We start from the raw sequence: 58,839 nt of genomic DNA, 5'->3' as shown, positions 1-58,839 counted from the left end.
TGCCAGGCCACCCCATCTGGGAGGTGAGGAGCCCCTCTGCCTGGCCGCCACTCCGTCTGGGAGGAAGTGAGGAGCGCCTCTGCCTGGCCGCCCCATCTGGGAGGTGAGGAGCGTCTCTGCCCGGCCGCCCCATCTGGGAAGTGAGGAGCGCCTCTGCCCAGCCGCCCCGTCTGAGAGGTGAGGAGCGCCTCTGCCCCGCCGCCACCCCGTATGGGAGGAAGTGAGGAGCGTCTCTGCCCGGCCGCCCCGTCTGGGAAGTGAGGAGCGCCTCTGCCCGGCCGCCCTGTCTGGGAGGTGAGGAGCGCCTCTGTCCGGCCGCCCTGTCTGGGAGGTGTACCCAACAGCTCCGAAGAGACAGCGACCATCGGGAGCGGGCCATGAGGACGATGGTGGTTTTGTTGAAAAGAAGCGGGGGAAGTGTGGGGAAAGGAAGGAGAGATCAGATTGTTGCTGTGTCTGTGTAGAAAGAGGTGGGCATAGGAGACTCCATTTTGTTCTGACTAGGAGAAATTCTTCTGCCTTGGGATGCTGTTGATCTATGGCCTTTCCCCCAGCCCCGTGCTCTCTGAAACATGTGCTGTGTCAACTCAGGGTTAAATGGATTAAGGGCGGTGCAAGATGTGCTTTGTTAAACAGATGCTTGAAGGCAGCATGCTCTTTAAGAGTCATCGCCACTCCCTAATCTCAAGTACCCAGGGGCACAAACACTGCAGAAGGCCGCAGGGACCTCTACCTAGGAAAACCAGAGACCTTTGTTCATGTGTTTATGTCCTGACCTTCTCCCCACTATTATCCTATGACCCTGCCACATCCCCCTCTCCGAGAAACACCCAAGAATGATCAATAAATACTTCATAAAAAAAAAGAAATGTTTAATAAAGCAGGGTGACAAAGTGAACAAAAAAAAAAATCAATTGACCATAGACATATGGGTTTATTAAATTAAAATTATATTTCATTGGTCTATATGTGTACACTTATGCCAATATCACACTGTCTTCATTCTGTAACTTTGTAGTAAGTTTTGAAACTGGAAAGTGTAATTCCTCCAACTTTGATCTTTTTCAAGATTGCTTTGAGGTCAGGTGCAGTGGCACACACTGTAATCCCAGCATTTGGGGAGGCTGAGGCGAGTGGATCATTTGAGGTCAGGAGTTCAAGACCGGCCTGGCCAACATGGTGAAACCCCGTCTCTACTACAAATACAAAAATTAGCCAGGCAGTAATGGCGTGCGCCTGTGGTCCCAGCTACTCGGGAGGCTGAGGCAGGATAATCACTTGAACCTGGGAGGCAGAGATTGCAGTGAGCTGAGATTGCGCCACTGTACTCCAGTCTTTGTGACAGAATGAGACCCTGACTCAAAAAATAAAATAAAATAAAACGATTGCTTTGGCAAAAAAAAAAAAAAAAAAAAAAATATATATATATATATATATATATACTTTAAGTTCTAGGGCACATGTTCACAACGTGCAGGTTCGTTACATGGGTATACATGTGCCAGGTTGGTTTGCTGCACCCATCAGCTCATCATTTACATTAGGTATTTCTCCCAGTGCTATCCTTCCCCCAGTCCCCCACCCCCTGACAGGCCCCAATGTGTGATGTTCCCCTCCCTGTGTCTGTGTGTTCTCATTGTTCAACTCCCACTTATGAGTGAGAACATGCAGTGTTTGGTTTTCTATCCTTGTGATACTTTGCCGAGAATGATGGTCTCCAGCCTAATTTTTGTATTTTTAGTAGAGATGGTGATTCACCATATTGGCCAGGCTGGACTCAAACTCCTGACCTCATGCTCTGCCTGCTTCAGCCTCCCAAATTGTTGGGATTACAGGCATGAGCCACTGCACCCAGCCTTTGATAGCAACTTTTATTGAAGTGGCAGTGCACAGCAGCAGCAGAGGTACTGCTCCTTTTGGAGCAGTATGCCCAGAGTAGCAGCTCAGAGGCAGCCCTTCAGTCATATTTCTACCCACTTTTAATTATATGCAAAGTAAGGGGTGAATTATGCAGAAATTTCTAGAAGAAGGTGGTAACTTTCAGGTCATCAGCTTGTTGTCATGGAAAGCAGCAATAACTCCCAGGTGTTACCATGGAAATGGTAAACGTGACATGGCATACTGGTGGGTATGTCTTATGAAAAGCTGCTTCTGCCCTGTTGCTGTTTTAGCTAGTCCTCAATTTTGTCTGGTGTTGGAGCCTGGTCTCTTGAGTCAAGTCCCACCTCCTACCTTGATAGTGGCTTTTGTATCCAGTTTTTTCATAGAACACAATTTCAAGTTTCTACGCTTGGTGTTTTCCAAACAGCCTGAAGGAAAAAGCAATCTTTAATATGAATATATATATTGATCCTCACAACTGAAGGGGGCCAGCCCCTCCACACATGTGGGTGTTTCTCGTCAGGTGGGATGAAAGACTGAGAAAAGAAATAAGATACAGAGACAAAGTATAGAGAACGAACAGTGGGCCCAGGAGACCGGCACTCAGCATACGGAGGACCCATGCCAGCACTGGTCTCTGAGTTCCCTCAGGATTTATTGATCACTATCTCTACTATCTCAGTGAGGGGGATGTGGCAGGACAACAGGGTAATGGTGGGGAGAGGGTCAGCAGGAAAATGTGAGCAAAGATCTCTGTGTCATAAATAAGTTTAAGGAAAGGTGCTGTGCCTTGATGTGCACATAGGCCAGATTTATGTCTGACTTTACACAAACATTTTAGTGCAGTAAAGAGCAGTATTGCTGCCAGTATGTCTCACTTCCAGCCATAAGGCAGTTTTCTCCTATCTCAGTAAATAGAATGTACGTTCGGGTTTTACACCAAGACATTCCATTCCCAGGGACAAACAGGAGAAAGATGCCTTCCTCTTATCTCAACTGCAAAGAGGCCTCCCTCTTTCACTAATCCTCCTCAGCACAGACCCTTTATGGGTGTTGGGCTGGAGGACAGTCAGGTCTTTCCCTTCCCATGAGGCCATATCTCAGGCTATCACATGGGGAGAAATCTTGGACAATACCTGGCTTTCCTGGGCAGAGGTCCCTGCAGCCTTCTGCAGTGCATTGAGTCCCTGGGTACTTGAGATTAGAGAATGGCGATGACTTTTACCAAACATACCGCCTCAAGGTTTAATGGATTTAGGGCTGTGTAGTACATCCTGCCTTGACTACCCAAGCTAAGTGGCCTATTTTTCCCCCTTTCTCAAGGCATATTCTCTGTTGTAGGGACACCTGAAATTCCTCTAAGATGGCCACGCTCAGTGGGCTGCCTCTTGACAGTTTCCTAGTAGTTAGTCAATAAACGGTGCAGTCACCTCTCCGCAGCTCACTGAGGTGGACATACTTGGCACTGTGCTGGTCTTGGTTGCATTTGAGCCTCTGAATATCTGTGTGGTTTGTGCAGTGAAGGGGTGGCCTGCCCCTCCACATCTGTGGGTGTTTCTCATCAAGTGGGATGAGAGACTGAGAAAATAAAGAGACACAGAGACAAAGTATAGAGAAAGAAAATTGGGCCCAGGGAACTGGCACTCAGCATACAGAGGACCTGCGCCGGCACCAGTCTCTGAGTTCCCTCAGTATTTATTGATCATTATCTCTACCATCTCGGAGAGGGGGATGTGGCAGGACAATAGGATAATAGTGGGGAGAGGGTCAGCAGGAAAACATGTGGACAAATGTCTCTGTGTCATAAACAAGGTAAGAAAAAGGTACTGTGCTTTGATGTGCACATACATAAACATCTTGGTGCATTAAAGAGCAGTATTGCCGCCAGCATGTCTCACCTCCAGCCCTAAGGCGATTTTCTCCTATCTCAGTAGATGGAACATACAATCGGGTTTTACACGGAGACATTCCATTGCCCAGGGATGAGCAGGAGACAGAGGCCTTCCTCTTTTCTCAACTGCAAAGAGGCCTTCCTCTTTTACTAATCATCCTCAGCACAGACCCTTTACGGGTGTTGGGCTGAGGGATGGTCAGGTCTTTCCCTTCCCACGAGGCCATATCTCAGACTATCACATGGGGAGAAACCTTGGATAATACCTGGCTTTCCTGGGCGGAGGTCCCTGTGGCCTTGTGCAGTGTATTGTGTCCCTGGGTACTTGAGATTAGAGAGTGGTGATGACTTTTAACAAGCATACTGCCTTCAAGCATTTGTTTAATAAAGCACATCCTGCAAAGCCCTAAATCCATTAAACCTTAAGTCAACACAGCACATGTCTCTGTGAGAACAGGGTTGGGGGTAGGGTTACAGATTAACAGCATCTCAAGGCAGAAGAATTTTTCTTAGTACAGAACAAAATGGAGTTTCTTATGTCTACTTCTTTCTACATAGACACAGTAACAGTCTGATCTCTCTTTCTTTTCCCCACAGTGCACTGTTGTTGGTGCTCCAACTTCACAGTGCAGGGGTTGAGGTGTCAGCAGAGGGAACACATCAGTGCCATTTCACTGTCTCCTGTGTCAAAGCAAAATGAAAATGCAGACCAGACTTCAAAAACTCCTGAGCAAACAAAACCCCGTAGGCCTTAAAAACAGCCTTAACCTTGCTTAACCTGCAAACATAAGCAACAATTCACTTGAGTCATTTCTGGTAAACGCTTGTGTTAGGGAAGGACAAAACTCAATCTCAACCGATCAAAAGCGGCCAACTCACATACTATTATGTCATTAGGGACTTTCCAAGGCAAATTTTAAAAAAAGCATTTTTATAATTGTAACTAATCAAATAATTTCTTTGTTTTACTCCTTCACTCACCGTGAATACTTGCGTCTAATGCTTTAAGATAGAAGCGCGAGACTTCTTTTGGTTTGATGCTTCCTAATTCATGAATTGCTGTTTGTTCAGATAAACTCCAGAAAATGTTCCTGTGCTTCAGATTTTTGCTTTCAGGAGAGTCATCCCGGTTTAATGATACAAGAAACAACTGTTTCCCTTCTGTACGTCAGATCTACCAAGATGGCCGCGCCCAGAGAGCCGTGGCTCAGGGCGCGGACATGTTACCTCCTCCAAGCAAAGCCTAAGTCCCATAGTCCTAGGCACTGCAGAATTAACTCGCGCCCTCGTGGACCGCCGGAAGCCGGGGCCAATGCCGGAGTTTAAGGGCCAGAAAAGGAAGCATTCAGGGAATTTAGGTGTAGCCAGAAGGAAATCAGGTGAGTGTTTGGGTCTCTCCGTGGAGTAGGTTAAAGGGGCAGGGAGCTTCTGAGGAGCCTGTGGGGAGAGCTGGCGGCCTGGGCGGTGGAGCCTTTGGGTTGGGGTGCCTTTGCGGTCCGGCATGGGAGAGTTTTTGTGGTTGGGCGTTAAAGGTCTGTCGAGTTCAGCGACTGAGACTCGGCGTCAGAGTTTGGGGTCTCTGAGGGTCACTCTGTTAGTAGGGCTCGGATCACTGGATGGGGAACTCTGGGGGGACGCTGCCCAGCACGCCGGCTTTATCACCGACCCCATTATTATCACCGACCCCATTATTATCACTCCAAACGCCGCAGTTTAAAGTCGGTTATGAAGCTGGGGTACTGGGCAGCTTACGAGGGTGTCTGGTGTAGGTTTTGGGGTGAATCAGGGATGTGTGTTAAGTGTTTCGGGGAGGCCCAGGCATGTGGGGCTCAGAGGCTTGTAAAATCTGGTATTTTACAAGCCCAGGCCCCTGGCTGGTGGTTGAGTTGTGAAACTAAAACCGCCCACACTTGCCGGCTGCCTAGACAGAGCAAGACAGGGAAATTGCAATGGAGAAAGAGCAATTCATGCAGAGCCGGCTGTGCGGGGAAACCGGAGTTTTATTATTACTCAAATCACTGATAAAAGAAAAATTTCAGCCGAATTAAATTTACAGGAGTTTCATTGAGCAATGAACGATTCGCGAATTGGGCAGCCCCCAGAATCACAGCAGATTAACAGAGACTCCAGGGGTGCCTCGTGGTCAGAACAAATTTATAGACAAAAAAGGCAAAGTGACATACAGGAATCGGAAGCGAGGTCCAGAAACAGTGAGATTGGTTACCATTTGGTGTTTGCCTTATTTGAACGCAGTTGGAACATTCAGCGTTCTATGAGTATGGCTGCTGGGATTGGCCAACACTCAGCTATTGTTACCGGTGCATACGATTAAGTTTGGTTTTCAATTTTGTCTGTTAAGCTAGGTTGCAGTTTATCCACAAGGACTCAAATATAGAAGTGTGGAGTCATTCTCAGGCAATATTTAGTTTGCTTAAGCATCAGTCTCCTTGAGCATTTGGGGATCAAAGTTTTCTCCCAACCCCCAGACCAAATCTAGCTCTGTTGTCCAGTTTGGAGTGCAGTGGTGCCATCTCAGCTCACTGCAACCTCCACCTCCTGGATTCTAGCGACTCTCCTGCCTCAGCCTCCCGAGTGGCTGGGATTACAGGCGCCCACCACCACGCCCAGCTAATTTTTGTATTTTTAGTAGAGACAGGCTTTCACCATGTTGGCCAGGCCGGTCTTGAACTCCTGACCTCAGGTGATCCCCCTGCCTCAGCCTCCCAAAGTGTTGGGATTACAGGCGTGAGCCACCGCGCCCAGCTATGATTGGTGTGATTTATAAGAAATGTATATTTGATCTTTGTCCTGTTTCCTGGCACATGTCTCCTAAAACCCTTGGAACCTCTTCAGGAAATAGTGCCTTTTTGTGTGGCATTGAGATGGCTGGTGACTGGGGCCTTCTGGCTGGCCTTAGGATGGGGGAGGCTGGTTGCCAGGGCAACTAACCATGTGATTTGAGGGTTGGAAATTTTAGCTCTGCCTGGCAACAGGGAGGTTGAAAGTTGAGTTGATCACCAGTGATTAGTGTTTTAATCAAGTATGCCCACATAATGAAACCGGCGTAAAAACTCAAAAGGACTGGTGAACTTCTGGGGAACTTACAGATTCCTGAGCATGTGGAGGTGCCTGAGGGGTGGTGCACTGAGTCTCTAATAAGCTTCCTTGGAGGGCATGGAAGTCCCACGCCCCTTGCTACAAACCTTGCTCTGTGCTATCCCTTCCATCTGGCTCTTCATCTGTATCCTTTGTAATATCCTTTATTCCTTTTCCCATTTGCCCTGAGAATACTCACCTTTGGTGCTTGCAGCTGGAGCATTTACCCCGAGATAACTTTGTCATGAACGATCTCACTTTTATTATTTTCACATCGCTCTAGTAGGTCAACTTTGGAAACAAAAGACATCATTCTATTTATAGCATTCTGTTTTTAGTAGTGGTATTTCCATTTACAAAATGTAGTAGTTCTTGATCACTGAAAATGTCAAATCCTAGAAAATGTAGCATTTCTACACGTGATGTTAACATCATTCTCAAACAGTTCTTGGCTGAAGACTCACTGGATGGATCCGATTTTACAAATAGAGAATTCTGATGATTCAGACGATTCTGATGTTAATTCTGTTTAGAAATAACTCCTAGAACAGCTTTTATATTTTATTTTCACATTGAAAATCAGATTTACTGCAGCCTCAAAGAGCATGTTTATGTAAAATTAAATAAGCGCTGGCAGCGAGCTGCACTTCGTTTTTCTAGACAGGAAAAGAGTTAAAATAAACCAGTAAATGTTAAGTGTTTTCCTGAGTTCTGTGAGCCGTCCAGCAAATTAATCGAACCTGAGGAGGAGGTGGTGTGAATCCTGATTTATAGCTGGTCCATCAGAGGTACAGGTGACAACCTGCTGCTTGCAACTTGCGTCTGAAGTTGGTGGCAGGCTTGAACTGAGCCCTTAATCTGTGGTGTCTGACACTATGTCTACATACACAGTCTCAGAATGAATTAAATTATAGGATGCTGTCTTAGTCTTGTTGGTGCTGCTATAACAAGATAGCTGAGACTGGATAATTTATAAACAACAGAAATTTATTTGTTATAGTTCTGGAGACTGGGAAGTCTAAGATCGAAGCACCAGCAGGTTTGGTGTCTGGTGAGGGCCTGATTTCTGCTTTCAATATGGTGTTTTGTCGCTATTTCTCTGGAGGTGAAGAATGCGGTGCCCTCACATGGCAGAAGGCGGAAGAGCAAAAAGGGCCGGTCTGTGTGTGAAGCCTCTTTTATTTTTATTATTATTTCTTCTTTTTTTAGGTTTTGTTTTTTTTTTTGATACAGAGTCTCACTTTGTCACCCAGCCTGCAGTGCAGTGGCACCATCATAGCTCACTGCAGTCTCAACCTCTCAACCTCCCAGGCTCAAGCAATCCTCCTGCCTCAGCCATCTGAGTAGCTGGGAATACATGCATGTGCCACCACACTTGAATAATTTTTGTATGTTTTGTAGAGATGGGGTTTCACCATGTTGCCAAGTCCTGAGCTCAAGTGATCTGCCCACCTTGGCCTCCCAAAGTACTGGGATTACAGGTGTGAGCCAACACCCTCGGCCTTTATTTTTTATTTATTTTTTATTTTTAAGAGACAGGGTCTTTCTCTGTCGCCCAGGCTAGAGTGCAGTGGTGCAGTCACAATTCACTGCAGCTTCAAACTCCTGGCCTTAAGCGATCCTCCCACCTCAGCCTCCCAAAGTGCTGGGATTACATGCATGAGCCACTGTGCCTGGCCAAAGCCTCTTTTATAAGGGCCTTAATGCCACTCACAAGGGAGGAGCCCTCATGACCTAATCACTTCCTAAAAGCCCACCTCTTGATACCATTGCATTGGAGATTAAGTTTCAACATGAATTTTGGAGGACACAAACATTCAAACCATAGCAGCTGGCATTTAGGAGCTTAGATTTTTGGAGGCAGTCCCACCATTTCCTAAAAATATTGGCTCACTGTGCCTAAGCTGTTTTTTTCAAACAATGTGGTTTATCCTGAACACCTGCTTTCCTCTAGGATTCTGGAGTTTTGGTGAATGTTAGGCAGTGAGCACCTTCATGATCGGCCCCCAATAAAAACCATGGCACACAATCTCTAATAAACTTCCTTGGTTTATAGCATTTCACGTGTGTTGTCATGACTTGTGGCTGGGGGAATTAAGTGTATCCTGTGTGACTCCAAAGAGACTGAACTTGAAACTTGTGTCTGGTTTCCTTCAGACTTTGCCACATGTACCTTTTACCTTTGCTGGTTTTGCTGTGTATGTTTTCACAGTAATAAGTGGTTGCCATGAATATGATTACAGACTGAGTGTTGTGAGTTCACCTAGTGAATCACTGCATCTGGGAGTGGTCTTGAGGGGCTCCGGCACAGCTGCCCACATTCATTCACCTGTCTCCCCTTTTCTAACAGACTCTCAGGTGTCCTTGGCTTGTGGCAGCATCACTCCAGTCTCTGCCTGCATCTTCACATGGCCCTCTCTTTTCCCTGTGTGTTTCTTCTCTGTGTGTCTCACGATCGTTGGGAAAAAGGCTTATGGGGTGCTGGCATAAACTGGCCATAAAAATATGGGACAATAAGTTTTGGAAAGTCACAGGAGGCCACTGAGGAGGAAAGCCTCCTTATTACCATCACGTTCTCATGACCAGAGCATGACCTGCTCTCTTATTTATAAACATTGTGCTTAAGGAGAAAGACACTCCTTTGAAGCATTGGAAAGTGGCCAGATATGCCGGCTCCTAGTTAAGCCCACTCCCATGTGACTCCCCACATTCAGAGTGTTGTTTTATTGCCCTGGGATGTAAAGACTTGGGGACACCTGACAAAGGGATGCTTAGATGTATTGCTTGGCCTTGACTTCAGGAGAGTTTACAGCAGCAGAGACAGCATCTGGGCCCGGAGGGAATGTGTCACCAAATGAACTTGATTTTCACTCCACAGGTCCTGGCTCCCCAGAGGCAAGAGAGTTCAAGTGAAGGAAGGAGGAGGTTCCTGGATGTGGATGTCCTCATTTCTGGGAACACTCTTAAATGGAGACTCAGATTTCTTAGCCAAAATTTAGGGAGGATCCAGAAGAAACCAAAGAAGAAGCATCCCAGTTCTTGGGTATTTCCTGAAACAGAAGAAAATGACAAAGGCCCAGGTGATTTTTGGTTTGTTTTATTCTTAACTCGATTCCCTGATGGATTTGTGGAAGTCTGAAGAAATCAGTTCATTTACATTAAAAGTATAAATTGGAAAAAGTGAGCTCTGGGGAGAAACAGACTTAGACTGTACCTTTAATCCAGGACAAAGTGGGATCACGAATACTTTGTTCACATAGTTCACATGTGACCAGTGTTGGAATATAATGTGTGACTCTGCCAGACCCTGTTGGCTACATTAAGTGTCAGCTTGTGTCCAAAATCTTTGGCCACCATCACACCCAGAGAATCATGGTAAGTTACTTGATGTGCACTGATTCTGAGGAGAATGCGGGTCCCTTCCTCAGGGGATGTCAGTATTTCATGGCACTTAAATCTTGGGAAATTCGTTTGATGCTTTTTGCTAGAGGTAACAAGATAGACTTTTTGTCCTTAACAGCATTTTTCCAAAAGATACACAAGCAAGTTTTGTGTGACTGTTCCTACATGATTATTCTGAGTCCTCTATGGGACTATACCAAGAAGGTTTTAATGAACACAGTTTTTCAGGAGCTCACAGCACCACGGCCTATATACCCAACCTTGTTGCAGTCTGTGTTTATCTGTGAATAAACCTAATTGCCTAAAAAATGCAGGTTTGCTTTCAAAGGAGCTCCATGAACAGGTCACTAAACTGGTGTTTAAGTACAGATTTGACCATAGGGAGTTGAAAGTTCTCTTTGGCAATGGCTTGGGTTGTTGAGATCCACACGGTTTGCTTTAGAATGTCATGTTGTCTCAGAAAATACAGAGCCCTTCCCTGTGTTCAAATCCAGTTATTAACCTCTCACCTCTTTTAATGCCTTAACTTAAAAAAATTATGCAAATGACTCATTATGGTTTTACATGTATATATATTTGGTGTCTGTCTCTGGTTCTTGGCACAGAGCTCCTAAAACCTTTGGAATTTCCTGAGTGATAGGAGTGTATTTTGTTCTTCATAACCAGCCCCTTTCAACCACACCTGAGTTTATGGTAATGAGGTGGCTCAGAATGGGCTCCTAGACAACCTCAGGATGGGGCTGGTTGCCAGAAAGACCAAGCCTTGATTATAGAGTTGGGACTTTCAGTCCCACCCCCGACCTCCAGATTCTGTGACCAATGGTTGATGATTTCTTTTTTTTATTTTTTATTTTTTATTTTTTAATGAGATGGAGTCTCGCTCTGTCGCCAGGCTGGAGTGCAGTGGTGCAGTCTCGGCTCACTGCATCCTCCACCTCCTGGGTTCAAGCAATTCTCCTGCCTCAGCCTCCTGAGTAGCTGGGACTACAGGTACAAACCACCACACCCAGCTAATTTTTTTTTTTTTTTTTTTTAGTAGAGACAGGGTTTCAATATCTTGGCCAGGATGGTCTCGATCTCTTGACCTCATGATCTGCCCACCTTGGCCTCCCAAAGTGTTGGGATTATAGGCGTGAGCCCCTGTGCCCAGCCATGGTTGATGATTTAATCATGCCCATATTGTAGAAGCTCCATAAAAACCCCCATGGGGTTTGGAGATCACATGTGGAAGTGGGGGGTGGGGGAAGGGTGCACTGCAATTCCACGGGATCAGAGGCTCCTGTGCTTGACACCCTTTAGACCTTGACTTCTGTACCTCTTCACCTGGCTGTCGTTTGTATCCTATATAATAAACTGTAATTATGTGACATTTTCCTGAGTTCTGTGAGTCATTCTAGCAAATTATCGAACCTGAGCAGGGAGGTTGTGGCACCCTCCAGTTGTGGTCAAGTTGGACAGAAGTGTGATAATGTGGGGACCCCAGAGTGGCACATGATGTGAGGGCAGTCTTGTGGGACCGAGCCCTTAAACCTGCAGAGTCTGATGATAACCCTCAGCGGTTAGTGTTAGCATAGCATCGAACTCTAGGATACCCAGTTGGCATCAGAGAAAGTGTCGCTAGAAAAGACACTGTGTATTTGGTGTCAGAAAGAACCACAGATTCATAGATAGTTTTTTTTTTCTTTTTTTGAGACAGAGTCTTACTTTGTTGCCCAGGCTGGAGTGCAGTGGCGTGATCTCCGCTCACTGCAACCTCTGCATCCTGGGTTCAAGCGATTCTCATGCTTCATCTAGGTGCCACCATGCCCAGCTAATTTTTGTATTTTTAGTAGAGACCAGGTTTTGCCATGTTGGCCAGGCTGGTCTCAAACTCCTGACCTTGGGTGATCTGCCCACCTTTGCCTCCCAAAGTGCTGGGTTTACAGGCGTGAGACATCATGCCTGGCCTCATGGATAGATTTTCAATGTGAAAGACTCAAGTTAAATTGTACACATAGTGCAAAAACAAAGTTCCCCCTCTATATACTTTTTTTCCTAATTCCCTAGTGTGTCACTAATAAATGCTTGTTTTCCTGTTCTAGGGATTTACCTGTGAGGACATCTATGTCTGCATGCATGTATATGTGTGTGTATACATGCGTTGTATACGTATACATGTATCTATGTGTGTCCATGCTTACATGTATGATGGCTTATTTTTTACGGCCACTGCGTAGTTTATTTGTTGTTTTGCTAAATATCATGGTATAGTTTACAAGAAGGGGGTCATGCTAGCTTATTCTGCAGGTACTATATGACTATAGCATACAGTTTAGGGTTGCAAGTAGGTGCTGAAAAACACTGCAGATGTTCTCATGTTAGCAAGAGGATTTAATGGCTGCATATTACAGAAACTTATGATTTATTGGATTAATGGATGGCTGCATGGTTATTATAAAATACAGAATATTTTACTATGACTTTGCTTCTTTCACAGTATATTTAAAAAACTAGGAATACAGTTTATTTGTGAACATGAATTTGTACTGCAAGGGTCCACTTATATCCAAACTTGAATCAAAAATATAGTATTCTTAGGATGTGAAACTCACTTATACAGAGTAACATAAGCAGATTCCACCAGGCCAACTATGGGTCATGAGTATGCACAATTTCAGTATATGCGGGGCATCCTGAAACCATTCCATTGAGTATACCAAGGGACAACTGTACAGGTGCAGCTTATGTGGTAAAAATGGGCAGAACAACTTCATATTTCTTCCATGTCAATAAAAGAGAAACATTTCATATTAAGCAGGACTGTGTTATTACAGGAATCACTGACCCTGAAGGATGTGGCTGTGGACTTCACCTGGGAGGAGTGGCAGCTCCTGGGCCCTGCTCAGAAGCGTCTGTACCGGGATGTGATGTTGGAGAACTACAGCAACCTTGTGTCAGTGGGTGAGGACAGCTGCCCTGTGTCACTCAGAGGGTACCCAGTCAGTGGCCTTTGCTTTCTCAGCTTCTGGAAGCTTTGATATGTCTGCTGTGCTCCCAAATGGCAGATCCTCAGGCCCGTCTCTGGTCCCAGAGGAAGAGGCATAATCTTCCTTCATCTTAGAAAAAAAGCCTTTAATTTGCTAACATGCAAATTATGCAGTCCCTAACATGTACCTTTCTCCTATCATCAGAGCCACGTAGTACAATTCAGTGAGCCTAAGTCTTCTCCCATTTCCCACAAACAGGGTATCAAGCCAGCAAACCTGATGCCCTCACCAAGTTGGAACAAGGAGAACCTCTATGGACATTAGAAGATGAAATCCACAGTCCAGCCCATCCAGGTAAGTGAGAGAGAACCAGCAAGAGGGGAGGGCAGTGGAAATCACATTCTGGTCATTTAGAGAAGGCATAACAGTTATGAAAGTGTCTAGGGAGACAGAAACAGCTGCCACATCTTCTCCCCTAGGATACAAGAGCTCTTTTTCTTATAGGAATTCAGAGAAACATACATAGCCCTTTATCTCTTCTTGGAACTGATCCCTATTCATTTCTTCTTAGATGTTGAGTTGCTTCCCCTAAGTTCTTCTTGCTTGGATTTTCACATCTTCCCATTCTTCTTCATCACTTGTCAGAGGATCATTTTGTGTTTCTGAGGCAAAAACGACAAACTTTTTTTCTCTGTCACATAGTCACTCAACACAGCATTTATGCCACTGGATATATAGGGGTTGTTTTCTCACACCCCAGGCAATTCTCCAGCAGACATCAGCTGGGTATCATCTATTTCAAATCAGCTCTGACCCTATCTACCTGATATGGCATCAGATCCCACAGGTTAAGGGCTCAGTACAAGACTGTCTCCCACTTCAGATGCCAGTGGCAAGTCCCAGGTTGTCACCTCAGCTTCTGACCAACCAGCTGTAAAGTAGGGGTTCCCAAGACCCTCTCCTCAAGTTTGATTAATTTGCTAGAACAGCATTTATATATATATGCATGTGTATATATATGTGTATATGTGTGTATGTGTGTATATACTTTATATATTTATATGTATATATACATTTATATAAGAGAGAGAGGGAGAAAGAGTGCCATAAACATTGTCTAGAGTTACTGATTCATCAAGTGAGATAAGAACTGAGGCATAGGAGGCCAGGCATGGTGGCTCACACCTGTAATCCTAGCACTTTGGGAGGCTGAGGCGGGCGGATCACAAAGTCAGGAGTTCGAGACCAGCTTTGCCAACATGGTGAAACCCCATCTCTACTAAAAATACAAAAATTAGCTGCATGTGGTGGTGCATGCCTGTAATCTCAGCTACTCAGGAGGCTGAGGCAGGAGAATTACTTCAACCCAGGAAGTGGAGGTTGCAGCGAGCTGAGATTGTGCCATTTCACTCCAGCCTGGGTGACAGAGTGAGACCCTGTTTCAAAAAACAAAAAGAAACACAAAACAAAAAAACAAAAAAACTGAGGCATAGGTATGTGATTATGGTTTGTTTTTCACATTCTGACACTATGTATTTTTCACCTTGAATTTTCTTTTCATGTAATGGTTTTTAATACACTACAATATAATAATATCTTCCATCTCTAAATTCCCATTCTAGTTTGCATCCCAATCACACACAAGCCACTCCCATAGATACCACATCAGTGTGATTTGGTGGTGCTTGAGGTTCCTTTGCTACTCTGGAGTTGAGGTCCTCGTTTTCATTCTTCTTCATGTAAGATTGAAATACATCTTGGTCATTCATGCATTTCTTCATCGAAGGACAGATTAGCCAGGCTGAAGAGAGGTCATACTTTTCCATCTATTAAGCATTTCTTAAAGGCTAGATCTTTATTAAAGGAGTTTTCATGACACTGTCCATACCAAGGCCTCTTGCTCTGTGAGTCTGGTTTTGTTAGAATTGGGTTGGGGGCCTGGGCGTGTCTTTACACGAAGCTCTCTCGGGGGCTGTTTTTATGAGTTGATGAACTGTAGCCATAATACACAGTAGAAGAGACTGAATTTAGTGAGAAACAGAAATGTCTTTCTTGAGCGAAGATTTTGTTAGCAAAAATAGGGCAAATTTTTATGTAATATTTACAAATTAAACTTTTGAATGTGTGAAATGTTTTTGTTACAATTCAGGGCTATACAAAGATAAAGTGAATAGTAAATACAGAAAGAATTGTAGGACTTTAGAAGAAATGTAACCTACAGTGGTCTAGACAAGATGGAGAATGACAGACTGATAAAATATCTTATGCAAGAGACATAGCTAGGTATTGAATTAAGATGAAGACATATGACAAGAAGTTGTAGAACTGGAAATGCAAGGCTATGTGGGGACTGTCAGAAGACTAGCCTGAAGGCTAGGTGCGGTGGCTCATGCCTGTAATCCCAGCACTTTGGGAGGCCAAGGTGGGCAGATCACCTGAGGTCAGGAGTTTGAGACCAGTCTGGCCAACGTGGTGAAACCCTGTCTCTACATAATATACAAAAAATGAGCCAGGCGTGGTAGCACGTGCCTGTCATCCCAGCTGCTCAGGAGACTGAGGCAGGAGAATTGCTTGAACCTGGGAGGCGGAGGTTGAAGTGAGCTGAGATCGCACCACTGTACTCCAGCCTGGGTGACAGAGCAAGACTCCATCTCAAAAAAAAAAAAAAGATTAGCTTGAAACTGGTCACATGGAGGCCAGAGTTAGAAGATATTTGCTGGGAAATGGTGAAGTGGGAACTTAAAGTGGATGCGTCATGGAAATGATAAAACTTTTATTGTTCGGCTCCTGCTGTGAATTTTCTGTGCCAGTAATTCAGGGTGGTGGTGTAGGTAAAGTTTTGTATTTTTCTAGCTCTAGGTAGAGCTTACCTTTCACCTGGTGGCAGTATTGTAGCAATCATACTGTATAGTTGATGTTCTAAGAAAAACTAAAAGCTGCCTCAAGTCTTGATTCAGAAGTAGGGAGGTAGTCCTTGAGGGCTCCCTTCACCGATGCCAACAGAGACATAAGTACAAAATTCAGGAAGTAGAGGCTGTTAGTGGCAAGGTGAGGGATTAGTATATTAGGGACAGCAAAGTAGAAAAAAAAATCCAATATGACATCTGTGCAAGTAGGGCATGATGAAGAAGGTGACAGTTTCCATATTTGGTGCAGTGGCAGGGCTGTGTGGAGAGGACCGCGTGTTCTGCTTGCATGTTCTGAAAGTCCATAGGGATCACCGTGTTTCTCTTTCTGTTGGAACATATGAGAATATATCATAGCCAGGTAGATACAAGGTGTTAACCAAAAAATCGAGGAGGCAAAGAGAAACTTTATATTCTAACAAAAGGTGATTCACAGATCTGAGTGGTGTGACCTTGAGGAAGTGGAAAAAACACACATCACTGAAGAGGGGAAACTTTTTTTTTTCTTTTTGCCTTGCAGGAGGCTTTTTGCCTTGTAGGATTTGCTTGGCATACCTATTCAGTGAGAGATGGGGACTCTTAAGAATATCTTTATGAGAATCAGCAAACATGTGCATAGCGAGCAAACATATATGTAACATATAATCCACGTTCATTTTGGAGTGGAGTTTTAACATTAAAATGAGGTGGAATTTGACTGTATGCTAGGAGGTCTTTTACAGGATATAAGAAAAGTCTGCACAGACTCCGGCAGCTGACCAAAACAGCCTTGCTGGTGTTTATCAGGAGAAAGATACTGAGATCAGTCTCCTGTCCAATCATAGCTGCAGTTATGGCCTGTGGAATGCTGTTGGGGGTGAGGGGCATCAGTTAGTCAGCATCTGGTGGTCCGGGAGCTGCAATTGTTTCAATATTGCTTGTCCCAAGGCCAGTGTTTGTTTAGCTGCTACAGAAAAAGAAAAAAACAAAACAAAACAAAAAACACTTGTGGCAGTTAGAACATAGTTTATTCTTTAAATGTAGGGGGTGTGTGACTTAACCCTTACCTGTATGTCCTTAGACCTAGTTTATAATTTGGTATCTTATTGCTACAAAGCATCTGTCCCATCAGTCTTGTGATCTCTATTTTAACAAAGGTTAGAGTATTGACTGCAGTTTTCCTGGAAATGTGAGATTGGTGCTCTAGGAAAATTAGTGTGATGATGGTCTACAGAATGAAGAAGGGCATATTTTATCACCCAACAGTCTAATAGGATTAGGATGAAGTCAAAGGCTGTGTATCCAACATTCTAACTTGCCTTTCTGGGATATTTATTCTACTACCTATGTCTGCTGTTTCCCTACTCAGGATTATTCTTTTTTAAATTAAAAAAAAGTTTTTGTAGAGACAGAGTCTCCCTATTGTAGCCCAGGCTGGTCTCAAAGTCCTGGGCTCAAGCGATCCTCCCACCTCAGCCTCCCAAAGTGCTGGGATTACAGGCATGAGCCACTGTGCCTGGCTGGCAAATTTTTTTTTTTTTTTGAGATGGAGTCTCACTCTGTTGACAGGCTGGAGTGCAGTGGAGCGATCTTGGCTTGCTACAACCTCTGTCTCCCAGGTTCAAGTGATTCTCCTGCCTCAACCTCCCGAGTAGCTGGGACTACAGGCACGTGCCACCACGCCCAGCCAATTTTTTTGTATTTTTAGTAGAGACAGGGTTTCACCATGTTGGCCAGGATGGTCTTGGTCTCTTGACCTCGTGATCCACCCGCCTTGACCTCTCAAAGTGCTGGGATTACAGGCATAAGCCACCGCACCCGGCTGGCAAATTTTATCTTATGTGTATTTAACTACAATTCTTAAAAGTTTTTTAACAGATAGGGAACATTTATACTTGGAATTCCTTCCATGTTGGTATTATAGGGGTTCCAGTAAAAAGGCAGCCAACCCCAAGGGATCTTTGAAGCAGTTTTATTCCATGTGATGATCATAGAAGGATTTATTGTTCTCTCTCTTAGAAATTGAGAAAGCTGATGATCATCTGCAGCAGCACTTGCAAAACCAAAAAATACTGAAGAGGACAGGACAACGCTATGAACATGGAAGAACTTTGAAATCATATTTAGGTTTAACCAACCAGAGCAGAAGATACAACAGAAAGGAGCCTGCTGAGTTTAATGGAGATGGAGCTTTTCTCCATGATAATCATGAACAAATGCCTATGGAAATTGAATTCCCTGAAAGTAGAAAACCCATCAGCACCAAGTCACGATTCCTTAAACATCAGCAAACACACAACATAGAGAAAGCCCATGAATGCGCTGACTGTGGGGAAGCTTTCCTCAAGAAGTCACAGCTCACTAAGCATAAGAGAATTCACACAGGAAAGAAACCCCACGGGTGTAGCTTTTGTGGGAAAACCTTCTACAAGAAGTGCAGGCTCACTGAACATGAGAGAGTTCACAAAGGAGAGAAACCCTACGGGTGTAGCTTGTGTGGGAAAGCCTTCTCCAAGAAGTACAGGCTCACTGAACACGAGAGAGCTCACAGAGGAGAGAAACCACATGGGTGCAGTGAATGTGGGAAAGCCTTCCCCAGGAAATCTCAGCTTACTGAACATCAAAGGATTCACACGGGAAATAAGCCCCATCAATGCAGCGAATGTGGGAGGGCTTTCTCCAGAAAATCACTACTCAGTGTACATAAGCGAACTCATACAGGAGAGAAGCCTCATGTATGCAGTGAATGTGGAAAAGGCTTCATTCAGAAGGGCAATCTCAACATACATCAACGAACTCACACTGGAGAGAAACCTTATGGATGTGTTGACTGTGGTAAGGCCTTCAGCCAGAAGTCTTGCCTTGTAGCACATCAGAGATATCATACAGGAAAGACCCCCTTTGTATGTCCTGAATGTGGGCAACCCTGTTCACAGAAGTCAGGACTCATTAGACATCGGAGAATTCACTCAGGAGAGAAACCCTATAAATGCAGTGACTGTGGGAAAGCCTTCATTACAAAGACAATGCTCATTGTACATCACAGAACTCACACGGGAGAGAGACCCTATGGCTGTGATGAGTGTGACAAAGCTTACTTCTATATGTCTTGCCTTGTTAAACATAAGAGAATACACTCAAGGGAGAAACGGGGGGATTCAGTGAAGGTGGACAATCCTTCCACAGCAAGTCACAGCTTAAGTCCTAGTGAACACATGCAGGGGGAAAGCCCTGTTAATATGGTAACTGTGCAGACACCTTCTGTGACCCCGCAGATGCCATTTAACATCAGCAGGCTCCTAGCAGATAGGAACGTAGTCCTTGTGGGACAGCCACTTGCCAGATGTGTACCCTCAGGAGATAATAGAAGCTTTGCACAGGACAGAAGGCTTACAAATGCAGTGAATGTGGTCGTGCCTTCAGTCATCAATTACATCTTCTTTTATATTACAAACACATAATTTAAAACTACATTAAATGCAGAAAAGCCTTGAGCAAAAGTATCTAGTTGATTATCTGGTTAAGTCCTCCTTCATAAGATTTCAAGCTTATGTTTCAATACAAAGCTTGAAATCATGTGAATGCAGATACTAGGAAAGCCTCTTTTGGAAGAGGGACCCTATTATTGGTGATCATCATGGCAACAGTGAGCTCATAGTGGGTAGAAATACAGTGATGGTGGGAGAGCCTTTGTCCTTTAGAGGTGTCAGTACACACTGGAGAAAAACTCCTGGAAGGTAGTGAATGTGGCAGCATTTTCAGTGGTAAATTCTGCCACATCCTTTAGCAGGTGAAATCATACAGAAATAAAACACTGTGAACCCACTACTGTAAAGTGCCTTTAACAAAATATTAAATTACTCTTGAAACAAAGAAGCCCTGCAGAAATGAGGACTGTTTGAGAGCTTTCTGTTCCATTCCTGACCTCATCATATGTCAGATAATATACCTGATGTCTATTTTTAGACAGAATATCTTGAACTATTACTATTTACTGTGTTAATTATTCCGTAAGTTAAAGGAGATGGTGTCTGCCCCACATCACTGGTTAAGGTTATCACATTGAGGGAGGAAAAAAGGAAAATTAATGGGGCAGACAGCTAAAGCTGGTCTTTGGCAAAATTCTTTTAAAGAGAAAGCCTGAAAAATCAAGCACAGGCACAAACAGAGCAGAGTGGGGAAAACTCAGGCAGCAGCTGCACTGATAAGAAAGTAAGGCCCAGCATAGAAGCCTTTTATTCTTTGTGTGATTAGTGGGCTCCCGGAAAAAGTTTCCTCCCCTTTTCAGGCATGTACATGGTGGGCTCCATGGGAGCTTGCAGGGGGAGTGAGAAGTCTTACTTAAAACAGACCCACAGTTACACAAACAGGAGAAGCTATGCTTTGTGCTTCCCTAAAGACAGCTACATAGATAGGGGGAGTTGCACAGACAGCTTCACAGATAAGTTACACAAACAGCTACAGAGATGAGTTTTATATAAAAGCTTTTGAATTCAGTTGTAAAAATGACAACCCATTCAGGCTCCCTTTCTGCTGTGGAGAGCTTTCTTCTTATTAAACTTTCACTCCAACCTCACCCTTTGCAGCCACACTCCTTAATTTTCTTGGTTGTGAGACAAAGAACTCTGGGTGATAACTCACAACCAGAGATTGCTACATTGTGGTGCATTGGTGAGACTGTAACAACGTTATATTCACTTCTCCCATTTGTGGGTTCCTTTTTTATAATTGTCTATCTTCAGTGCCCACCCAAGATCATATGATGATTAGCTGTTAAATTTCTGACTCTAAATTTAATTAAATATTATTTCAGAAAATGAGTACTTCAAAAAGAAAGGGTAAGGGACAGGACCAAGGAATACCACAGTGCTAGGTTCCCTCTAGTGGTGCCAGAGACAGCTGATCTTTCTAGTCAGGTGTGCAAAATTATCAGACATGTCAAGTTTATATAGGATGTGACCTCCCTTCCTGGACTAGGCAACTGAAGCTGAAAGGTTTGGGTCAATCAACAGGGACTGGTATAAACAGACTGGGTTGCTACCCCAACTCAGTCCAACTCCTATCCAATAGGTAGGGAACACCTGAGGCCCCAGGAGGGTTAGGGGGAGGGGCACTAATCTGTCAGTATGCTTTTTCACAATGACAAGGCAGCAGAGACTTGGAAGCATAAAGCTTTCCTTAGGCTCTCCCAAGCTCTGGCCACCAAGAGTAACCTGATGAAGCCCTGCTGGATCTGCCATTCTGGTCCTCCTTTCACCAACTAGAGTGACCCTCTCATCCTACCACTGACAAACTACCAGTATACCTAACACTACAGCGTATACCAGCAGAACTCAAGTGGCTTACTGGCTTACTGAACATGGGAGGGAAGCAGAGGTGCCCTGTTTTAACTTAACCAACTGTGACAAAATGCCACAGCCACAACTAACAAAACCTTGGTGGGCTGGCCCTTTGATGTACCACACTTTTGATTACATGAAGAGTATCCCACTGGTGATGATAAAAAGAAAGACTGGAGTGTTGTTAACCATCTGTGCAGGGGCTTCATGAACAACATCGTGTGGGAGAAACTAAGTTCCTGTAACAGGGTCGAGACTTGGATGGCAAATGCCAATGCCTCCACACTCATGAATAGGTCACTGAACAATAAAATGGAGAAGGGGTGTTGTGTGTACCTGAGAGATACACCTACATTTTTCTCTGTGGGTGGTCTGGGGATTATACAAATATAGGATAGGCAATGTCATGCCTGGACAACTGGTGGGTGGTGGCATCCTGCACATTGGGTATGTTAGGGTTGCCTCTGGATATCACTCCTGAGAATGAAACACACCACTGGGCCAGCAGCCTAAGACTGTATGCACGCTATGCTTACTAGGGACCTGCCAGGAGGTGTACCTGTCTCTGGGTTTATGTCCTAAGATCTTTGTGTCCTAAGATCTTTCGTACCATACATAGTCGTTGGTGCTCATGAAAAATAAGAAACCTGTCCCTGGCCATGGCAGATACTGCCTCTATAGCCACTGTCATGGCTGCCCAGAAGATATCCCTCAACTCCTTTGGGATGGCTGTTTCAGACAACATAATTACTTTCTTTCAGTCCAACTGAGAGGAGTGGGTGTGATTGCCAACACTTCTTGCTGTACCTGAATAAATATCTCAGGTATTATTATAACACAAGTAGAGGAGACCTGGAAGCAGGCAGTGGGGCCACTTGAAGAACCCTTCTTTGACCTCATTACCAACTTATTACCTAGGTCCCTGAGATGCTGCACTAGGTTACTGCTCCATGCAGGCATGATTATCCTGCTTGACGTAATTGTCGTCCTGGGCCTAGTGAAATGTAAATGGCTATGGCTCAGGAATTCAAATAATCCAAGTTGTTGTTTTCAGAATCCTGGGAATATGAACTTGTAAACGCCTAGATAAGTACTAACCAGCTGCAACCTTCCTTGTGGAATGGAACAGCTCCAACATTCTTCCTGGCATCTATCCTCATTTCCTCCCACTGCAGAAGTACTCTCAGGTAAGTATCCTGGTGCCATATGAAAAGAGATCTTTATAGGAGAATCAACTTTGTCCTGGTATCTTATGTTCCACAGAGAGCTGAAGAGGCTGAACAGGATCAGGGAAGACAAAGGGGTTCTAGAAGAGCTGAATCTAGTTGTAAACTGGAATACTGCAGGCCTTTGTCCAACCTGGATGATATTTTCAGAGGCTGATAGGTATAATAATTGAACTGTGGACAGTGGTAATGTCAATAGGCACTGGCACAAAACTGATGCTAGCTTAAGGCTGAGGTCAAGTCCATTACCGGAAAACTGATATTTGAGGTAGGGCTTGAGGTCATATCACTTAGGCCTGTCAGTAGGTAAACTGTCTTAATTAGGGCAAGTGTAAAAAAAAAATCAGTTTATCATGCAAAAACCCTAAGAAACACTTGATGAACATCTCAGCTCTTTAAGATTTTGACAAAATATATAAAGATCTTTTATATATTTCAAGACAAAGCTTTGCTTGATATATCTCTACACCCAACAATTTTCCTCAAATGCACATAGGTCACCATATGGTTGGCCATCAAGCAAGTCTAAGTAAATTTCAAACAATTAAAATCATACAGAATATTTTTTCTAACTGCAGTGGAATTAACCTATAAACCAATACGAAAATGATTCATTCTCTATAGAACAATCATATGACTTTTTGGAACTATCAATTCAGAAGATGCTGTTTTCTTGTCAGAGTGACTGGAAATTATGCCATACACTTCTCAATAATCTATGAGTCAAAAAAAAGTTACAGTGGAGCCCATGAGTTTGAGAGAACTCCTCTTGAGCCCGGAAGTTCTAGACCAGCCTGGGCAACAAAGCAAAATCCCATCTCTAAAAGAAAAACATAATGGAAATGGTCTAGTGGTCATAAATTTTTTAATGACCTTATTGGTTAGAGATTCATACTGGGATACTTACAAGTTTTAAGTCATGAAGCCTTGGATTTGCTATGAAATTCTCTAGAGTAAAACAAAAGTGGATGCACAGATGAATATGACTGGCCATGAGTTGATAACCATTGAAGCTGGGTAATGGGCAAATATTAAACTATTTTCTCTATTCTCAATTTCCATTAAAAAAGTTTAAAAGAGTCATCAGGGCCTGATGAGTTCTATCTAATCTTTACAGTACAGATTATTCTAATATTATCTAACATTCACAGGTCACAGAGAAAGAGAAGTCTCTACCAAATGTATAAAGCCAGCATTTCCAAACACTAATCAATAGAATGGGAAAAAAAGAGAATTATAGAGATAGATGCTTATTCATTGATTTTCATCCTTCCTTCTTTTCTGATACTTACATTTATGTTTATAAGTTGCCTCCATTGACTGCTTAGGCTAAATTTAACGAAGGTTTACATGTAGAAAAATTTCATAGTGGAATATTTAAAAATGTTTTTGATTCTGCATTTATAAGACAAATTGGCATTTTCTTGAAATTTTTTTTCAAGTGATTATACTTGAAAAACACCACATTAAAAAAATAGAACAATATAGCATCCCAGAAGCCCTCATCTCCTCTCTCCTCTCCAGAGGGAATCATTATCCTAAAACATCATAGATTTGCCTAGTTATCACCTTTATATAAATGAAATCGTAAGTACATGTTCTTTTGTGGCTGGCTTCTTTTGCTCAACATTTTGTTGGGAAATTCATCAAGTTGTTGCATAGCTCATTTCATTGCTGTGTAGTATTCCATTGATGATTATACCCCAGTTTATTTATACATTGAGTAATGTATAAATATTACTATGAGTATCAGTTCTAATACAAAACTTATTGTAATATCAAATTGCTGAATTTAAGCTCCTGAGTATAAGGTCTTTAAGTTATAGACTGTAAAATTAGACTGTAACCTTCATGAGGGTAGGAAACTAATTTGTCTTGTTCACCCTGTATACTAGATGTTTAGAACTTGCCTGTCATAGAGTAGGTACTCAGTACATATTGTTAAATTAACTGACTGAATCTCATCCAAAAAAGTAATCTGGTCTTGCTTAACAAAGATTAAAGGCAAAATCACAAGGATCAAACTGTTTCCAAGTAACATAAATGTATCACAGAACAAGCCTCAAGAATATTTATAGAAATGCAGACATATCCAGCTCCCCACTCCAAGCTAAAGCTGGCAATTTCTGGCATCCAATAAAAAATTAGCATGCATGCATAAAAGTAGAAAAGTGAGAAACATTAAGGGAAAAATGCAATCAATCAAAACAGACCTATAATTGACACAGATACTAGATTGAGTAAACAAGGATATTGTTAGAACAATACACTGTTACTATATTTATTAGTTCAAACTGCTAGAGAAAAGACTGAATGCACTAATATGTAGACGTCCTTGGAGTCCCTGTTTTGGGTCACCACTTGTAGAGCACCCGATTCTGTCCCTGTTTGGACACCACTTGTAGACATCCATGGAGTCCCTGTTCAGGCGCCACTTGTAACTCGCAGGGACCTAGGGGGCTGAACAAAGTGGGGCAAACATAGGAATAAAAGACAAGAGACAAAAGAGTATGTTTGGAAGAAGGGGTCAGGGGGCAACTTACCTCTAGTGGACAAGGGCCCTGAGCTTTACACAGCCCTCTGTATTTATTAGGCAAAAGAGATAGCAAGAAAGGGGGGGTGATTGTAGGGTAATTGTCAGTTGGCCATTTGATTCACAGCAGGCTTGCATCCTTTGGACAATAGGCGCTAGATTTCTCAAGCAGATAACTTCAAGGAGCCTGGTGACAGGGAGTGATGTCCCTCAGCAAACCTTTTGGTGGCAGGGCAGTGTGAGTTTGCCCACATCCTGCATTCATGATAAACAGTTTGCTGTTTGATCATATAGCCTCCAGCGGAATGCTGAGTTGGTCACATCCCATGGGCCTTCAGCTCCCTGCACTAATATGTATAGTAGGGTTTACAAGATATGAAATATATTTTACTTTTTATATCTTATAAACCTCACTACCCCTCCCACATTATTGTTTTTCATTTACTATCTTGATCATAGAGTTTGGCTGGGGAGGGGGGCAGTTTTAGAGGTTTCCACTTGGTGTTCCTCACAATGATATCTCTTACTCTGGGGGCCAAGGTAGGGGTTAGCTTTTGTTCTCTTTGTAGTTTAGATTGTATCTCTTGCCCTGTTCAAGTTCACAAATCTTTTTGTGTATACACATATGTACATGAAAATGATGTTCATGCTTTTTATTTTACCCTTCATTATTTCATTTTTTATAGTTCTCATAGCTATGTCTTTCAGTTCACTAATCTTTTTTCCACAGTGTTTAATCTGTCATTAATCCCATCCAAAGTATGTTTTCTCTCAGAAATTATAATTTTTAACCTCTAATAATTTGACATGGGTTTTTCTCTTTTATATCTTTCATATCTTTATCATGGTTTTACTTTTAACCTATTTGTGCTTTCATATTTAAAGTGGGTGTTTAGTGGGCAACATATAGTTGGGTCTTCCTTTTTTATCCAGTTAACAATCTCTGTCTTTTTACTGGGGTATTTAGATCATTTACTTTTAATGTATTGATGTGTTTAGATTTAAATTACTAACTTAAACTATTTGTTGTTTATTCTATGTCTTCTTTGTTCTCCTTTTCTTCTTTTTCTGCTTTCCCTTAGAGTAGCTGAGTGTGTTTATTATTACATATTGTCTCCTTTGTTGGCTTATTAACTGTAAATCCTTGTCATTTGATTCCTTTAGATTTTATAGCATACATCATTGTGAGGGATTGCATACTTATGTCCTCTCCAAATTTACATGTTGAAGTCCTAATCCCTAAGGGATGGCATTAGGAAGTGGGACCTTTGGAAGGTAATTACATCTTGAAAGTGGAACCCTCATGTTGAGATTATGTGTCTTATGAGACAACACAGAAGAGAGTTTGTTTTCTCTTTCTCTATTGTTTGCCATGTGAAGACAGAATGAGATGACCATGCATAAACCAAGAAATGGACTCTCACTGGACACTAGACCTGCCAACACCTTGATTGTGTTTTAGAGTCCAGTTCTAGAGACTCCTCAGCCTCTGGAACGTGAGAAATGAATGTTTGTTAAGGCACTCAGTCAGTCTATGGTATTTTTTCTAGTAGCCTGAACTGACTGAAAGAAAATCATGAACTTATCATTCTAACTTCAAGGACATTATATCACTTAATGTACAATAAAATAATCTTACAGTAGTATATCTCTATTTCCTGTGACCAGATCAGTGTCAGTGAAGAGACTGTCTTCTAGATGCTACTGGAATACATATTTGAGGTATGGGTAATCTTGATTTTACATGATAAATCCATCCTAGCATTCCTAACTCCATTTATCTTTGGATACTTTATAATATATGAGGAGGTTTCTGGCATTTAAACTTCATTTAGTGTAGGCAAATTTTGAATCCAAGTTTCAGTCAACCAGCCAAGTCAACAGTTAGCACCACTCAATTTAGCTCACACACTGAAATTGCCAGTAGAATGTAATCTCCATGAATGAGAGTCTTTGTGCCTGAATTTCCAACTTTTGTATTCCCAGCACGCACAACAGTGTTTGACACATATTAGGCATTTTATAAACATTCATTGGATAAATGAATGAATGATCAATCCCTTTAAAGGTTCTCTGAGGCTGGTTGTAAAATTATAGGGAGCAGGTTTGTTGCTAGAATTCATCAGTTAATTGATCAGCTGAGCCTCAGTATTGAACAGAATCATCTCCCCTTCAGAGTTTTGATTTCAGGTAGCTCCCACCTTCCTGGATGTAAAGGCTTGTTCTGCCTTTGGCTTTTCCAGGGTGGGAGAGCCCTGTTTTAGTGTTGGTTCCCCACTTTGTCAGCCGCTGATCAACTGCGTTCTCCATTCTCCACACTAATTATAACCAAAGCTTTAACACGCGGTTGTTTTACCCTTTCTGTGACTGACTCCTTCCTGTGAGGCTACATCTGATGTAGATGTAAAGATGCTTCTTAGGCAGTTCTCAAAGGCTGCTTTCTCCAGCCAGAAGCATCCTCAGGATAATAACCCCTCCGATTGTTGCTCAGGTCCCTCCCTCTTGAAATTCCTCTAAGATTGCCGCGCCCACATGGTTTCTTTCCATTCTTCTTAGGATCAAAGTCTGTGACCATCTCTACCCAGCCTGTAGACAGATCAGGGCAGGCTTGAGCCTTTGAGAAACTAAGCAGTTTATGTAGCGCCCCTGGCTAATGTTGCAAAGCCAAGATCTAGCAGCAGTTCACGTGGACTGGAAAAAGTGTGAAATCGGTCGTTTTCAATTGCTTTTCATCGTCAGAGCCTACCTGTCTTTAGGCGCGAAAAGAGGGACTCCGCCTGCTCTACGGCAGTAGGGTTGAAAATGGCTGCTCCCAGCAAGCGTCCCCTGGGCGCAGACATATTGCATCATAAAGGGACGGCCGGTGCCGTATTCCGCGTCTCTGGAAAGACTCCGTACGGCCCTCGCCGGCCGCCATCCCCGAAACTTGCCAGTGTCGCGTCTGCAGTGCGTGGGGTTCGCGGGGCGGCGGGCAGAGGCGAGTGTTTAGAGACTTAGGGTCCGTGACTTGCCTCCAGCAGTGGAGACAGACGTTATCGGTCTGGTCTCCCTGGGCTTCTGGGAATGTTTCAGGGGCAGGGAGAGCGCGCTGAGTTTTTTTTTCTGTTGTTCGCTAGCGCGTGGGGTCCGTGTTGCGGGGAGCTCTGGGGGAGTCCTCGCTCGGAGTTCGTTTCGCAGTCGTGTTGGGATTCCCAGAGTCTGGGAGCCCATGATCTCCGCATTGGAACCAGCGCTTGGGAGGTCTTCGTTGCACAGTAGCGCTAGGGCGTCGTGGTGGGGAAGCGAATCGTGTCGGTGTTGGAGACAGCTCTGGGCAGTTCGTGTTCATTGCTTATCACATGCGTACTTAAAAAGGGGTCTGCTGGTCCCCTTGCTTCTCTGCTGCTGTATATTCTGTAGCAAATTTGTTTTCAGGTTCATTGCGACCCAAGTAATAACATCCCCTTCATTTTAAATACTCCTCCAAAAAATAACTCTGGTTTAGTGTATTTCATGTTTAATGTTGGGATCAGGTGTCTAGGTATTGGTCTAATTTTATTCGTATTTAATAACATCTTGTCAACTTCGTATTCCCATATTACATGCTCTTTGAGAGTTTTAAATTGCTGCAGTTTCCTCAAGTGGTTGCTTTAATTTGGGTAGAATTGATGTAGATCTAGATACAACACTTTCAGGAACATGTGATGGATTTCTATTAACCTAATATTTTTATTTCTTTGACTGGCTGTAGTGTTTTTCCATACGTATCTTGGACATTTCTGGTTATGCTTATTTCTACATAGTTAATACTTTTTGTTGTAAATCGTGACTTTTTTTTCGCATAAGACCCCTCCCCCTTTCCTTTTTTTGTTCCAATTTTACTTAGTGGACAAGAACAGAAGTTAAAAATATATATGTTTATTCTGTCACTTCATTCTACTCATGTCATTACACATAACTTATAAATTGATGTCTTTCTTTTTTCTAGTTGAGCATTTTGTCATCTGCAAATAATTTTAGCCAGGTGGCAAGTGTATGGACTGTGGAGTAAGAAGTACGTGCCTCTGCCTCTGACTTGGGTACGTTAATTCCTTAGTCAGTTTCCTTATTTGTGGGAAAAAAGCTGTCATAGTTTCTTTTTCATGGAATCATTATGAAGATTAAGTGAGCAAATGTTCTTTAAGTATGTTCAAAGTGTAGTACTAGGTACGTAGTATGGTCTGAATAAATAATTACTGTGATTTATCAAGTTTTTATTTCTCTTTCCTAAGGGCTTTTGACCTTTACAATTATTTTCATTTTTTTTTTCTCTTTAAAATTTTCTTTGATTTATGTTGCTCTATTTCCCAATTTCATATATTCCCGAGGGAAAAAACCATACTTGTCAATAATGGTTTGTTCTTTTAATATGAGACTGGATTTTATTTGATAAAATTTTATTTAATGTTTTTGCATCAAAAAATGAAAAGATATCTTGGATTAGCTTCAGAATAATCCATAATCCATTGCTGGAGAGGGACTGAATGGTGGTATAGATAAAACAAAATTAGATGTGAGTTCATCATTCTTGAAGTCACATGATGAATATGTGGAATTTGAGTATACTGTTCTTTTGCTTGAAATTTTTCATAGTAGCAAATTCAAAAATTTTTTTGCCTATACATTTATAAGAGAAATTGGTCTCTTAAGTTTTTTTTCAAGTGACTATACTTGAAAATCACCAGGTTAAAAAAATAGAATAATGCAGCATCCCAGAAGCCCTCATCTTCTCTCTCCTCTCCAAAGGTAATTATTATCCTAAAAACATCATAGATGTGCTTGGTTGTCACCTTTATATAAATGAAATCCTAAGGTACACATTGTTTTGTGGCTGGCTTCTTTTGCTTAATATTTTTGTTGTGAAATTCATCTAAGTTGCTGCATATAGTAGTAGCTCATTTCTTTTTCATTGCTGTGTAGTATTCCATTGATGATTATACCCCATATTATCCATTCCACTATCAAGAGACATTGTTATGGCTTATGGGAGTTATGAGAATTGTTGATATGAACGTTTTTCTACATGTCTTTTGGTGCATAAAAGTTCTATTGAGGGCTGGGCGTGAGAGCTTATGCCTGTAATCCCAGCACTTTGGGAGGCTGAGGCGGGTAGATCACCTGAGATCAGGAGTTCAAGACCAGTCTGGCCAACATGATGAAACCCCGTCTCTACTAAATACAAAAATTAGCCAGGCGTGGTAGCGGGTGTCTGTAATCCCAACTACTCAGGAGGATGAGGCAGGAGAATCACTTGAACCCAGGAGATAGAAGTTGCAGTGAGCTGGGATCATGCCATTGTACTCTAGCCTAGGCAACAAGAGTGAAACTCCGTCTCAAAAAAAAAAAAAAAAAGAAAAAAGTTCAATTGAGCATATACTTAGTGTGTTAAGTATAGAGGAATGGAGTATGCTAGACACAAGGAGAAACCGCAAATGCCTAATCGTAATGGGAAATTCTTAACATACTTCTCTCGGTAACTGAGAGAACAGGCAGACAAAAAGCTAAAAGGGTATAGATTAACCATTGCTGGCAAACTTTCTGTAAAGGTGCAGACAGATGACAAATATTTTAGTCTCTGCCGGCTAAACGGTCTTGTCTGCATCTACTAGGTTCTACAATTATAGAATGAAAGTAGCTATACAGAATGTATAAACAAATGGGTGTGGCTGTGTTCTGATAAAACATTATTTACAAAAACAGGCAGCTAACCCACAATAGTCCCAACCCTGAAAGGTTAGAATGACATACATAATTAACAAACTTGACCAATATAAAACACTACACTCAATAATTTTCCTCAGATGCACATAGGACATTTATAAAAAATCACCATATGCTTGGCCATCAGGCTAGTCTAAATAAATTTCAAAGGATTAAAACCATACGGAATATTTTCTCTAACTGTAGTGGCATTAAGCTATAAATCAATATCAGAATGATTTATTCGCCATAGAATAGTCATGTGAGTTTTTCGAACTATCAATTCAGAACATGCTGTTTTCTTGTCAGAATGATTGGCAATTATGCCATACACTTCTAAATAATCTGAGTTCAAAAAATCACAGTGGAAATATTTTCAATTGCATTTTAATAAGAATTCTACATGTAAACCCTTGTTGAATTTAACCTAAGCAGTCAGTGGAGGAAATTTATAACCTTGAATGCAAGTATTAGAAAAGAAGGAAGGATGAAAATCAATGGAAAAGCACCTATCTCTATAATTCTTTTTTTTTTCTATTCTGTTGATTCGTGTTTGGAAATGCTGGTTTTATATAATTGTTAGAGAGGCTTCACTTTTTTCTGTGATTTATGAATGTTACATAATATTGGAGTCATCTCTGTACTGTAAAGATTAGATAGAACTCATCAGGCTCTGATGATTCTTTTTAACTTTTTTTCATGGAAATTGAGAGTATAATATTTACCCATAACTTAGCTTCAACAGTTATCAATTCATATTCATCTGTCATATCAGTCATATTTATTTGTGCCTCCACTTTTGTTTTAGTTTGGAGACTTTCATAGCAAATCCAAGGCTTCATGCCTTGAAACTTGTAAGTATCCCAGTATGAATCTCTAACCAGTAAGGTCATTAAAAAAATTTATAACCACTAGACCATTTCCTTTTTGTTTTTTCTTTTACAGACAGGATCTTGCTATGTTGCCCAGGCTGGTCTTGAACTCCTGGGCTCAAGCAGTCCTTCTGCCTTGGCTTCCCAAAGTGCTAGGATTACAGATGTGAGCCACTTCACCCATCCTAGACCATTTTCAGTGTATCCAAGTTAATAATAATTTATTTCCTTATCTTTTTGGGCAGGCAGACTCTCGCTCTGTCACCGAGGCTGGACTGCAGTGGCATGATCTTGGCTCACTGCAATTCCCACTTCCCAGGTTGAAGCAGTTCTCCTGCCTCAGCCTCCCGAGTAGCTGGGCTTACAGGCATCTGCCACCACACCAGGCTAATTTTTGTATTTTTTTGTAGAGATGGGATTTCTTCCTGTTGGCCAGGCTGGTCTTGAACTCTTGACCTCAAGTGATCTGCCCATGTTGGCCTCCCAAAGTGCTGGGGTTACAGGCGTGAGCCACTGTGCCCGGCCTATTTCTTTAGTTCATTGAATAGCTAGTCCACACTCAGTTTTTTTCTGATCATCTCGTCATTGTCTTTTAACATTGGATTGTTTGAATCATGATCCAAATGATGTGGGTGCATTCGATTTGCTTGTTGTATCTCTTAGATCTCTTTAATTCTATAACAGCTCCCTTTTCTTTTTTTTTCTTTGTTTTTTTTCCCTCATGCCTCTTCATATGTTGCAGTAGGAAGTACACAGCACCATCCATGAAGGATTCTTATCTAAAAAAATTGAACATGGGACTAATCAAACCTCTAAGATGAACTACTCACTTAATTAAAAGGAAAAATTGGGAGTTGGGTAGGTAGAGAACAACAAGTTAAACTATACCATGAGGCTGGGAGCAGTTGCTCATGCCTGTAATCCTAGCACTTTGGGAGGCTGAGGTGGGAGGATTGCTTGAGGCCAGGAGTTCAAGACCAACCTGGCCAACATAGCGAGACCCTGTCTCTATAAAAAAAAAAAAATTTTGGCCAGGCGCAGTAGCTCACACCTGTAATCCCAGCACTTGGGAGGTTGAGGCAGGTGGATCACGAGGTCAGGAGTTCAAGACCAGCCTGGCCAAGGTTGGTGAAACCTCATCTTTACTAAAAATACAAAAATTAGCCAGGCGTGGTGTGGGCACCTGTAATCCCAGCTACTCAGGAGGCTGAGGCAGAGAATTGCTTGAACCCGGGAGACGGAGGTTGCAGTGAGCTGAGATGGCGCTACTGCACTCCAGCCTGGCGACAGATTGAGACTCCTTCTCAAAAAAAAAAAAAAAAAAAAATTTTTAAAAGCCCACACAAAATGATACCCTGATACAGCAGTCAGCCAAATCCAAAGGTAGGCCATCATGTGGGAGAGGTTACCTGTTTCCTTCCTCCCTGCTTCATTCCTCCCAAAAGCAGATAAGGCTGAGGGCTTGTAATGGTTTGGAAGCATCCTAACTTTTATTTGAAGTGGAAGGCTTTGTTTTTGCCTTAATTTTTTTTTTTTTTTGAGACAGGATCTTGCTGTGTTTCCCAGGTTGGAGTGCAGTGATGCGATCATAAACTCAATTCAGCCTGGAACTCCTGGGCTCAAGTGATCCTCCTGCCTCACTGTCCTAAGTACCTGGGACTACATGCATGCATCACCATGCCTGCCTAATTTTTAAATTTTTTTGTAGAGACAAGGTCTTGGTATGTTGCCCAGGCTAGTCTCGAACTCCTGGCCTCAAGGAATTCTCCTGCCTTCACCTCCAGAATTGCTGCAATTACAGGCCTGAGCCAACACAGCAGACCCTAGTTTTTTTTTTTATTGGATACTGTTGGCTGCCAATCTGACATCCAAGCCCCCTTTGTTAAGAAAATTCCTCTTTAATTTAGGTAACTGTCCTCTGGACATTTGACCTGAACCTCAGTTCAGTAGGAAATCCAGATTATTCTTACCAATCAGGGTGGTATCATTGCCATTCTCGGTTACATTGCCATGTTCTCCGCGTGAGTATTTGGTGCAATTCTGATGTATTACGTATGAGGGAAAGTCTGCCATGAGCTTCTGGGAAATGGTTGGATCCTTGATTTTTCAACCCTGGAGATCTCAGCTCCAACCCATTCATGCATAACTGCCTTTTCTACCTCTTAGCCATCCATATGGATTTCTGCATTTGGGTTGGGTACCACTGTTTTTGGACTGGCCCTGTAGGGAGGCTAGACTGAAGGGCTGGGGCTGGGATGAAGCGGTCTCAGGATTGAAGGTAGAGGAGGTTTGCATCTTGACCAGTGTGTTTACCAGTGGATCAGAAAATGGCTTGGAGATGAGCTCTCTGGGTGTAAAGGATACAGGCTTGCTAGAGAGTCTTGAGAATGACTTGCTGGGGTGACAGCAAAATTCAAGTTGGTCTCACAGTGTGGGTGTTCTCAGAGTGTGAGTTTCTAGAGTGGCTCTTGGGGAGACTGATCTCTGAACTGCTGCTTCTGGGGCAAAGATGGGACCGACCGCCTTTGCTTTCCTGCCTGTGTGGAAGGAGCAGGCTGAGCATGCACACTGAATATTGCATTAGGAGATCACAGGCTCTTGTTTGTGTAGCTGTGACTATGTGGCCACCCCACAGTGTAAAGCGCTGGGAAGTAAAGTTCTAAAAGTGGGTAGGGAAGAGAACAAATTTGCACTGTGAGGCTGTTGTAGGAGGGAAGTGTCACAAGGGAGAGAGCCAGATGTAGATTCAAGTTCCCATGCTGCTAATTAGGAAGAATGTTAACCTGCACAACACACTTAGTCTCAGCAAGCCTCAGCTTACTCATGTTTAAGATGGAAATAATAATGAGTACCTTATAAAGTAGTATTGAGGGTTTGGTAAGACAGTGCTTATGGTTTGTATTATTAGTAAGACAGTGCAATAAACAAAAAATTTAGGAGCATGTGGCTACCGGTGATGATTTTAAGTCAGTTTCCTGAGCCACCACTTCTTTTATGTTTTTATTTTTAGAGACAGAATCTTGCCACGTGTCCAGGCTGGTCTTGAGCTCTGGAGCTCAGGTGAGATCCACCCATCTCAGCCTCTACAATAGCTGGAACTCTAGGGCACATGCCACCATGCCTGGCTTTACCACTTCCTTCATTGTCTTACCTAAAACTGATATATGTGAGAACTTGGCAGTGGACAAGACCATAAGGTGGTTTTTGTTTATTTTCTCCTGTTTCACATCCACTCTATTTCTGACATAACCAAAAAAAAAGGCATTCCTCTTGCCCATTCCATATCTTCCTCTGGATCACTGCCCCATGATGTAATGGCTTCCAGGGTGTTAAGGAGACAGATGAAATATTGGAACCTGATGTTAATGTGAGTCCAGATGGCAACTGGAGACTTGTGATCCTAGGAGCATGTCTTCTTATCATTGAATTTGGTCTTGAATCCACAGGTTCTAGCCTATAGGAACAAGACATTTTCAGTAATGGAAGAAAGAGCTTCCAGGCTGGGGAAGATCATCGTTTCCAGTGGTAGCTTGACCTGAGATGATACCTGACCACAACTTCTGGGAAGGCCCAGAATAGACAGAAGAGAGAGAACATCCTAGAGTTGCTAGCCCTAATTGTTGAAGGAAATGGCCAAGGCCCAGGTGAGGTTTGTTTTACCTATTTTGTCCTTTGTTTCCCAATGGGTCTGTGGAAGCTTGTAAAAGACTGTCTGGTTAAATGAGATAGTGTATGCTGATAAAAATCAGGATCTGTCGGAAAATAAGTTTAAGTTGGAATCTTAAAATCTTGGCAAATTAAGAAACGAGATATATAGATCAGGGGGTTTGTGAAAGTTCTTAATGTCGGAACATAGCTAAGTGACTGTTAAGACCCTGTGGGTTTTCTCTGCTTTAAACTGTGTCTCCTTTTTTTTGGCAGCTGAAATAACAGGAAATACATGAAAAATGCCACGATTGTAATGTCTGTGAGGAGAGAGCAAGGCAGTTCTTCAGGGGAGGTAAATGTGTCATTGCTGTTAGATCTTGAGAAACTTCTTTCCTTCAGAGAGCTTTTGTGGTTGACAGTATCCTCAAAGTCAGCCTTGTAATAAAGGCATGGGATGTTTTCTTTGGCTTTTTCCTGTTGTTTAGTGGGGTAAGCTAAGGAGTAATGCCAAAGGAAAACTGGATTGGACAAAATTCTTCGAAAATAGTGTGCCTTGAAAATAGAGGCTTCTGGTCATCTGACTTTGCCCAGTAATAAAGCCTGGAGTATCCAATAGAATGAATGGGCTGCTTGACCTTTGAATGATCCTCCATGAAGAAGAATTCTCTCATCCAGATTTTTGTTATTGATACAGCAGGAGACAACTAACAGCTCCAGTCTTTGGTAACAGCTTGGAATGCAGATACTGACAATGCTTCTTTCTTACCTTGTTAACTCCAGGTTCAAAAAACAAAGCACCCGTTCTGCTTGTTTTGCTTTTTCTATGTTGAATTACTGAAATGATACATGGCTACATTTGCACGCAAGAGATTCAAGGAAACAGAAGCATTTGTATCAAAAGAGAGTATCTCCTTTCACCCTTTTTCTGCCCAAACTTCAACCCAAAGGATAATAAATAAGTGTTCGTAGTTTGGGTCTCTAACTAGTTCCTCCCTGTGATTGACATCTGGTAGAATATATTTATATTTATGTACATTTCTGTATGCATACATGTGTATACTTATACATATGTAATTGTAAATATTATTACTTTTTTTTTTTTCCCCAAGATGGAGTCTTGCTGTGTCGCCCAGAGCTGGAGTGCAATGGCGCAATCTTGGCTCACTGCAACCTCTGCCTCCTGGGCTCAAGCAATTCTCCTGCCTCAGCCTCCTGAGTAACTGGGATTACAGGTGCATGCCACCACACCCTGCTAATTTTTGTATTTTTAGTAGAGATGGGGGTTTCACCATGTTGGCCAGGCTGGTCTTGAACTCCTGACCTCATGAGCCCCCTTGCCTCAGCCTCCCAAAGTGCTGGGATTGTAGGCGTGAGCCACCACACCCAGCCATATTATTACTTTTTTTTTTTTCCTTTTGAGACAGAGTCTCGCTCTGTCGCCCAGGCTGGAGTGCAGTGGCGCAATTTTGGCTCACTGCAAGCTCCGCCTCCCAGGTTCATGCCATTCTCCTGCCTTAGCCTCTCTAGTAGCTGGGACTGCAGGTGCCCACCACCATGCCCAGCTAATTTTTGTATTTTTAGTGGAGATGGAGTTTCACTGTGTTAGCCAGGATAGTCTTAATCTCCTGACTTTGTGATCTGCCCACCTCAGCCTCCTAAAGTGCTGGGATTACAGGTGTGAGCTACCATGCCCAGCCATATTATTACATTTTTAAAATATGTCTTAGATTATATATTATTTAGGAGCTTAATTTTTTGCATTTAAGAGACTGCCTTGGAGATCATTGATAATCATGTGGATATGTATACATCTACCTCATTGATTTTAACATTTTTGTAGTATATTATAGCATGGAGGTGCTGTAATTTAACCCTGTCTGCTTTTGATAGACATTTAGATTATTGGTAAGTTTTTCATTATGAGAAACAAAGGAATAATGAACATTCTTATTACACGTTGTTTCATATCTATGTGAGTACTGCCTTAGTGCTTTTTTAGGGTAGGAAGAGTTGGTGGAATTCCATGGTCCTTTGGTATGTGAAATAGTCATGGTGTGCATAAGTTGTCATGGAGAAAAGGATCAAGACATGTCCCCGTCCCTCTTTTCCGCATCATCTATTGTTATCCACCTCAGATTGCATTGGAATTGTTATTATAGGGGTCATTGTCATTCGAAGATGTGGCTGTGGGCTTCACCAGGGAGGAGTGGCAGTTTTTGGACCAGTCTCAGAAGGTCTTGTATAAGGAAGTAATGTTGGAGAACTACAGCAACCTAGTATCAGTAGGTAAGGACAGCATTGCAGTCACTTACCTTTTCTTTCTTATTTGGTGACCACTGTATGGTCCTGTAAATATTTAATGGTTTAGTCTAAAGCATTGTATGTTATAGATTTTTTGTTGTGGTGGTAAAATATATAACATAAAATTTACCGTCTTAACCATAAGCGTGCAGTTCAGTGGGTTAAATGCACTCATAGTGCTCATAGTGTTATGCACCCACCAGCACTACCTTCTGTCTTCTAAAACTGAAACTCTGTACCCACAAAACAACAACTACCCATTCCCCAACTTCTCCCCATCCCCTGGCGACCACCATTCACTTTCTGTCTTTAGGATTTTGACTTCTCTAAGTACCTCATATAAGTGGAATTATATAGTGTCTGTCTTTTTGTGCCTGGCTTATTTCACTTAGTATGATGTTCTCAAGGTTTATCCATGTTGTAGCATGTGCCAGAATTTCCTTTTTAAGGCTGAATAATATTCTTTTGTGTGTGTATACCACCTTTTGCTTATCCACTTATCTGTTAAGGAATACTGGGTTGCTTCCATGTTTTAGTGCTTGTGAATCATGTTGCTATGAATATGGGTGTACAAATATCTCTTTGAGACCCTGCTTTCCGTTCTTTGGGGTATATACCCAGAAGTGGAATTGCTGGGTGATACAGTCATTCCATTGTTGATTTTTTGAGGAACAGTTTTCCACAATATCAGTACTATTTTACATTCCCACCAAGAGTACACAGGGTCCCAGTTTCTCCACATCTTTGCCAACAATTGTTATTTTGTGTTTTTGTTTGTCTGTTTATTTGTTTGATAGTAGCCATCCTAATGGGTATGGGTGTGTCGCAGACTTTTATTTTCCTCCCCGGCACAAAGTGGTTGTGCTCTTTTCCTGAATGAAAGAGTTTTGCTTTATCAGATTGCAAATGCTGTGGTTCCTGAGACATAACCCTCTCCATCTTCATCCATTCCCCAAGGACACATGCCAAGTGTTCAGTGATCTCCCATTTACAGGGTATCAAGGCACCAAGCCAGATTCGCTCTTCAAGTTGGAGCAAGGAGAACCCCCATGGATAGTAGAAGGAGCAGCCCACAGTCAAATCTGTCCAGGTAAGTGAGTGAAAACTAAGAAAATGGGGAGAAATGGCATGAAAATCCCAGCTGGTCGGAGAAGGGTTGATGCTTTTAAAGTGTTCTTCAGAGGACTTTACAGTAGGTAGTGGCCCAGAAACCTAATCAACCTTTCTGCATCTGTGTCCATCCCTAATAGAGCTGGCTCTCAAAGGATAATGTCTTCCTTTCTTCTATTTTCTGGATCTGATTTCAGTCCATGTCATCGAAGACCTTGAATTCTTACCTGGTTCCATTCTTCCCAGCCTGCTCCTGACTTTTGCCCCTTCCTTACTTGCTTTGAAATTCCCCTCGTAACCCATCTGGATTGCGTTGCCTTTTTTTTTGTTTTGTTTTTGAGACGGAGTCTTGCACTGTGGCTGGGCTGGAGTGCAGTGACGTGATCTTGGCTCACTGCAACCTCCACCTCCCAGGTTTAAGTGATTCTCCTGCCTCAGCCTCCCGAGTAGCTGGGATTACAGGCGCTGGCCACCAGGCCCGGCTAATTTTTTGTATTTTTTGTAGAGACAGGTTTTTACTACATTGGCCAGGCTGGTCTCGAACTCCTGACCTCATGAACCACCCACCTTGGCCTCCCAAAGTGCTGGGATTTCAGGCGTGAGCCACTGCGCCTGGCTGGATTGTGTTACTTTTAGCACTTCTGTTGCTTAAAAGCGTATCCCGGCCCCTCTGGAAAGGCCCGATTTCCTTTACTGAAAATCACCTCACCTTAGCTCACGTCAAAGCCCCCACACTTTGTCTCTTGGGGCATCTCTGTCGACTTACTCACCCACTGCTCCCTGCCTTTCCAGCTTCTGTTTTTTTTTTTTTTTATCTTCTGCTGATTCTCCTGGTAGAAGTTTAATTCACTCTCAGGGCCTGAGCTCTCTGTCCCCTGCTGGAGACTCGCAAATTAACATGTCTGCTACTAATGTCTCATCTGCACTCTTAACCCGCTGTGTGTCGCCAGCCGCCAGGACAGCTCTCCAAATATTTCCTTCTTCCAGTATGTGAAACCAGAATCCTCCTTTCTCCCAGATGTTTCTACCATCATGTAGTATACTCATATATACTAAAGATTTCAGCTCTGTCTCCTGACAAATAGCTTCATGCAGATATCTCCTTTTCTGTAATCTCACCTGCCTTCTTATTCTTTATTTTGCCAGCACCCAGGACGAGTATTCTGTGAAATTCTTCTTCCCTCAGCTTCAGGGTTAGAAACTGTGATTCTCTTTCCTCTTGGAAAATCCTTTCCCTTCCTGTGCATTATATTTAGGTTCTGCTGTATTGCTCACCAATCCGGTGCCTGGTCACCTTGGAGTTGCCTTGAGTCTTCTCGGTTTACTCTGTTCTATGTCTGAATGTCTCAGCTGCTCCTGTTAATTTTTATTGTTTTGAACACTCCACTCTGAAGTCCCACCTCACAGTAGGCCATGGTAATAGAGGTTCTCATTGCCTCCATTGCTGCACGTTTGACTGACTTCTGTTTTTCTGTGAGTTCCATTTGATGTGATGGCTTCATTCACCTCTGGGCAGGGGCCGTCAAGGCACTGGAACTTGGTGAGAAGACATGAGGAGTGAGTGTTGCTTGAAGAAAGAAGAGGTCCACATATATTCAGAGATTCAAAAGAGGAGAACCCAGCCACGTAGAAAAAGTATCAGGGTTGTGGTGGGAGAGTCAGAAGATGTCCATGAAATAAGTGACAAAATTATTCCAAGGAGGAGGAAGGCATATATTTTATTGAATGCTACAGATAATGTCAAATACCATGAGGACTGACATCTGTGCATTTGATCATGTTGCATTTTTACATCCAGATACTGCCCTCTTTCACTGTCGGCTCTTGTTTTACTTCCAAGAACTAGTTTTTGACTATTCCAGGGCACATTTGGAGCTCCCTTTTTTTTTTTCTGTGACAGAGTTTTGCTTTTGTTGCCCAGGTTGGAGTGTAGTGGCCCAATCGCGGCTCACTGCAACCTCTGCCTCCAAGGTTCAAGGGATTCTCCTGCCTCAGCCTCTCAAGTAGGTGAGATTACAGGCACCCGCTGCCACGCCTGGCTAATCTTTTTTTTTGTATTTTTAGTAGAGACAGGGTTTCACCATGTTGTGCAGACTGGTCTTGAGCTCCTCCCACCCACCTCGGCCTCCCAAAGTGCTGGGACTACAGACGTGAGCCATTGCGCCTGGCCACCCTCTTTTCTGACTTTTATCTTCTTTGTGTCTATGCTGCACTAACTTAGTAATGGTCATATATTGTTTTGTGTGTGTGTTTTACTGGTTGGTATGAGGCTTCTTTTACCCTCATTTTATTAAATGGCACCAGCACCTACATAGGTGTTTAAGCCACATACTGAACAGTTATCCTCAATTCTTTGCTTTTCTACTGGCAACATGTGTTCTAAGAGTGAATCCTATCTTTTCCTCCTCCATACTTATGTTCTTGTTTTTTCACATTTCTCCATCTCCATTGTAATTATTCCTGATCAAGCCATCTGAATTCTGCCATAACCTCCAGCATATTCCCTTCTATAATTTCATCTTTTCAATTCATTCTCCATAGAACAGTCATGTTTTGGAACTGTCAATTCAGAACATGTTTTCTTGGCAAAAAATGTTTGGTGGCTTACTGCCATTGTTCTTAGCATAAATTCCAGTTTCTAACAAAGTCTTCCTCCAAAATCTTCATGTTTTTAATCCTGCCAGCCTTGCCAAACTTTTGTATTTCTACTTCACTCAAGCTCAGGATATTCCAGGTAAACCAGCTTCTCTTACATTTTTTTTTTTATCACACCTAAGTTTTTTCTGCCTCTGGGTTTTCACACTGGCTGTTCCCTTTTCTTGGAATGTTCTTTATTTTGTTCTTTGCATAACGTTGCTCTTTCTTACCGTATGATGTGAGCCACTTCCTTTGTACTGTTCCTCACATTCTGTAATTTTCTTACTTCTTTGCATACCTGTTGATTCTCTGTCTTTACCTGAATGACAGGTTCATGGAGAGAGAGAATAATTATTAGTCACTGTAGTATCCCAAATACCAGTCTATTCAGTGTTTGTTGGGTGGATACATCCATCCCCTCCATCTATTTTTGATTTATTCCAGTTGCAATGTGTTTCTGTTTCTATTCTGTCTCTATTTGCAAGGTCCAATTTGGGAGGCAGCTCAAGTTGTATTGATTCATTATAGAGTATCCATTGTTGTTGCTAAAGTTGCTGTATTTTCCTTTTGCTGTTTTATAATATCATCCTTTTTCACAGAGTGTGAGGTACATTACTCTGAGACTGAGATCTTATAAAAGCCAGCCAAAACCATGGCATTTTTGCACCTTCTGCCACCTCCACAAAAAATTATCATGGATGTTCATATTGTTCTTTTTCCTAGAAGAAATTTGGGGGGTTGACCATATGCAGTGGTACCCAGAAAACCAAAATGAGCTTAAACATTTCGAAAGATGTCAACAAAGTTATGCCCTTGGAAATAAGTTTGGCTTATGTAAAAGCATTGTTCCTTTAATATAAAGACACAATAAGTTTGGCTCACATTGTAAAAGTTTGAAATCTCATTTAGGTTTTGTTATCCAGAATAGAAGATATGCAGGAAAAGTTTCTGATGCATTTGGTGGATATGGGAAATCATGCCTCCATATCAAGCATGACAAAACTCTTACTCGAGTTAAATACCATAGATGTGTTAAACCCAGCAGCCCTAAATCACAGCTCAGTGACCTACAAAAAATTTGTGCAGGAGAGAAACCACATGAATGCAGTGTGTGCGGGAGAGCCTTCTCCAGGAAAGCACAGCTTATTCAACATCAGAGAACTGAAAGAGGAGAGAAACCCCATGGATGTGGTGAATGTGGGAAAACATTCATGAGGAAGATTCAGCTCACTGAGCATCAGAGAACTCACACAGGAGAGAAGCCCCATGAATGTAGTGAATGTGGAAAAGCCTTCTCCAGAAAGTCACAGCTCATGGTCCATCAGAGAACCCATACAGGAGAGAAACCCTACAGATGCAGCGAATGCGGAAAAGCCTTCAGCCGGAAGTGCCGGCTCAATAGACATCAGCAATCCCATACTGGAGAGAAACTCTATGGGTGCAGTGTGTGTGGGAAAGCCTTTTCTCAGAAGGCATACCTCATTGTACACCAGAGACTTCACACAGGAGATAAGCCTTATAAATGCAGTGATTGTGGAAGAACCTTCTGTTTTAAGTCAGACCTGACCAGACATCAGAGAATTCATACAGGAGAGAAACCTTATGAATGTAGTGAGTGTGAAAAAGCCTTTAGAAGCAAGTCGAAGCTCATCCAGCATCAGCGTATTCATACTGGAGAGAGACCATATTCATGCAGCGAATGTGGCAAAGCCTTTGCCCACATGTCAGTCCTCATTAAACATAAGAAAATTCACATAAGAGAGACAGCCATAAATTCACTGAAGGTGGAGAAACCTTCCTCAAGGAGTCATACGTCCTTATACATGAGTGAACTCATACAAGAGCAAAAGACTATGAACACAGTACCTATAGAAATGCCTTCCTCAGGAACCCCGCCATTATTAAACAAGAGTGAGCACCTAGTGGGCAGAAATGTAGTGATTGTGGAACAACCTTTTCCAAGAAATCAAGCCTTTGTAGTTAATCAGGAATTTGAACAGAGAATAAGCCTCACGAATGAAGTGAATGTGGTCCCATCAGTAATAAATTATATCTTCTATCTTACAGATATTGTATAAGAATAAATCTTCTGATACCAGACAGGTGGGAAAATCTTTAGTAGGAATCCTCCAGCCATTATATCCCAGAGAGCTCATTTAGGGCTGAAACACTGTGGAGGCAGTGGTTGTGGAGGACATTTCTGTGAGAAGTCAAACCTGTTAAACGCCATTGAAATCATGTTGGGTAGAAATGCAGCTGTTATGAGGAAGTCTTTACCTGGAGATGATATCTCAATTGGTATCAAAAGAATTCTTACAGGAATATTTATGAAAGATTGTGATGGTGCTTTTAGTGCTAAATTGTGCCTCCTGTGCCAAAGAAACATAGACAACTGTAGAGGCAATGGATACGGAAAACATTATTAGTAAAATATGGGAGAATTTACAGAAAAGAAAAACTCTTGAAAGTAAGAAATGATGGCAACTCAGCAAATTAACTCATGTATCATACTTTTATGTCTTGAGAGTCTTGGAGGGACGTGTTTAATGAAATCTTGAACCCCAGGAATGGTATTATGTAACAAAAACCTATGAATATAACAAATATGGAAGTAAAATTGTGTTAGTGTCTTATGAATGCTGCACCAAACTAACACAGATTTAATGGCTGAAAACAACACAAAATCATTATTTTACAGTTCTGGAGGTCTGAAGTCCAAATGCATCTCACGGGGCTACATCAAGCTGTTGACAGGGCTGCTTTTCTTTTTGGAGGCCCTAGGGGAGCGTCTTTCCTTGCCTTTCCAGCTTCTAGAAGCTGCCCAAATTCTGTGGTTTGGGGCCTCCTTTCAAAACCAGCAATGGCCAATTAGTCTTACATCACTCAAATACTTGAGTGTTCTGTCTCCCTCTTCCGTGTTTGAGGACCCTTGTGATTACACTGTGAAAACCCAGATAAGCCAGGATAATTTCCCTATCTTATTAGGATCCAAGTATGTTAACATTTTATTCTATAATCAGAGAATCTGATGCTATGATTGTTATATGTGAGCATTATAGATGCTCTTGAAATGTTAAAATCACATCAGCACTGGAAAATAACTCCTAAATGTCCAAAAAGAACATGAGATTTATGATGCTTGAAATGTTGCTAAACATAAATTTGTATCTATTCTGAAATTATATAAATTAACCTACCTGGCCAGGCACAGTGGCTCATACCTGTAATCTCAGCACTTTGGGAGGCCAAGGCAGGAAGATCACTTGGGCCCAGAAGTTTGAGACCACCCTGGGCAACATAGCGAGACTATCTCTACAAAAAAATAAAAATAAATAATAGCTGGACAAGGTGGTGTGTGCCTATAGTCCCAGCTACTTGGGAGGCTGAAGCAAGATGATTGCTTGAGTCCAGGAGTTCTAGGCTGCAGTGAGCTATGATCATGCCACTGCACTACAGCCTGGGTGACAGAATAAGACTCTGTTTCTAAAAAAGGGGGAAAAAAAACTAACATACTTTATTATGAGTACGGAATGCATATGACATAATGCACCTGGATATTGACTTTTTCATAGCCAACCCAAACAGTCCCTTTTTCTTTTACAGTAAATGTGTAATGTATATAATCTCCTGCCTTAAATATCTAAAAAAGATGCACAAAATATATGAATGAACTTCATCAGACATTGAGAAGTAAAGGGCTCAGGACAGCTTTCCATGAGAGAAAGGAAACAATGAAATGAGCCTTATGATTGCCCCAGCTTAGTGCCTGGAGAAAGTTTCCAGTCTGCAGGATTGAGAGGAGAAACCCAAGCAGATCCCAGTCATCTCTCTGAATTGAGACAGAGTTTAGGGTTTGAGGAATTCAAGGTGGCCCAAATTCATGAGTTGGATTATTGGAGAAGAGCTGCACTCAAGAATTGAGAGTTCTATAGAGTTTCTCCCACAAGCCTTTTGACTCATAATCAGCATATGTATGTGAGGAAACCCCCCCTAGGCTGGAGGAAGAACAGGAAGAAATGAACACACAGAAAAATCCTTGGATTATACACAAGGTTGGGAGTAATCAGCATTTCCACCAGCTGGAATGGAAATGCCTCCTAACATTTGGAGAATCACAGTGGACCTTAAGTAAGGAGTGTTGCCTCTGTGGGTGTTTCAGATTTGCTCTATAGTAAAGACTGCCTCAAACCCTCCTCACAAAGCATACCTGCAAGCCATGAGAAGGCCATACTTTCCAAGTAAGTTAGCAGTTTTCCAGACAGAGACTAATGAAGAAATAGCAATCTGTCAGTCAGTAATTGACTGTGTCTGGCATCCAATCAAAACTTACCCAGGTGTGCAAAGAAGCAGGAAAGTATAACCCCATAACATGAATAAAACTCAGTAGAGACCCAGAAGTGGCACACTGATAGCAGAAAAGGATGTTAGGAATAGCTGCTATAAATGTCCCATATGAATCAAGTGGATTACAAAAACTGTAATTTACTGATGAGTTGCCCCCACCTGAACAAGGGGCAGATGAAACTCAGTCTACGCACTGGACCCAGTGCCCCTAGGACGTTCATCCTCCCAGGGAGGGACCAGAAGGAGGCAATTGCCAGCGATCGGCACCAGGTTCCCTGAGAGGGAGAAGCAAGCTCAGCTGAATTTGTGGAGTGTAGTCTACCCGGTGTTTAGCCCCTCTTTGCCTTTTCTGGGAACTGAGGCTTTTGAGCAGGGCTGCTGAGCTTCCTAGGAAGTGTAGTTTGGCCATGGGCAGTGCCTGAGGCACCTGTGCTGGGCAGTTGAAGTTTATGGGAAGTATAGTTAGGAGGCCTAACAACTTATTCTAGTTAGCGGCTGGTGTATCTTGACTGTTTAGCCCCTGTAGGGGTTTCTGGCACACATCTGCCTTTGGCCATTTTTCTCCACATTGAAGGGGTCCAGCCCCTCCACACCTGTGGGTGTTTCTCGTCAGGTGGGACGAGAGGCTGAGAAAATAAATAAGACACAGGGACAAAGTATAGAGAAAGAACAGTGGGCCCAGGGGACCGGTGCTTAATATACGGAGGACCCGCACCGGCACTAGTCTCTGAGTTCCCTCAGTGTTTATTGATCACTATGTCTGCCACCTCGGAGAGGGGGTGTGGCAGGACTCTAGGGTGATGGTGGGGAGAGGGTCAGCAGGAAAACATGTGAGCAAAGGACTCTGTGTCACAAATAAGTTTAAGGAAAGGTGCTGTGCCTCGGTGTGCACATAGGCCAGATTTATGTTTGACTTTACACAAACATCTCAGTGCAGTAAAGAGCAGTATTGCTGCCAGCATGTCTCACCTCCAGCCATAAGGTGGTTTTCTCCTATCTCAGTAAATAGAATGTATGATTGGGTTTTACACCAGGACATTCCATTCCCAGGGATGAGCAAGAGACAGATGCCTTCCTCTTATCTCAACTGCAAAGAGGCCTTCCTCTTTCACTAATCCTCAGCACAGACCCTTCACGGGTATCGGGCTTGGGGACAGTCAGGTCTTTCCCTTCCCACGAGGCCGTATCTCAGGCTCTCTCGGTGGGGAGAAACCTTGGATGATACCCAGGCTTTCTTGGACAGAGGTCCCTGCAGCCTTCCGCAGTGCATTGTGTCCCTGGGTACTTGAGACTGGAGAATGGTGATGACTTTTACCAAGCATACTGCCTGCAAACACATTTTTAACAAAGCACATCCTGTACAGCCCTAAATCCATTAAACCTTGAGTCAACACAGCACATGTTTCTGCGAGCACAGGGTTGAGGCTAGGGTTACAGATTAACAGCATCTCAAGGCAGAAGAATTTCTCTTAGTACAGATCAAAATAGAGTTTCTTATGTCTTCCTTTTTCTACATAGACACAGTAACAGTCTGATCTGTCTTTCTTTCCCCCACACACGTGAGTGAATTCTATCTGGGTGTTCAAGGCAGTTGAAGACGGTAGTAGTCAGAACCTTAGCCAGTGCTTGCTGGGGCTTCTGTAGGCAACATTATGAGGGAATTGGCCTTGGGCATATTAATTCTGAGCTCATCTGGTAGTTCTGCTTTGGCTGGGGCAGACTTTGGTGGTCAGACCCAGTCGGTCCTTGGTGAGTCTGCCCTGCTGTGTGGCTGAGGTGGGAAGCAGCCCTACAGAATCCCATTGTTGTATGGGACATGTTTGCCCTTGTTCTTCCTGCTCTTGTGGGCCAGATGGATCCCATGTTGGTGGCTGGGGAGGGGACTCAGGGCATGGGTCTTACCTAACCTTACTCTGCTGACTTTCTCCTTTTACACCCCAGATGAAACTTCTTTAGGTGTGTAGGTGTCTGTGTGTCCTATGGTGTGTCCAGAACTGGCCTATTAACAACTGCATCACTGTTAACAGAAAGCTTCTAGAACAGTATCTACAATGCAGTGCTTTGAGGACTAAGTCAGCAACTTTTAAATAGAACTTCTGTTACAAGTGGGAAGATGATTTATGTATAAAGAAATTTGACACACTTAAAAACCTACAACTGCTGGTGCACAGATTTACAGATTCCATCTACTTTGTCTTGATTCCCAGTTTAGAACTTGGGTCTGTAAATACTAGAACCTGCCAGACCTCAGAGTAGAAATCCAGTGTCAGCTCTCCCACCAGAACTTGCCTGGCTCTGATCCCATGCAAGGGAGAAGACAGTCCAGGTTCTCATTGCCTTTCTCTGTATCTGTATTTAGGGGTGGGGATAGAGGACTGGAAATTCCTCATTGGTGCTGATTAGTCTGACCTCTGAGGGCTTTTTCAAACCCTAGCTTTGTTCTTTTTGTTTGTTTGTTTGTTTTTGTTTTTTGTTTATTTGAGATGGAGTTTCGCTCTTTTGCCCAGGCTGGAGTGCAGTGGCGTAATCGTGGCTCACTGCAACCTCCACCTTCCGGTTTCAAGTGATTGTCCTGCCTCAGCCTCCTGAGTAGCTGGGATTACAGGCGCCTGCCACCACACCCGGCTAATTTTTTTTTTTTTTTTTTGTATTTTTAGTAGAGATGGGGTTTCACCATGTTGGCCAGTCTGGTCTCGAACTCCTGACCTTGTGATCCGCCCACCTCAGCCTCCCAAAGTGCTGGGATTACAGATGTGAGCCACCGCGCCTGGTCAGCTTTGTGTTTTTAAAAAGTTGTCCTTCATTAAGGGAGGGAAATTGAGTAATTGTCACAATTCTAAGAGCTGGGCCTGTCTCTGAAATGTCTTCTTTTCTCTTGAAAAGAGATCTTTTGTCAGATGTTCAGGATCAGAAAAGACAATAACTACATCATACCTTAGAAATGATAGCCTTTTCCTAAGAACTGAAGAAAAAAACGATAAAAGCCCTGGTGAGGTTTTGCTTCTTACTTTTGCCTTTCTTTCCATTGGCTTTGCAAGGCTTAAGACAAATAACTATTAAATGGAAATACATACATTTCTAATTTAAAAATTTAAGGAAAACTAAACAGAAACCATAAAGTCAAGGTTCAGGCAAAGGTAGAATGAGGAAATGTAGCTTCATACAGAGTGCCTTAAGTTTGAATACAGGTGAATAAATATGTAAGAATGTGTGATGTACTTAAGTTGTTTCTGATTCTTTCTTTCTTTTCTTTCTTTCCTCTTTTCTTTCCTTCCTTCCTTCCTTCCTTCCTCTCTCTTTCTTTCTTTCTTCTTTCTTGTCTCACTGTGTCACCCAGGTTCAGTGGCACGATCATGGCTCACTGCAACCTCTGCCTCTTGGGTTCCAGTGATTCTCTTGCCCCAGCCTCCTGAGTAGCTGGGATTAAGGTGTGTGTCACCACCCCTGGCTAATTTTTGTATTTTTAGTAGAGATGGGATTTCACCATGTTGGCCAGGTTGGTCTCAAACTCCTGACCTCAGGTGATTTGCCCACCTCAGCCTCCCAAAGTGCTGAAATTATACGCATGAGCCACCACAACTGGCCTGTTTCTGATGTTTCTGGTGTCAATAATGTATTAATTTTCTGTTGATGCCAAAACAGATTCTCACAAACATTTAGCAGCTTGAAACAACACAAATTTATTGTCTCACAGTTCTTTAGGTCAGAAGTCTGGTTTCTTTGATCTGGGTTTCAAAGACTGAAGTCAAGGTGTGGGCCAACAGGGCTCTTATTGGAAGAATCTGGGAAGAATCCACTTCCAAGCTTATCCAGGGTATTGGCAGACTAATTCTGAGGTTTGTTTCTTTGCTGGCTGTCAGCTGGGTTTGGTTCTCTTATTTATTTATTTTACTTTTTTTTATTTTTAATTTTTTCTTGAGACAGGGTCTTGCTCTGTCACCCAGGTTGGAGTGCAGTGGTGCAGTCTTGGCTCACTGCAACCTCTGTCATAGTAGATGTTGAATCTGCCAAGCTGAAAGTGTGTCAGTTCCAGAAACATTTCTGTGCTGTTCATAGACACCTCCCATCAAGCCCAATTATAAGTGTTCAAGTCTTTGTCATTTCCCATGAACAGGCTCTTAAGCTACCAAACCAGATATCTTTAATTTTTTTTTTTTGAGATGGAGTCTCGCTCTGTCGCCAGGCGGGAGTGCAGTGGCGCCATCTCAGCTCACTGCAGTCTCTGCCTCCCAAGTTCAAGCAATTCTCCTGCCTCAGCCTTCTGAGTAGCTGGGATTACATGCATGTGCCACCACACCCAGCTAAGTTTTGTATTTTTAGTAGAGCTGGGGTTTTACCATGTTGGCCAGGATGGTCCCAATCTCCTGACCTCATGATCTGCCCGCCTCAGCCTCCCAAAGTGCTGGGATTACAGGTGTGAGCCACCGCACCCAGCCAGTTATATTTAATTTCAAACATGGAGAAGAGTCATGGAGAATAGAGGATAAAATGCGAGGTCAGTGCATTTCAGGTGAGTGAGAACCAACAAGATGGGAGACCTGGAAAGTAAAGTAGCTGGCCATGAGGGGTGGACCCCTTCCAAATGTGTTTAACAGGGCTAAGACTTGGAAGGTGACTACAGATACCTAGATCATTGATGAGGCTCTCTTTTGGTTGGCATTTCAAAGAAAATGTGCCTTTTTCTCTCTTTATATTGACTCAGATTTTCACAATCGACACATCATCACAGCACTACCTTTTATCCTGGGGTAAGAGTATTTGGCCTGATTTTTGTATTTCCTACAGACCTCAGTGAATCATATGAGAATGTATCAAAGCAACCTAGAAGGTGGGAGTGCTCACCACAGTGGTGTTCCTGTACATATGGTGTTAGAAATCTTTGGGAAGGCTGGGCATGGTGGCTCACACGTGTAATCCCAGCATTTTGGGAGGCCGAGGTGGGTGGATCACCTGAGGTCAGAAGTTCAAGACCAGCCTGGCCAACATGGCGAAACCCTGTCTCTACTAAAAATACAAAAATTAGCTGGGCATGGTGGCGAGTGCCCTGTAATCCCAGCTACTCCAGAGGCTGAGGCTGGAGAATTGCTTGAACCCTAGAGGCAAAGGTTGCAGTGAGCTGAGATTGCGCCATTGCACTCCAGCCTGGGTGACAAGAGCAAAACTCCGTCTCAAGAAAAAAAAAAACTTTGGGAAAGTTCATTGACTGTTGCATGCAGAATTAAAGAAGAATGAATCTGAAACAGAGTGACTGCACTTACATTTATGTGAAGAGCTGAGAAGACTTCATTCTATCTTGCTTCCCACAGATGTTGGTTCCTAAGACTTAAGTTGGCCTCTTTTCTGGGTACTCATTGAGCGTGATGGATGGACTTTTTCCATTCTCTGGGCATCTCCTTCTCCTAAAGCCTTCAGAGTTGGAGAGCGTAAGCGTGCTTCATCATTGGTAATTTCTTTTCTTTGTTCCCAGTGTGACCTCATCGATTTCATGGACTTAACAATACTATTTATATGTTGATGACTCACAGATTTCTCTCTACAGGCTAGATATTTCCTTATCCTCATACATTTGCCTGGGAATTTCTTGGAGATCTAATAGCTAACTCAAACTTCAAGTCATCCTTGCTTCACCGTTTCACTCATCCCACAAATCCAGTCCATTTAGCAAGTTTAGTCTTTACTTTCTCCTTATATCTCGAGGTCCTCTCCTCTTTTCTCTAACAGTTATTTTCACTGAAGCTTCGAAGTCCATTATCTCTTGCCAAAATTATGATAGTTTTCTCTAATATACTCTCAGTCCTTTACTCTTGTTTGTATTCTCCACATAATACCCTTAATGAATTTATTTTACTATTTTTATTTATGAAAATAAATGCGGGAGTCAGGGGCAGGAGTCAATGTTTCTAGCCCCTCACCTCCAAAATCCCTGAACATTAAAATAAATATCAGAAATATCTTGGTTCTTAAAAGACTTCAGGTTTTGACAGAAGTGTTGTGGAAAGTAATTAAAGCTTCATATAAAAAGGTAAATCTTAGTTGGAGGATGGAAAGATCTAAATTATGGTCTAAATGCTATATGATGTAGCAAATCTATACTCATTCACAGGGCGGAAGTCTGAAAATATTTATGCCATAATATTTAAGACATGGTCAGTGTTAATTACTGATAAACATACACATGATGTTGCTTTTAAATTGGAAATCAGGACATGTCATCCTGCTCCCGCTATCATTGGTAATGGCATCCTGTTACTGTTAGCACAAGATCCAAATTCTTTTCAGGATCCTCCTACAAGGGAGTATTCCCTGATTTCTGCCTAAATGTTTTTGTTTACTTATTAATGAAAAATGTTTTGGTATAACATAGCTGTAATTCTACAGCTAGGTAACTTTCTAGTCAGCACACTGTGCAACCAGCACCTAGGTCAAGAATCAGAGTCCTGTGCAGAATGGCATTGGGTGAATTTTATACTGTTTATCTCTTTTACATTCAGGCCATTATACTTAGTGTCCCTACATATATTTTCATGAATATCTTTATTTATTTTTATTTTCTCCTTTTGAAAATGCTTGTCTCCAAATGGACTTGACTTAATGAGAAGTTCCAAAATAATACACAAAATTCTTGCACATTCTTTTTGCAAATTTCCCAAAATATGGTATTTAACCAATTTGCTTTATCTATACACACACACCACACACAGGTACGTATGGTTTTTCTGAACTCTACCCTAAAACTCAAGTGTGTATTTCATAGGAAGAAGGGCATTCTTTTGCATAATCAGAATACTGTGATCAAAATCGGAATATTGACAGTGATACAGTATTATTATCTAAAATACAGAGCTTACTCAAATTTAACCATCTTACTAATTTTTTTTATGGTAAATGGGAAAAGAAGCCTTTTTCTGGACCTCTTCTTGTTATCTCACTTACTGTATTTTGCATACGCTAGCTTTCATAACATTCAGAAGTCAGAGCTTGCTAATTATAACCAATTCTTTTTGGAAAGAAATCATATGGATGCAGTGAATGTGCAGTGAATACTTGTAAACTACTCATGACTATGCCTCAGAGAACTCATGCAGGAAACAAATCTCAGGAATATCATGATTTTAGGAGAGCCCTTCCCAGTGAGTTAAAGCTCATTGCTCATCAGCAAACTCAAACAGGAGTGTGACCCTACTGATGTAATCAATGTCAAAAAGCCTTCATTACAAATTCAGGGCTTGTGTATCATCAGAAAACTCATCATAGAGAAGGGAAAGTCTGTACATGCAGCAAATGTGGAGAAGTTTTCCCTTGGAAGTCAAAGCTCATTTTACGTCAAAGAAGTCATTCAGGAGAGAGACTGTTCATTTGCAAAGTATGTGATAAAGCCTTTGCGGTTAGGACACATCTCACTGTACATCAGAGAGCTCACACAGGAGAGAAACCGTATGCTTGCTCAGATTGTGAGAAAGCCTTCTTAAAAAAGGCTTTATTCATGATTCATCAGTGAATTCACACAGGCGAGATACCCTATTAATGCATTCAATGTCAAACAGCTTTGAAGACCGGATCTGAGCTCAGTTATCATCAGAAAGTTCTTCATAGAAAAGGAAAAGTCTATGGATGGAGTAAATGTGGGAAAGCTTTTCCTTGGAAGTCAAACCTCATTTTGCATCTCAGAACTCATTCAGGAGAGAGACCTTTCAGGTGCAAAGTCTGTCATAAAGCCTTCATGGTTAGAACACAGCTAACTATACATCAGAGAACTCACACAGGAGAGAAACCATATGCTTGCTTGGATTATGAGAAAGCCTTCTTGAAAAAGTCTCAGCTTATGAAGCATCAGTGAATTCACACAGAAGAAAGACCCTATGGATGTAGTGAATGTCAAGAAGCTTTCATCTGGAAGTTGGATCTCAACAATCATAAGAAAACTCATCATGCAGTAAGGAAATCCCATGAATGCAGTGAATGTGGGAGGGTTTTATCCTCCAAAAAAAACTTTGTTATACATGAGAGAACCTATACAGGTGAGAAACCCTTCAAATGCAATGTATGTGATAAAGCCTTCACATCAAAGGGAAATTTCATTGCATATCAGAGAACTCATATAGGAAATAAATCATATGAATGCTCAGACTGTGATAGGGCATTCTCCAGTAAGGTATATCTCATGACTCATCAGCCAATTCACACAGGAGAGAGACCCTATGATGCAATGAAGGTCAACAAGCTTTCACCCAAAAAACAGGTCTCACTAAGCATCGGAAAACTTACCATGCAAGAATGAAATCTTATGGATACAGTGGATGTGGGAAGGTTTTGTCCTGTAAGTCAACTCTCACTATATAACAGAGAACCTATACAGGTGAGAAACTCTTCAAATGTAGCGTGTGTAATAAAGCCATCATAGTTAAATCCTGTCCCACTGTACATCAGAGAATTCATACAGGAGAGAAACCATATAAATGCAGTGATAGTAAGAAAGCATTCGCTACTTTGTCAACTCTGATTGATCATCAGAGAACTCACACAGGAAAGAGGCCTTATAAGATGCAGTGAATGTCAAAAAGCTTCACTCAGAAATCGGCTATTACTAATCATCAGAAACCCCAGCATAAAGGAAGAAAGTCCTTCATGCAGTGACTTGGAATATGAGAAAGCTTTTTTGATTAGTCACATCAGCTCAGACACAATAGAAGTTCCATGAATACTATGATTGTAATGGGCCCTTTTGGAACTCTTGTGGGAGAGAAACCTTATAGATGCAATGAATATTTTAAGACGTCTTTTTTGAAGATATCCCTGGTTTACCATAGAGATCTCACAAGAAGAATCATTGGCCAGGCGCATTGGCCCATGCCTGTTATCTCAGCACTTTGGGAGGCTGAAGCAGGTAGATCACTTGAGATTGGGAGTTCGAGACCAACCTGGCCAACATGATGAAACCCTGTCTCTACTAAAAATATGAAAAAAAAAAAATTAGCCAGGTGTGGTGGTGCACACCTGTAATCCTAACTACTCAGGAGGCTGAGGCAGGAGAATCTCTTGAACCTAGGAGATGGAAGTTGCAGTGAGCCAAGATTGCACCAGTGCACTCCAGCCTGGGTGACAGAGTGAGACTCTGTCTCAAAAAAAAAAAAAAAGAGAGAGAGTCAGTTATGAGTGCAGTGATTGTCAAAAGAGTTTATTAGAAAACTAGAGGCTTTCCATTTAGTAGGCAGCACCTGTGGATGTAATGAAAATGATAAATCATTCTCAAATTATATTTGTTACACATTAGGGTATTCATTCAGGAGAAGGACCCTACAGATGGAATGAATGCAGGAAAGCTAAGAAGAATCACGCCTCATTGCAGGTAAAAATTAAAATCTGAAAGTCAAAACTCTTTGAATATCTTGTTTAAGAGAGAAATCTCATAGATACAGTGAATGTGATTGTGATAAAGTCTTCCCAGTTAATGTTTATCTTTCTTATTATAGCAAACTCATACAAGAGGAAACTCCTATTAATGTAGTAAATGTGGTAAAGCCTTCATGTAGATACCAAAGGTCACTAATTATGTCAGCAAACTCATGTAGTAGATAGGTCCTTCTGAAATGGAATGTGGAAAGCTTTTGAAAGTGACATATACATAAGATACTTAAATCAGAAGGGAAAATGATAGAGTTAAACTTGGCCATTGGCCACAAAGCCCATTGCATGGCAGGAAAGAATTGCAGTGATTGTCTAAAATTCTTTATTTAAAATTCAGAGCTCCTGAATTGCCCCCTAACTCACTTATCAGAAAGATCCTATTCTCAAAGAAGGCAATAATATTTAGGTTCAATGGAGGTATAAAATCCTAATGGAGCCATATCTATTCTGCTTCAGCAGATTCATACATTTACCTAAAAGCAATGGTTATGGTCACAGGAAATAATTTCTGTGGAGGATTAGATAGCATTAAGCATCATAAGCTTTTAAATATAGGAGCAGAATTTGCTCCATACAGAGATTTTATGAATGCAATGAAAGTGGTAAAAGCATCAGTGATAAGTTATTTTTTATTTCATGGATTCACTTCTTCACATCCTACCGTGTCTTAAATTGTGAAGCATCTCATGATCTGGAATGTCATAGTAATTGTCAGGGCATTTTAAATGTGTGATGGAACTTTAGATTTGAGTAATTACACTTGCCTGTATATATAATTTTATAATGGTTTTGCATAATTATTATAGAAAGGATTCCAGAGAATATTCTATAAATATTAGACATTTCATTGTCAAATATTCCTTTTGAATATATGAAAAATAAGAATATAATAAGGATTAGTTGAATAGTGACAAAGGATCTTAGGGGTTGTGTTGTGGACTGTACTATGTGACATGTACTTTATATATTTATAAACTTCATTGTTTACTGGGAATTACATGAAGAAACAATTTTCAGGGTTAAAGAAATTCTCAGCATAAGACAAAATGTTGAATAATACAATATAGTGCAAATAAAATGTTTTTTCTTATGAATCAAAATGTCTTGTAATACATATTTGACTCATTATTAAGGAGTCTAAAGGAGTATACCACATAAGTGTGAATTCCTTATTTTTACTGTCATTTGTAGTATTTTTGACAACTGTGATGATCCATCACAAGTAGTTTACATTTTTCTAGAGCCTTATGACTCTGAAACATCCAAAGATTATAAAAGATTTACCTAAAATATTTAAAAACCAGCAACACATTAGAGTAATGGAAGAAAAAAGTGTGAGGTTATATGAGGTGAGTTTATGGCCATATATTTCAAGTTTGTGTCACACAGAAACTTTTGATTTGTTATGATAATATGCCATTCCTTTGGTGGTTCCTCAAAAAGTTAAATCCAGACTTACCATATGACCCAAGAATTCCATTCCTAAGTAAAATACTCATGAGAATTGAAAACAGGTACTCAACCAAATATTTGTCCTTGAATGTTTATAGCACTGTTCACAATAGCCAAAATAGCATTTGGTTGAAAAAACTCAAATGCCTATCAAAGGATGAATAAATAAAATGTGCTACATGCACGTACACATGAATACATAAGTGAATAGTCAGTTATACAAATGAATGAAGTACTGATGACATGTTGCATGAATGAGCCCCAAAAACATACTGAGTGAAAGAAGCCAAATGCAAATTCCACATTTTATACTTTCATTTATATCAAATACTCTGAATAGGTAAATCTATAGAGAAATAAAGCAAATTAGGGGTTATTGGGCACTAGAGGGGAAGGGAGAATGGAAACCATCTGCCTAGTATGTATGGGGTTTTCTTTTAGAATGATGAAAATGTTTTTGAACTAGATAGAGATGGTGGTTGCATAATATTGTGAATGTACTAAACTTCACTGAATTGTACGCTCTAAAATTGTTAATATTTGAATTTTTACATGAAGAAAATATATTTAAAAAGAAAAATATTGCATGAACTCTGGCACTTCAAATATGGACTTTTTTTTTTTTAACAAAATGAGACTTACTTGAATGAATCTTCTATAAAACTTCTAGTGAGTATTCTAGTTATTAAAAAGCAAGGTTTTTATTTCCTCCATGTGAAATAACTGACTTATTTTGGTTATCAGTGAAACCTATTGTTTTGCAAGAAATTCTGTAAAAATGTACCAGCAAAATCTTGCCTATTTTTTTCTCTAGATTTTTGCCCCTTCCCCATTTTGTTTGACAGTTGTCAAGAAATCTTTTCTTCACCATTTTATTATGAAAATCTTCAGACATAAAGATGTTTAAGGAGTACTAAAGTAAACACTAATCTGGATTTGACCATTGCAACATTTTTCTGTGTGTGTTTGTGTGTGTCATACGTTCTGACAACCTCCTATTCACCCTGGTGCGTGAGGGAGGGACCCCCTACCCTAGGTAGTATGGAATGGCTGAACACAACACCTGACACTGGCTAGATGAAATTGACAGCAGTTTATTAGTCACAGATACAGCCTGAGAGAAATGGTCATTGCATATAGGTATTGCACTCAGGAATAGAGTGAACAAGCACGGAGATTGTGGGAAGTAGGCTTTATATAATGAGAGGGTAATGTGCCCATGGTTTCTGTGGAAGAATGCAGTCGCTTTATATAATCCCATGGGCTGAATATAGATTGAGGACCATGGTGGGTGCAGCTTGTTCAGCTGATTGGGGAGTTAGCTGGGTGGGAGCCTTTCCTGTGCATTAGGAGCGTATCTGGTGAGAGTAAGGGAATTCAAAGATAGGCCTTCAGGGCCCTGTAAAGCTCAAAGACTAAAAGCAGGCCAGACACAATGGCCAGCACTTTGGGAGGCCAGGGTCGGAGGATCCCTTGAGCCCAGGAGTTTGAGACCAGCCTGGGCAACATAACGAGACTCCATCTCTACAAAAAATTTTAAAATAATAATCTTAGAAAGATTTCAAAGCAGCACATGAGATAATAGGTTCTTAGAGTTCTGTGTGTGTGTGTGTGTGTGTGTGTGTGTGTGTGTGTGTGTGTGTGTGTGTACAGATATATATGTATTTGTATATTTCCAGTGAGCAGCCTGAAAGCTACAGTCACTTGCCACTTGAGCAGTTCTCAGGCAATCACCCACCCGAGGGCTGGTGGGTGGATGAGGTTCAAAGACAGAGCTTTGAAGAACATCGGTTTCTCCTGCTTTCTGCATTGGTTCTCCAACCTACGATAAAAATCTTTGTTCTTATACATGTAGAGGCCCTTCGGCATATCCCCAGTTCTACCAAGATATGAAATTGTGGTCTATGCGCTTCTAAAAATCCTGAAACATTTACTGCAAAATGCACATTTCTTCTTCCTTCCTTTCTTTCCCTCCCTTCCTTCCTTCCTTCCTTCCTTTCTCTCTCTCTCTCTTTCTTTTCCTTTCTTTCTTTCTTTCTTTCTTTCTTTTTCTTTCTTTCTTTCTCTCTTTCTCTTTCTCCTTTCTCTTCTTTTCTTTTCTTTTCTTTTTTTCTTTTCTTTTTTGATGGAGTC

The 58,839-nt window shown here is 41.9% G+C and overlaps 2 protein-coding genes and 1 long non-coding RNA gene across 15 annotated transcripts; 2 read left to right on the top strand and 1 right to left on the bottom strand.

Moving 5' to 3' along the window:
- The first annotated feature begins 4,944 nt into the window (after nt 1-4,944).
- On the top strand, nt 4,945-19,997 carry ZNF649 (zinc finger protein 649). 2 transcript variants are annotated; one of them, XM_009233000.4, is made up of 5 exons: nt 4,945-5,151; nt 9,747-10,243; nt 13,084-13,210; nt 13,495-13,590; nt 18,141-19,997. In XM_009233000.4, exons 2-5 carry the CDS (start codon nt 10,241-10,243, stop codon nt 19,580-19,582), a joined length of 1,668 nt encoding a protein of 555 aa, XP_009231275.3. In that variant the 5' UTR covers nt 4,945-5,151; nt 9,747-10,240; the 3' UTR covers nt 19,583-19,997. The 2 variants fall into 2 exon arrangements, with proteins under 2 accessions (XP_009231275.3, XP_009231274.3); XM_009232999.4 differs by having other exon boundaries at nt 4,967-5,151; nt 9,747-9,948.
- LOC103888658 (uncharacterized) lies at nt 13,087-28,275 on the bottom strand. 3 transcript variants are annotated; one of them, XR_010138660.1, is made up of 3 exons: nt 27,966-28,275; nt 16,107-16,470; nt 13,087-13,898 (listed from the first exon to the last, which is right to left on the bottom strand). It is a non-coding gene; the product is annotated as an uncharacterized LOC103888658 (long non-coding RNA). The 3 variants fall into 3 exon arrangements; XR_008516723.2 differs by lacking the exon at nt 13,087-13,898 and adding an exon at nt 14,289-15,257; XR_008516721.2 differs by lacking the exon at nt 13,087-13,898 and adding an exon at nt 14,291-15,229.
- On the top strand, nt 28,078-44,122 carry ZNF577 (zinc finger protein 577). 10 transcript variants are annotated; one of them, XM_054541108.2, is made up of 8 exons: nt 28,102-28,196; nt 29,187-29,277; nt 34,820-35,006; nt 35,256-35,453; nt 35,731-35,809; nt 37,617-37,743; nt 38,753-38,848; nt 42,415-44,122. In XM_054541108.2, the coding sequence occupies exons 5-8, from the start codon at nt 35,750-35,752 to the stop codon at nt 43,581-43,583; spliced, it is 1,452 nt and encodes a 483-aa protein (XP_054397083.2). In that variant the 5' UTR covers nt 28,102-28,196; nt 29,187-29,277; nt 34,820-35,006; nt 35,256-35,453; nt 35,731-35,749; the 3' UTR covers nt 43,584-44,122. The 10 variants fall into 10 exon arrangements, with proteins under 10 accessions (XP_054397080.2, XP_063576305.1, XP_009231271.2 ...); XM_063720234.1 differs by having other exon boundaries at nt 28,124-28,196; nt 42,592-44,122; XM_054541107.2 differs by lacking the exon at nt 34,820-35,006 and adding an exon at nt 32,552-32,667 and having other exon boundaries at nt 28,127-28,196.
- The last annotated feature ends 14,717 nt before the right edge of the window (nt 44,123-58,839 follow it).

Source organism: Pongo abelii, chromosome 20, assembly GCF_028885655.2.
Source record: "Pongo abelii isolate AG06213 chromosome 20, NHGRI_mPonAbe1-v2.0_pri, whole genome shotgun sequence".
In the NCBI taxonomy this organism is placed as follows: Eukaryota; Metazoa; Chordata; class Mammalia; order Primates; family Hominidae; genus Pongo; species Pongo abelii.
The sequence above is the reverse complement of the archived record's forward strand: the minus strand, read 5'-3'. Positions and strand labels throughout refer to the sequence as shown.

Excerpts from the sequence above, each read along its gene's own strand:
- ZNF649 (XM_009232999.4), top strand. Across the intron at positions 13,211-13,494 it reads CAGCAACCTTGTGTCAGTGG|GGTATCAAGCCAGCAAACCT; the intron begins GTGAGGACAGCT and ends TCCCACAAACAG. Across the intron at positions 13,591-18,140 it reads CCACAGTCCAGCCCATCCAG|AAATTGAGAAAGCTGATGAT; the intron begins GTAAGTGAGAGA and ends TCTCTCTCTTAG.
- ZNF577 (XM_054541105.2), top strand. The coding sequence starts at position 35,750 with ATGAAAAATGCCACGATTGTAATGTCTGTGAGGAGAGAGCAAGGCAGT. Across the intron at positions 35,810-37,616 it reads AAGGCAGTTCTTCAGGGGAG|GGGTCATTGTCATTCGAAGA; the intron begins GTAAATGTGTCA and ends TTGTTATTATAG. Across the intron at positions 37,744-38,752 it reads CAGCAACCTAGTATCAGTAG|GGTATCAAGGCACCAAGCCA; the intron begins GTAAGGACAGCA and ends TCCCATTTACAG.